At 41.9% G+C, this 72,089-nt stretch overlaps 2 protein-coding genes across 3 annotated transcripts; one reads left to right on the top strand and one right to left on the bottom strand.

The window, feature by feature from the left end:
* The first annotated feature begins 21,700 nt into the window (after window positions 1-21,700).
* On the top strand, window positions 21,701-49,227 carry LOC147635229 (uncharacterized). The gene is made up of 3 exons (XM_086803259.1): window positions 21,701-22,558; window positions 22,682-23,449; window positions 49,102-49,227. The coding sequence occupies exons 1-3, from the start codon at window positions 21,701-21,703 to the stop codon at window positions 49,225-49,227; spliced, it is 1,752 nt and encodes a 583-aa protein (XP_086659385.1).
* Window positions 49,228-49,657: 430 nt separating this feature from the next.
* LOC147635228 (protein ROOT INITIATION DEFECTIVE 3-like) lies at window positions 49,658-63,269 on the bottom strand. Of its 2 annotated transcripts, none has more exons than XM_086802449.1 (8): window positions 62,733-63,269; window positions 62,083-62,196; window positions 61,840-61,973; window positions 61,525-61,687; window positions 51,141-51,343; window positions 50,875-50,999; window positions 50,265-50,518; window positions 49,658-50,175 (listed from the first exon to the last, which is right to left on the bottom strand). In XM_086802449.1, the coding sequence occupies exons 2-8, from the start codon at window positions 62,122-62,124 to the stop codon at window positions 50,017-50,019; spliced, it is 1,080 nt and encodes a 359-aa protein (XP_086658575.1). In that variant the 5' UTR covers window positions 62,125-62,196; window positions 62,733-63,269; the 3' UTR covers window positions 49,658-50,016. The 2 variants fall into 2 exon arrangements, with proteins under 2 accessions (XP_086658575.1, XP_086658574.1); XM_086802448.1 differs by having other exon boundaries at window positions 62,083-62,193.
* Between the last annotated feature and the right edge of the window lie 8,820 nt (window positions 63,270-72,089).

Genomic DNA, 72,089 nt, shown 5'->3' with positions numbered 1-72,089 from the left:
AGGAGCAGGCTGAAGGAGGCACACAGTTGGGGCTGCTTTGCGACTGTTTATGGGCTGTTTTGATTGGCTGCAAGTACAAGGTCACTTGGACTTGTTTCTTGGCATGGAAGTGATGCAAGCTCGCATGGGTGCATGTTCATAGAGCAGATTGTTTTCTTCCTGCTTGAAAGGAACAGAGGGACCTGCAGTTGTGGGCATATCCATGTGTCCAGATGTTTCATGAGGAAATAGGTCACTGGATGTATGCCGTTGTTGGCACTATATTTGGATGGTACTTTGTATGGTTTCTGTGTGGAAACTGGACGAAGTTTTCAGGGGAAAACATGCCTAAGGGTTTCATGTGGAAATAGGTCGTAGGTTTCTCGAGGAAACATGTTTTTGGTTTCTCTGGGAGATAGGTCACATGCAAGCAGTGGATACAGGGATTGACACATGTTTTGTACAGCCTTGCTGTTGATTGGATAGGGGTCGGGGAATCCATGGTTGAGATGGATAGTATCCTTGGAAGGCAGAGAGGGTTGGTACAGGTGTGTCGACTGTATAGTATGCTGTGCTATGATACGAGTTCTCTAGTTTGGAGTCTTTGTTGTGATGCAGGAGCACTAGATGTGTCAGGGTGTGATGCTGTTCATAGGGTGAGAGGCTATGGATGGTTGTGGCAGCCTTGATCATGGGAGAAAGCTTCTGTATGCAAGACTCAATGTGTGGGAGTCTTTTGATGTGAACAATAGTTGGACTTGTTTGTGGATGCCGAGTGGACAAGAAGCCATGATGCAGGGTCTTTGTAGGCTTCAGGAGTTCTACTATGACGACTGAGTTTCGAGCCTTATTGTAATCAAAGCTTTTATGCCACCCACTGCGTTTTGGGGCCAATCGGTGTTTGTGTACTGTTTGCAGGAGCACCCTAGCTCCCCTTGTTTGTTTTCCTTTTCTAGGTCTTCAAAGGTGTTGAAGTGTTTTGCGTGCAAGTTTGATTTTGCACCGCCCTTTGGTTTTGTCTAAAGACCGAAGCCGGTTTACAAGGTTCCGTTGCCAGGACATTGCTGACTTTCTCAAGGAGGTGAGCCCATGGTTGCTCTGGCCGGGACAATCGCCAACTTTTCTAAGGGGGCGAGCTCGTGGTTGTTTCATGAGAGTCGCATCAAAAGCTTCAACATGTGGAAAGTGAAAAGGAAGTGTCACCATTTGGTCCATCTCCGTTTCTGGAGCCACTTCTATGGGATTGTCACTCCATAGAGCGGCCAGATTTGTACCATGTTCACGTGTGGCCAGGCCAGTGCCCCATGTGAAAGGGTCAGTTATCTTGTGTCACATGGACGGGAACCAGTTTTATGCCACCCGTGTGTGACTAGTATTGTGCCATATGAATGGGAGCCTGTTTGCTGCAACCCGTGTATGACTAGGATTGCGTCTTACCCATGGGAATGTCACTCCATGGTAGAACTGTGTCACTCCATAGAAAAACCAGGACTTCACATTTCTGTCGCGTTTGTTTTGTGTCCGACAAGAAATCCTTGTACAAGTTTCATGAAAGGGAGATTTTGTCCATTACATGTGCACATGCATTTATGTTTGTATGCATAAACTTGTTTTCGTGTGTTTGCCTGCTATGATGTGCCAGTACACTGGACGGGGACGCCCCCAGTTTACCGTAGGTGTGCTGTCTGCTCATGAGTTGTTGTGGCGTGTGAACAAGTGGTAAGTATTGCCCTCGTTGGCCTTTTCTAATGTAAAATTCATAAAGTCATGCTTCACACACATTTAAAATTTTGTTCGGGCACTTTCTAATGTGGGTGTCCATGAGCTAACCTTTGAATAATAATTAATAATAATTAAAGCATGTATTGCATGGGAAAACAATCCCTCTACACACGTGGGTGGCTGATGGAAGGGGGCGCCCATTGGATTGGAGAAGTGGACTGGATTCAAAAAAACAGTCGGTTGCTCTTGTGCTATACGTGCCTTACAGTTGTGTGGTACCCGTCTCCAACCTACCCGCCTGAAGCTGCTACTGTACGTGTGTTGTACCTGCCTACCGTACCAAGCATGTACCTGTTGTTGTACAGCAGGTACAACACACGTACCTACTGTACGTGTGTTGTACCTGCCTACCGTACCAGGCATGTACCTGCTGTTGTACAGCACCCGCCTGTTGTACATAACGAGTAACTGTACGTGTTGAACTAGAAGATTGTACCTATTGGTTTGTACTTACTGTATCAAGACCTGTACTTGCTGGACCAAACATGTACCTGCTGTACCTTGTGGATTGTGCCTGTTGTTTTCCGTGTTGTATCTGCAACACCCATGGCTGTACCAGGTGGACCTGACTGCATGGTAAAAGGAATGCATCTCCATTGACTCCTGCTACAAGCTACACCAGGTGTCTTGTATTTCTTATTTGTGTAAAACTAAAATTTTCTAAATTAAGTTTAAACATTTCTTTAAGTTTTGTGCAGAGCAGGAACAAAGCATGTTTATGCTTTCCTGAGTGGTAGTGCTAACCGCGTCCTTAGAATTCTGAGAGCCAGTGAAGGTTAGAAACACCAGGGAGTCTGGGAGTAAAGCTTATCTGGGAGAACCAAGCAATGTTCCCTCCGCGGTGTACCCCTTTGCCTGTGCTAGTACGGGCGTGCTTGTCCATGGCCCGGGAAGACCAGTGAAAGGCAGGTGTGAACCTAGTGAAGGTGGGAGTGTGCCTATGACTTGGGACTTCTTCAACTGTCCAGACTTCATCGACAAGTATCAAATTGTTTGAGTTGTATTCACTCCATGTGAGGAGAAATCTAGCCTATTGGCCTGTGACACTTGTATATATAAATACTCCAAGAAATACAAATGTATTGAGGGGGGGGGACTGGCCCTTTCCGGCCCCAGTGTTGGTGTCAAGTGTTCTTGGTCATTTACAGTTTTAATGTTGTTAATAATGTCCATTGTTGGAATTAGTTAAGTGATCTAAAAATGTGTGTTTTGTATTCCGATTTGTAGGCCTCGTGTAGGGAGCGGTTACATTGGTATCGGAGCCTGGTCGTCTCTCTTTCTCAAGAGGAGAAACGATGTTTTGAGATGGAAGCATACACAGACACTTGACTCAATGGACATCCAAGGCAATCCTTTGGAGGTGCCAAATTCAAGAGGTCAATCAAGTGCTTCACGTGATTTCGATGCATTGCTTGGAAGGCACAAACCTCTTAAGAGAGGTTATAACAGTGCATTCATGGGACATCCATCCCGTGTTAAAGAGCCTATGTATGAGGATGAGCCCAATGCCTTGAGGGCTGAATTGGAGCACATGAAAAAGCCTTTGCAGGCAAAGGAGCAAGAGCAAGACCACCAAAGATCACATTTGCACTTGGAAAGAGTTTATTTTATGCCCAATTTTTGCCTCCTAATGCGGAGCAAACTCTCACCTAAAAGTGGGATAGACTTGAGCAAAAAAGACAATGAAAGTGTGCAGCAGAATGTCAATAAGTTTTGGAAAGTGTTGCTTGAGGTAACTCCCTTTATGCAACTCTCCGAGGATGAAAGGAAGAGGAAGTTTCGCTTCAGATGCTTATCGTTCGGGCATTGAATTGCACCCAAAACACACTCTTCAGCAGCTCATAGCATCTGCTCTTGCTACGGAGCAATTGGTGCTTAAAATTAAGCAAGAACAGGGAGGTTCCAAGGGCAAAGAGAGAGCTGTCCTAAACCTGCAAAAAGATGGACAGCCATCTAAAAAGAGCTTTCAGGAAGCCCAAAAGGGTGGCAAAGCTGAAAGAACCCCATCCAAAGACATTGCACCAAAGAAGAACAAGTTTGGCTTGACCCCCGAGCAAAGGGAGGAATATGCCAAAGAGAGGAAATGCTTTTCTTGTGGTAGTAAAGAGCACATGTTTAGGCAATGCCTTAACCACAAGCAAAAGCATGAAGACAAGCCACCAAAGGCAAATGTGCATGCCATACCTGATGTGCAGGGTACCACCGAGCATGATGGCAAAGAGAGAGCGGTATGCAAAGCTTGGGGACAAATCAAGGATCAGTCCGCCCTATTCATGTTTGATGATTATGCAACAAATAATTTCATCTCTACACAGATGGCAGCCGCCTTGGGCATAGAGATTGGGGACATGGGACCCCAAATTGAAGCAGAGGTAGCTTTTGTTGGCAAAGAGGTGCAGGTCACGCCTCTTATTGGAAAGTTATGCATTCATATACAGAGTTATTTGGATCATGAGCATTTCTTGATTGCCCCACTCAATGGATATGATGTATTACTTGGCAAGCCTTGGCATCATCGGCTTGAGCCTCGCAAAGAATATAAAACCAAGAGGATCACATTTATGCATAGAGGCCGCATGCATGTTATTGATGCGGGCAAGGAAGGGGATTCCATTGTATCTCACATCATGCCTTGAAAATATGGAAGCATTATCTTCTTGGGGCTGAATTTGTAGTCAAGACCGATTATCAAAGCTTGAGATATTTTCTATCTCAAACAAAGCTTTCGGAGAAGCAAATGAGAATGGCAAACTTTCTTTCTATGTTTCATTTTCAGATTGTACACACTCCGGGAAAGAAGAATTCGGTGGCAGATGCTTTGTCCAGGAAGCCTTATATAGCTGCAGTTTCAGTGGTCTCTCATGGGGACTTATCTGCCGTGCGTAATTTGTATCATTTGGATGCTGATTTTTCCCATAAATGGACTGATTTGATGGCTGGTCACTCACATGCCTCTTATGTAATCAAAGAGGATTATCTTATGAAGGATAACTGCCTATGTGTGGTGAAGGATATGCGTCCAAAGGTTATGGAGGAATGTCACACTCCACCTTATGTTGGTCATAGAGGTATTTTACCTACAACACACATGATAGAAAGATATTTCTTTTAGCCAAGCATGTGTAAAGACATGATGCTTATGTACGCGCATGTATTATTTGCCAAAAGGTGAAATTTGATAGGCAAAAGCCTCCAGGTTTGCTTCAGCCATTGCCTATTCCCTCGCAGCCATGGGAAAGCATTACTGTGGACTTCATTATGGATTTGCCTAGATCCCAGCATGGGAATTGTGCTATTTGGACCATAGTTGACAGGTTTAGCAAGCAAGCTCACTTCTTGCCTGTCAAGAAAACCATTAAAGTTGATCATATGGTGAAGCTTTTTCTTGCTCACATCTTCAAGCATCATGGTATGCCTAAGTCCATTATTGGGGATAGAGATCCCAGGACTACAAGCCTCTCTTGGAGGACTTTATTTGATAACATGGGCACTAAGCTTGAGTTCTCATCTGCTTATCATCCCCAAACCGATGGTCAAAGTGAGGTTGCAAATTCTGCTGTATTGGATTTGTTGAAGTGTTATGTGGCAGATCAAAAAGGTGCTTGGGAGAAGTATCTTCCACTTGTAGAGTTTGCCTACAATAACACGGTACATGCCTCCATGGGAAAGGCCCTGTTTGAGATTATTTATGGCAAAGTGGTCTTGCCACCCATCCTTCATACAAAGGATGAAATTTTTGTAGCTGATGAGTATGTGCGTGACTTGGATGTAGCCTTTGCTCAGGTGCGGACAGCCATTGCAAGGTCACAAGACAAGCATAAGAGGGCTGCTGACAAGCATAGAAGGGACATGCAAGTCAAGGAAGGTGATTGGGTATTGCTGAAATTTGAGAAAGTTAGGCTTCGGAAGAGGCCAGGACGAGAGGGATCATATCCAAAGCTTTCTACTCGATATTATGGACCCTTCAAAGTGGTTGACAAGATCAATGAAGTGTCCTACAGGCTTGCTTTACCCAGTCATTGGAAGATTCACAATGCTTTTCACGCGAGTCTTTTGCGGAAGTATGTGGGGCTAGATCCAGAAGAGCCTGTCTCACAGAAGATCCCGAGATTGATGAGCTTGAGGAGATCCTCCAACCAGAGCGGAATGTATTTCACAAGGACAGAAAGCTACCACATGGGAAGCTTTCTAGGAGATTTCATTGACTACCCACAGCTTTTACAGGCATATCTTGAGGCTGTTCAGTTGAAACCAGGGGGAATGTCACCATTTGGTCCATCTCCATTTCTGGACCCACTTCTATGGGATTGTCACTCCATAGAGCGGCCAGATTTGTACCATGTTCACATGTGACCAGGCTAGTGTCCCATGTGAAAGGGTCAGTTATCTTGTGTCACATGGACGGGAACCAGTTTTGTGCCACCCGTGTGTGACCAGTATTGTGCCATATGGACGGGAGCCTGTTTGCTGCCACCCGTGCATGACCAGGTGTCATGACCCTGTGAAATTGGTGCAGCATAAGTGTGAGCATGGTGGTCGGTGAGCAAGTTATATATTTAAATGTTCATACTTGGGTGTCCGGACAAAAAGGAAACATGTGTGGACAACCCCAAGTGTGAAGGGGACAAAGGAATTAAAATTTAAAAGGTTTTATAACCTTGAGTGGCCCCTAGGCTATTTATGGGGGGCTACTCTACTTTTGGAGATTGGGGGCTAGCACGCCTCTCTCTTTCTATCTGATGCTTTTTGGGAAAAGGGGCTGATGGCAGTGTTGAATTCTGGCTTGGGAAACAGCTACAAGGGGTCTGCGCTGCTGGTTATAGGTGGCTTTTTGGAAGGGCTGCAGGCGGGCTGTACTACTGAAGCTATAGGGGCAGCCTAATACTTCTTTACGCATGCTTTTAGGAGACTGAAGCTGGCTGCTGTGCTGTGCAACAGGGCAGAGACACAGGCCATCTTTTCTCTCTTTCTTTGGCTTTTGAAGGACAGAACTGGCTGCTGTGTTGCAGAGAAAACAGGCGCCTACAGAAGCTTCTTCTCTCTCCTTTGCTTTTGGCAAGAAGCTGACTGTCAGCTGAACTGTTGCTCATATAAACAATGCTGGGCATAGAAGTGTGGACTGTAGGAGGGAGTACAAGGCTGGACATCAGGTTCATCCACGTGTTCTCTCTCCCGGCTGCAAGACAAGAGGGCAGGACTGAACAGGGCTTTTCCTCGCGTCTCTTCTCTCTTGTGAAAAGCGACACAAGGACTGTAAGTTTCTCTCTCTTTGTGAGCAGGTGGGACTGCAGGAGGTGTCATATTGAGTCTCTCTTTTCACTGGCTCGTGACTGTTCCGGAGTTGTTTCTCTGGCCCTTTGTGAGAGAAAGGGTTTGACAGTTCAGAGGGTGGAAACAGGACAAGATTGTGGATTGTTTTCATGGCTGAGTTTGTGGCTATGTGCATGGTTCAGTTAGATGCATATTCAAGGCCTCATGGATGCACTGACTTAGCAGATTAGAGGAGATAACAGTGTGGTTTTCTTAGGACACAAAGCTGTGTGTAACCTCTATGCGAAGAGGTCCAGAGGATTGGCAGATTGGACTTGCAGACAAACGAGCCATGAATGGCCATGTTGTAATCATTTAAACTTTTCCATTGAAATTGAATAAAGAAATACCAAAAGGGGCACCAAGCTTTGGGGCCAATAGGTGTCGTTCTCTTTCATGTGTTGGAGCACTCTAGCTCCTATTTATTTGTTTATTGGCTGGACTACAATTGGATTGGGTGATTGCTAGTCTACCGCACTTTGGTTTCTACCAGAGGCCAGTTTCACCAGGATTGTGTCTTACCCATGGGACTGTCACTCCATGGTAGGACTGATATTTGTGGTGACCTTGTCTATGGGATTGTCACTCCATAGGAAGGCCTGTGCCAGGATGTGTGTTTTGCCTATGGGAATGCCACTCCATAGGAAAACCAGGACTTCACATTTCTGTCGCGCCAGTTTTGTGCCCGACAAGAAATCCTTGTACAAGTTTCATGAAAGGGAGATTTCGTCCATTACATGTGCACATGCATTTATGTTTGTATGCATAAACTTGTTTTCGTATGTTTGCGTGCTATGACGTGCCAGTACATTGGACGGGGACGCCCCGAGTGTACCGTGGGTGTGCTGTCTGCTGACGAGCTGTTGTGGCGTGTGAACATGTGGTAAGTATTGCCCTCGTTGGCCTTTTCTAATGTAAAATTCATAAAGTCATGTAAACCTTAATGTTTATAAGGTTGGATGTTCACAAACATTTAAAATTTGGTCCGGGCACTTTCTAGTGTGGGTGTCCATGAGCTAACCTTTGAATAATAACTAAAGCATGTATTGCATGGGAAAACAATCCCTCTACACACGTGGGTGGCTGATGGAAGGGGGCGCTAATTGGATTGGACAAGTGGACTAGATTAAAAAAAAACAACCGGCTGCTCGTGCTGTACCTATCTTACAACTGTGTGGTATTGTAAACCGGCCTTCAGAAACCAAAGGGCGGTGGAACAAACATTTGCACATAAAACACTTCAACACCATTGAGGACCTAGAAAAGGAAAACCAACAGGGGGAGCTAGAGTGCTCCTGCAAATAGTACACGGACACCGATTGGCCCCAAATCGCAGTGGCGCCCCTTGCGGTATTTCTTTAATTGATTTTAAGAGCTTTGATTACAATATAAGGCTGGTAATTCAGCCGTCCCAGTAGAACTCCTGAAGCCTGCAAAGAACCTGCATCTGGCTTCTTTTCCACACGGCATCCACAAACAAGTCCAGCCATTGTTCATATCGAAAGACTCTTCACATTGAGTCTGCATACAGAAGCTTTCTCCCATGATCAAGGCTGCCACAACCATCCATAGCCTCTAACACTATGAACAGCATCACTCCCTGACACATCCAGTGCTCCTGCATCGCAACACAGACTCCCAAACTGTCTCTCAGAAGAGTATCACAGCACAGCATACCATACAGTCGACACACATGTACAAACCCTCTCTACCTTCCAAGGGTACTATCCATCTCTGTCATGGATCTCCTGTCCCCTGTCCTATCAGTAGCAAGGCTGTACCAAACATGTGTCCACTCCTGTACTCTCTGCCTGCATGTGACCTATCTCCTAGAGAAACCCACAAACATGATTCCTCGCCAACAACGGCATACATCTAGTTACCTGTTCCCTCATGAAACATCTGGCAACATAGAGATGCCCATAGCTGTAGTTCCCACTGTTCCTTTCTAGCAAGAGAAAACAATCTGCTCCATGAGCACGCAGCCATGCGAGCTTGCATCACTCCCATGCCAAGAAACATAACCACAAGACCTGTACTTGCAGTCAAAAACCCAAGCACACAGCTGAATTTGCGACCAAACAAAAACAGCCCATAAACTGTCCCAAAACAGTCCCGAACCAAAGCATAGAGAAGCTGAAAATTCCATCAGTTGAACGCCATCGACATGATGTCTATGTTCATGGAAAAACAGCCCTTGTCCACCTTTGTGTCAAGAGAAAACCAACCCTTGTCTACTCTTCAGCAGAGGGAGAGAGAGAGAAAGGAGAGCATGTGCCGCAGCTTCCGCCCTTCTTCTATTTCTCCTGTAACTTGCCACCCTCTGGAAGAGATCTTGTCGACCAACAGTCCTGACCACATGGAATCCAAGGCTGTACTTTTCTGCAGACCAGCCAGCCGCCTTGTACCTGCAGTTCAGCCCACGTGCATCATCCATGCAGCCGACTAGGCCCTGCAGTCCAGACCCTTGCGCATAAACAAAAACATGCGCTGCTCTGTCCAGCGCTGCCTGTACACGCCTGCAGCAGAACTGTCCTGCGCCAGAATCTGTCCTGTCCGTACAGCTGTCCGTACAGTCGTACAGACCAGCCTGAACTCTCCTGTGTGCAGCCCACGTGTCCCTTCAGGCGACCAGCCCTCCTCCGAAAAGCACACACGCCTGCTGTAGGGATAGGCGCCTCTTTTGCCTGCTAGCCCTCCTTTTACCCAAAAAGCACACGTGGCCCCAAATATAGCATAAGGGCCACGTTTCTTTAATGAAGGGCTTAATAAATGATTTTAAAGGTTTTTAAACCTTCAAAGCTAAAATCTCTTTGCCCCCTTTCACACATGGGGTTATCCACACATGGGCTTCCATCTTCACTCCCACCTGATGCCATTCACACTGTCCACCATGTCCCCGTGCACATCTGCATCTTGTCCAGGGAAAAACACAGGGTCGTGACATACCCCCCTCTTGAAAAATGGCAAGCGTCCTCGATTGCACTCAATGGCACAGTAAAGCATCTCATGAGCAAAGACTCCCCATATGGCAAAAACAATGGCCTTCCAATGCATCTGGCTGATAGAACAATCATCCTGCACAATAAGCCACACTGTCCTCTTGCTTGTTCCTTCAGAACCTACAGCAAAAGTCTAAAACCAAATGGAAACACGTTAACTGTGTTAGCCAAAAACAAAACCATGCATCATTCTACATATGACACACATGCATTCGCAAACAATATGCTCCTCAAGATGCTCTACCTACTCCAAAGTAACAGTCTAAGGGCTGCTCGCAAGCCTTACGCCCATGGGCATCCCGCAGGACCCACGACTGATGGTACAACATGAGCATATGAAAGCACTCAATGCATCCAAACACTACATCCACTACGTACTTTCCCACATATGTCTCATGGCCATCCCGCAGGAGTCACACCCAATGGTGCATCCATGAACATAATAAAGCACTTGATGTATCATACCAACATACATGCAGCACATGACACAATGCAGAGTATTTCTCAATGTATTCTCAATGATACCAGGATCCAATGGCACCAGAATACAAAAATACCTCTACCTCAAAAAGTGTATGCATACATGCACAAACAGAGTTCGATCCATATTTCCATGAACCAAACCAACTCTAGGACTGCTCGCAAGACTTATGTCCTCCATAGAGTTATCCATAGTTGCAGTTAGAGATCCAGGTGCGCGCGACTGTGAACCATACTCAACCACCATCTCATGTGACTAGAACACAAGATCATAGAAGTCCCATAAGCAGATGTACTGTCAGCCTCAGTACCTTCGGGTGAATACAAAGATGTCACCAAGCGACTCCTAGATAACAAATGAGCCTGTCTGTAACAAGGGAGCGGAGGTGCTACCCCCCTCTTGAGCATCAGGTAATGCTCCAGACCCATGCTCTGCTGAACCTGAATGAGCCGTAACAAGAGTCGACTCCAACTCATAGGCATCAAGATAAAGCTGCAACTCCTGAGGTGAATCTGCTAAGTCACCCTCCTCCATCCACTTCGCATCCATCAGTGAACCTCCTCTATTCACTTCGTATCTATCAGTGAACAGCTCTTGAACTTCACAGGATAGCGACGGGAAACTTTACCCTGTACCTTTCTTTCCTTATGTGCCAGTATATGCTCAGGAATAAGAACCTCGTCAAGTTCCTCCACTTCCATCTGAGCCTCATCTGATACATCCTCAGGCACCCAAAACCTGCTTGCACTCCACCCAAGTGATAAGCACAAGTCCTCGATGAAGCATAGTAGATCACCACTGCTAAACATAGAAAGAAACTGTCTACCGAACCCATGAAGCCTCTATGAAGATACCACCGGTGACAAACTGTCAAAAGCCATAGCCTTCAACGCATCTCCTGCACCATAACACTTCAACTGCTTCTTGTTCCTGGCCGACTACTTCTTGTCCTTGGTGTCTTTTCTCCTGAGCTTCATCTTCAGCTCTTGCTCTTCACCTCATATAGGCAAAGACACAAAATCCTGTACTGTATTCTGCACTTCCTTTTCACTTTCCTCATGTTGAAGCTTTTGATGTGACTCTCATGAGACAACCACGAGCTCACCCCCTTAGGAAAGTTCGCGATTGTCCCAACCAAAGCAACCACGGACTCGCCTCCTTGAGAAAGTCGACGATGTGTCCCGGCAACGGAACCTTGTAAACCGGCCTTCAGAAACCAAAGGGCGGTGGAACAAACATTTGCACATAAAACACTTCAACACCATTGAGGACCTAGAAAAGGAAAACCAACAGGGGGAGCTAGAGTGCTCCTACAAATAGTACACGGACACCGATTGGCCCCAAATCGCAGTGGCGCCCCTTGCGGTATTTCTTTAATTGATTTTAAGAGCTTTGATTACAATATAAGGCTGGTAATTCAGCCGTCCCAGTAGAACTCCTGAAGCCTGCAAAGAACCTGCATCTGGCTTCTTTTCCACACGGCATCCACAAACAAGTCCAGCCATTGTTCATATCGAAAGACTCTTCACATTGAGTCTGCATACAGAAGCTTTCTCCCATGATCAAGGCTGCCACAACCATCCATAGCCTCTCACACTATGAACAGCATCACACCCTGACACATCCAGTGCTCCTGCATCGCAACACAGACTCCCAAACTGTCTCTCAGAAGAGTATCACAGCACAGCATACCATACAGTCGACACACATGTACAAACCCTCTCTACCTTCCAAGGGTACTATCCATCTCTGTCATGGATCTCCTGTCCCCTGTCCTATCAGTAGCAAGGCTGTACCAAACATGTGTCCACTCCTGTACTCTCTGCCTGCATGTGACCTATCTCCTAGAGAAACCCACAAACATGATTCCTCGCCAACAACGGCATACATCTAGTTACCTGTTCCCTCATGAAACATCTGGCAACATAGAGATGCCCATAGCTGTAGTTCCCACTGTTCCTTTCTAGCAAGAGAAAACAATCCCTGTCTACACCTATGGTTAACAGAGATTGTTTTTGCCTTTGGACCTAATGTATGACTGAGGAAGATTGGGATGTTGATCTTTGTCATATGGTTTTGGCTGTTCTTGACCACAGGATTGGTCAATTGAATATTGAGATGATGCTATTTGTGGAGCTAGTCTCCTTTGGAATGGCATGGTTTGGTTGAGCTCAACGTTTGCGGCAACCTGAGCTAACACTTCGAGACTCTATGGAGGGCGAAAGTCTTGCGAGCAATCCTAGAGTTGGTTTGGTTCATGGATATATGGATCGAACTCTATTTGTACATGTATGCATACACTTTCTGAGGTATTATTGTATTCTGGTGCCATTGGATCTGGTACCCTTGAGAATACATTGGGAATACTCCGGATTGTGTCGTGTGAGGCATATATGTTGGTATGATACATCAAGTACTTTATTATGTTCATGGATGCACCACTGGGTGTGGCTCCTGCAGGGTAGCCATGAGCAGAGTGGGTAAAGCATCAAGAGGGACATATGTGGAAAGTACTTAGTGGATGTATTGTTTGGATGCATTGAGTGCTTTCATATACTCATGTTGTACCACTAGTCATGGGTCCTTTGGGATGCCCATGGGCGTAAGGCTTGCGAGCAGCCCTTAGACTGTTATTTTAGAGGTAGTAAAGCATCTTGAGGAGCATATTGTTTGCGAATGCATGTGTGTCATATGTGGAATGACGCATGGTTTTGTTTTTGGTTAGCACAGGTTTTGTTTCTACTTGGTTTTAGACTTTTGCTGCTTGTTCTTATGGAACAAGCAAGAGTCTCTTGTCACTTTCACGTGACGGTGTGGTCATATTGTGCAGGATGATTGTTTCATCACCCAGATGCACTTGAGGGCCATTGCTTTTGTCATATGGGGCGTCTTTGCTCATTGGATGCCTTACTCTGCCATTGGGTGCAATCAAGGATGCTTGCGACTTTTCAAGAGGGGGGTATGTTACGACCTTGTGTTTTTCTCTTGACATTATTATGCAAGTGTTGGTGGACAGTGTGAATGGCATCAGTTTCATGGACAGATTGGTTCAGTTCTTGGGGTCAAAGGTGACCCTAGGCATTAATAAGGTCTTTTTTTATAAGCTTAGAGGGGACAAAGGTTTACAACTCTTGAAAATATAAAAGAATACCCCTTTTTGAAGATCGTGGCCTTCTTTGGAGGGGTTCCGCTATTATTGGGGGGGGTGTGCTTTTTGGCTCGTGGAAAAAGGCTGGCAGGCTGGTCGGGCCAGCAGACTTGGGTGCTTCTTCTTGGACGGCTGGTCACCAGGGAGCACAGCCGGCACACAGAGCTGCAGCGCAGGGCTTGCTCTCTCTCTCTCTCTCTCTCTCTCTTTCTCGCTTGGCACATGGACGGGCTGGACTGCAAGCACACAGGGCTGAAACATGTGCTCTCTCTTTGCTAAACGCTGGCGGTGCAGGACTGCAGAGTTTTCTTTCTCTTTTGGAAGGGGGTGTGCAGTCAGCAGGAAGCGCACAACAGAATTGGAATGGGGCAGCACACGTGCTTTTTTTCTCTTTTGGAAGGAGGCGAGCAGACCGCAGGCAGCGCACAGGGCTGAACAGCAGGCTTTCTCTCTCTCCATCTTGCTAGGAGTTGGGCTGCAGCACGTGGGCTCCCTCTTGGCAGCAAAGTCGTCGGGCTGGGCTCCGGCACGCACACAATCTCTCTCTCTCTCTGGTGTACGCAGGCTGGGTGCAGGAATCGCACCCAGGCGCACAGCTGAGGGACTGCTCTATTTCTCTTTCTCTCTCCGATAGAAAGGAGCAGGCTGAAGGAGGCGCACAGTCGGGGATGCTTTGAGACTGTTTATGGGCTGTTTTGGTTGGCTGCAAGTACAGGGTCACTTGGATGTGTTTCTTGGCATGGAAGTGATGCAAGCTCGCATGGGTGCATGTTCATAGAGTAGATTGCTTTCTTCCTGCTTGAAAGGAACAGAGGGACCTGCAGTTGTGGGCATATCTATGTTTCCAGATGTTTCATGAGAAAACAGGTCACTAGATGTATGCCGTTGTTGGCACTGTATTTGGATGGTGCTTTGTATGGTTCCTGTGTGGAAACAGGACGAAGGTTTCAAGGGGAAACAAGCCTAAGGGTTTCATGTGGAAACAGGTCGTAGGTTTCTCGAGGAAACATGTTTTTGGTTTCTCCAAGAGATAGGTCACATGTAGGCAGTGGGATACAGGGATTGACACATGTTTTGTAGAGCCTTGCTGTTGATTGGACAGGGGTTGGGGAATCCATGGCTGAGATGGATAGTACCCTTGGAAGGCAGAGAGGGTTGGTACATGTGTGTCGACTGTATAGTATGCTGTGCTATGATGTGAGTTCTCTTTTGGGAAACAGTTTGGAGTCTTTGTTGTGATGTAGGAGCACTGGATGTGTCAGGGTGTGATGCTATTCATAGGGTGAGAGGCTATGGATGGTTGTGGCAGCCCTGATCATGGGAGAAAGCTTCTGTATGCAGGACTCAATGTGTGGGAGTCTTTTGATGTGAACAATAGTTGGACTTGTTTGTGGATGCCTAGTGGGACAAGAAGCCATGATGCAGGGTCTTTGTAGGCTTCAGGAGTTCTACTATGACGGCTGAGTTTCTAGCCTTACTATAATCAAAGCTCTTATAATCAATTAAAGAAATACCGCGAGGGGTGCCACTGCGTTTTGGGGCCAATCGGTGTTCGTGTACTGTTTGCAGGAGCACCCTAGCTCCCCCTGTTTGTTTCCTTTTCTAGGTCTTCAAAGGTGTTGAAGTGTGCAACTTGCACTGCCCTTTGTTTTTGTCTGAAGACCGAGGCTGGTTTACAATTTTCTATGCCTGGACAATGTGTGGATTTCATTGCATGTGGGGCTCATGGATCCGGGGACACTTGGATTATTGCACCCGTGGGCCATTTTGCTGCACAAATTGTCTTTTGTTCACCTGTAGTGTGTGGATTTGTGGAGAAGAAACAGGTATTTGAAGGCCAATGAAGAATTATAACCAAAGGTGTTCACATTAATTAATAATGAGGCCAGGCACCTTTGTTGAAGTGTGGGGGCCTTCATGGAGCTGGTCACGCTCTTCTATGAAGCATATGAGCCATCAGAAGAACTTGTGGAGATTAGAGGAGGAGGGGCTATCCATTCTCTACTTTTAGGGCTGTCCACTCTCTGCTCATGCATGTGCATGCCTACCTAGTCCACATGCAAACCCACATACATGCATGCATGTTACATGCAAAGTTAGCATGCCACATGCATGCATGTCACATGCAAGCCCACCTACATGCAAAGTTATCTATCTACATGCATGCATGCAACATGCAATGCTACCTACTTGCATGCATGCTACATGCAAGCCCATGAAGCCGTGCAAGGTCAGGCAAGCCCATGCAACCATACAAGCAATTCAAGCTCATGCAACCTCACCTTTTTGCATGTAATCTCAACTAGCATGTAAAGCTATCTACCCCATCCAAGTCTATAAAAGAGCACCTACCAACTAAGAGAAGCTCTCTTATTCCATTTTCCTCACGAATACTTGAAGCCTAGAGCTGGGCGCCCTACTTCATCCCTCTCTTGGCGCTCCTCTCAGCTAGGCACCATGTTTTCAATCCCCTTCTGGCGCCTCAATAGCTGTACAACCTGATTTCAGGCCCCCTCTTGGCATAGCTACTGCTGTACGACCTGTTGTCAGCCCTTTTCAAGCAGCCCAAAGCTGTGTGGTAGCATTAGAGCTGTACAACCAGCGATTCCAGCCGTTTCTCTACACATTTGCTATGCTTGGGAGCTCTCTGCTGCCAGACTGCTGCTGAACTTTTGTGCCCTTTTCTGGCATGAAACCACAAGAGAAGGGTATTATTGGAGCCATCCACTAGCATGTAAAGCTATCTACCCCATCCAAGTCTATAAAAGAGCACTTACCAGCCAAGAGAAGCTCTCTCATTCCATTTTCCTCACGTCTACTTGATGCCTAGAGCTGGATGCCCTACTTCAGCCCTCTCCTAGCACTCCTCTCAACTAGGCGCCATGTTTTCAGTCCCCTTCTGGCGCCTCAATAGCTGTACAACCTGATTTCAGCCCCCCTCCTGGCATAGCTACTGCTATAGGCCTGTTTTCAGCCCTTTTCAGGCAGCCCAAAGCTGTGTGGTAGCATTAGAGCAGTACAACCAGCAATTCAAGCCATTTCTCTACGCATTTGCCATGCTTGGGAGCTCTCTATTGCTACCAGACTGTTGCTGAACGTTTGTGCCTCTTTTTGGCATGAAAACACAAGAGAAGGGTATTATCGAAGCCATCCACTAGCATGTAAAGCTATCTACCCCATCCAAGTCTATAAAAGAGCACCTACGCTTAGAGAAGCTTTCTCATTCCATTTTCCTCACGTCTACTTGATGCCTAGAGCTGGGTGCCCTACTTCAGCCCTCTCCTGGTACTCCTCTCAGCTAGGCGCCATGTTTTCAGTCCCCTTCTGGTGCCTCAATAGCTGTACAACCTGATTTCAGCCCCCCTCTTGGCATAGCTATTGCTATAGGCCTGTTTTCAGCCCTTTTCAGGCAGCCCAAAGCTATGTGGTAGCATTAGAGCTGTACAACCAGCAATTCAAGCCATTTCTCTACACATTTGCCATGCCTGGGAGCTCTCTATTGCTACCAGACTGTTGCTGAACGTTTGTGCCCCTTTTTGGCATGGAACCACAGAAGAAGGGTATTATTGAAGCTTGGAGGTGAAAAAGAACAAGTCTTGTACCTATTGCTGGTGTTTTTTGTGAAGAATCAAGCAGGGAGACTCTTGGGAAGTATTGGGCACTTGCCTAAGGCGGTAATCAGCTATTGGATAGTTGGGTTGGGAAGTTGGGCTTCCATCTCATGAGGATTGTTGGGCAATCTTTGAGGGCGTTGTTGGGCAACTTGTTGCTTGTGGTAGCTAGGGCTACTTGCAAGCTAGCTGATTGATTGATTTGTTTTCATTCAAAGTTTTTGGAAGAAATGGTGGTGCGTGGTTGGGCCAGGCTACCCGTTCAATGTAATTGTATAAGAATATATATAGAATTTACCTTCACGCGAGAGAGGGAAAGAGAGGGGGGGGGGGGGGTAGGGGCAGCCCATCTTCTGGTCCCTAATGTAGTGTCAACACTACAGTTTTGTGAAGAGGTTTCATGTGGATGCCTTGCTATGTTATATCAAAGATGTGTTTCTTGATTCATGGCTATGTATATGGTAAATTAACCATGCTTGATGAGTTTAAGTACACTTGCGTCTTGTGACATCTAGCACTTTGGGGATCTAATTGGATGCCTTCGATACCTAATAATGTATCCAAGATAACGAATCTCAAACAAATAAAACTCCGATTTCTTTTTATTGACATAAGCTCATTGTTGAAGAGCAGTTGCATCACTTTTTCAATGTCAATATCGTGTTGCTTAACTATAGCTGAAAAAACCAGTATGTCATCCAAGAAAATGAACACACTTTCCTATCAAGTTTTTGAATACATGCGTCATCATGCTGTTAAATGTCACCAGGGACGTTCGTAAGACCAAAGGGCATGCCCACAAACTCGTAGTGGGTCCGTTCAATGTGGAAGGCTGTCTTGGGAATGTTCCCTTTGACAATCCAGCCTGATGGCATTATCCACTTTTCAGTTCAAGCTTCGAAAACATCTCAGCTCCAATCAACCTCTCTAGGATATAATCAGTTCGAGGCATCGGGAATTTGCTCTTGATTGTTAGCTTGTTCAAAGCATGAATCCACACAAAGTTTGGAAGATCCATCCTTTTTCTTGATAAAAAGGACTGGTGCTGCAAATGGGGACACATTGGATTTTATGAACCTTAATTGCAACAATTCTTGGAGCCGACAGTCCAACTCTGATTTCATAGCCTTGCTTAGGCGATATGAAAACTTGCTAGGGGTTTGTCATGTTCAAGACATGTGCATGCTCATTCCAAGGCTATTGCCTGAAGGGCAACAGATAAACATGACTTTTGGGATGTGAGTGTGGAGCTACAACAGCTAGGCATGGGCAATGAAGACACTGGAAAAGACCAAGAGGATGTCGGCCAACATTGAATGTGGATTTTATGTGTGGGCTCTACAGCAAGATGGGGTTTTTGTCCAGGGACTAGTCCGATAGCAGGTCGGCCAGTCCACATGTGTTTTCCAAGGCCTATAAAAGGCAAATTGCTTGGCTCTTTGTTATGGATTCACTCCTTTAGGGAGTAGGATCAATAGAATAGGGCTTTTTGAGTCAAGAACCTGTTTGATGGGGCAGCCTGCCAAGAATTGTATGCTTTTTGCATACCATGAATATATTGAAACTCAGTTCTCTCTCTCTCTTCTCTCCATCTTTTGTATGCGTTTTGCATCAGCATGTTCCAGGACGGTGTTTAGGACTGAAAGAAGACTCCCCGAGCTTTCGCATGTGACATTGGTATGAGAGCATTAGGCTTAGCAAGGCTAAATACTGATTCAGTCTCAAATGAAGGTGCACAGTCCAAGGAGAGTAACACAAGACATGGAAAAGTTCTCAGGAGGTTGGTTGGTGGTGTTCCACAAGACCCAAGGGGAATGGCAGTCCCGTGAGTCAGATGCGACTTGGGGCATATCAGGAAAGGCTTTTATGAAGGATGATCCTCGCCAGACTCAATACTCAAGAATAGAAGACCACAAAGTGTTCAAGGACAGGGCATGAAGGGATAGGGGACAAGGTGGAACAAATGCACAGATCATCATCAGATTTGGAGTGGATTTGGAGACCAGGCAGGGTTTTCGGTGAAAAGGTTGCCAGGATGGGAAGGATGATAGGTTTTGGAGTCCATGAGGAGACAAAGGGATGATAACAGTCGTCCAGGGTTGAGAAGTTGGAATCTCGTCATCAAGTTTAGCAGAGGGGGATGTCATGTGCAAGACATGTGCATGCTCATTCCAGGGCTATTTCTTGAAGGGCAGCAGATAAACATGACTTTTAGGACTACCGTGTGGAGCTACAACAGCTAGGCATGGGCAAGCAAGACACTAGAAAAGACCAAGAGGCTATCGGCCAGCATTGAATGTGGATTTTATGTGCCGGTTGCAGCAAGATGGGGGATTTTGTCTAGGGACCTGGCTGACGACAGGTCGGCCAGTCCACTTGTGTTTTCCAAGGCCTATAAAAGGCAATTGCTTGGCTCTTTGTTATGGATTCTTTCCTTTAGGGAGTAGGATCAGTAGAGTAATACTTTTTGAGTCAAGAACCTTTTTGATGGGGCAGCCTATGGCTTGCCAAGAACTGTATGCTTTTTGTATACTATGAATATACTGAAACTGAGCTCTCTCTCTCTCTCTCTCTCTCTCTCTCTCTCTCTCTCTCTCTCTCTCTCTCTCTCTCATCTTCTATATGCGTTTTGCATCAACATGTTCGAAGATGGTGTTTAGGGCTAAAAGAAGACTCCTAGATCTTTCGCACCTGGCAGGGGTTCCGAGCTTGGGAGGAGATCAATTATGTGATCCTCTGGTCTAGACAGGGGAAGCTTGGGAGGGAGATTATCCTAAAGGAAAATTTTTTGGAATCGGTCATGTAGGGCCCGATATGTCTTCGCAGCACTGGTAACGGTTTGGGTGGCCTGAACATAGATCTCACCGCATGTGAGAGAAGACAGCCTTGCTGCTTTTGGTGGCCAGCTGCATCCTAGGCTGGCTGACGAGGTCCTTTGAGCCTTATGTGGCTGTCCCATGTGCTTAAGGGCTGGCGTAAGGCCTTGCTGGCTCTTGTACAAGCCTTCCATGGCTGTCCATGAGATAGACTCCTATAGAGCCCATCTCCTGACCTAGACTAGTGCCCGTGCATATGGCTGGAAGCTTAATAAATGCCCGGTACACCTGAACATCATTCTAGAGGGTTAGAGAAGTGCGAGACATGCACCAACTTCATGTGCGAGACATGTACACTTGACCATAACCCTCTCCAATGGATCCTTGGCTGACTTATCTCGGACAAGGGCTCATAAGGGCCAGTTACCACTCTAAGACTTGCACATGGTTGTGCAAACATGGCCACATGGCATCCAAGTGCGAGATCCACATGACAATATCAAAAAACAAGGCCTTCCAAAACACACTTTTGAACTTTGAATCCTTATCTGAGATAATCCTCTTTGGAAATTGGAAGTCCATGCAAGCAAAACACCTCCTAGTTGAAAAGCTTGGTCACCTCCAGAGCTGATTGAGGTGTGTTTGCTTACTCAATAGATCATTGATTGTAAGGATGCAATTATTCTGGAATCATTGGCTCTTTGGCAATCCAAATACAAAGTCCATAGAAATATCTTACCATGGCAGCTTGGGAACTAGCAACGGATTAATAGTTTTGGTTGATTTTGAGGTTTTAGGCTTCAACTTTTGACAGACTTAATAGAACTGCACATATACTGATGCACATCCTTCTTCATGCAAGGCCAATAAAAGAGGTGTGTCAACTTCTCCAACGGAGGGCTCTCACTGCATCACATAGTAGCAGGGGAACCCCGTTTCCCCCCATTGGGAACGGTGGAACGTGTTCCCCCATCGCTTGAACGAGTGAAACGTTGGAAACGGGGGCTGGAACGTTGAGGTGGTGGAAAAGACGTGGAATGCCAGGGAACAGTTGTGGAACGGGAGATGGAACGCGAGCCTGCCGTTCCCCCACGTGGGAACGCTGATGACGTGGATTTTTTTAAAAAAAAATTAGAAGCCCGTACGCCTTGCGCCAATCGCTTTTCGGAAGTTCGCACCCGGGTCCCGTACGCCTATCGCCCGTCGCTTTTCGGAGTTTCACGCCTGTACCAGTGTACTGTAGTCGCCGTTGCTGTCCACGACTCCACTGCCCGTACTGTCCTTCCCGTACTGTTCTGTACTACAATCGCCCCAGCCAGGCCCCAGCACTTGCAATGTACACACTAGTGACTACATTCATCTAGAAGGCAAGGCAGCAAGCTTTTCTCTTTCTTCTCTCTCTCTCTTTCTTTGTTTGAACTTTTGGTGTTTTAAAAATTACCTATGTCACAATCTGGACTGCACACTGCACAGTCTCTCCCCATTAAACAAAAGAAAAAAAAAGGACTCATTTCTCTGTAATGGTTAACTTTGAAAGTCTATTCAACTTTTTGCCCGAATTTGCAGAAATCATGGCTTACTCGAGTTCAAAGCGATCGGCTTCGAATGCTACTTGGTGGGACGAGATTGAAAGGCTAGAAAGGTATTCATCTAAGGGAGGTGCAACACGATGGAAATGCAAGCAATGTAACAAAGACAAGTCAAGAGGAGCAAACCGTGTGAGAGCACATCTATGCCATGTAAACAATGAAAAAGCACAAGTGAACAAATGCCTAGGGACAACACCTGAAATGCGTAGAGAGCTTTTGGCAAAGTACCCAAGTGAAGAGGAGAAAGCATGTGCACGAAAGAAACCGGCAATTGATGCATCTTACTTCACTAGACATGGGGAAGATGTACACTTGGGAGATGGACAACAGTATGGAGGACTTGGGAGCTTTGCATTTTCCCAAGATTCGCAGTCTATGGGTGCAAGTTCCGGCAAGCAGCAAACCTTGGGAGCAGCTTGGGATCCCCGCAAGAAAGAGAGGGTAGATGCAACTGTTGCAAGGTTCTTTTATCATGATCATGTAGCATTCAATGTTGCTAGGTCTCCATATTTCATTGAAATGGTCCAGGAGATTGCACGGTATGGCCCAACATACAAGCCTTCTTCATATAAGACACTACGCACCACCTTGTTGCAAAAGGAGAAAGCTGCAATTGAATGTGCTTTAGAGTCTGTGCATGAAAGTTGGGCAAAGAATGGTGTGTCACTTATTGCAGATGGTTGGAGTGACACTCGAAAAAGGTCCATTCATGGCATGGTTGCTTATTCTCGAGGAAGAATGCAATTTATTTCCTCACATGATGCTTCTGAGACTGGAAAAATTGCAGATCGGCTTGTGGAAGAGTGGGCCGAAGGTATTGAGAAAGTTGGACCAGAGAATGTTATTTAGTTCTTAGCTGATGGTGAGGCAACAAATAGAGCAGCTGGTCTTAAGCTTAAAGACAAGTATCCGCATTTCACATTTAGTCCATGCTTTGCTCATTGTTTGAGCAACTTATTGAAGGATGTTGGCAGCTTGCCATGGGTTGATCCACACATTCAAAAAGGCAAGGAGATAATAAGCTTCATTCAAAACCATCAGTTTATTTTGAATGAATTCCGCAAGAGATCGGCCAAAAAGGATCTCTTGAAGTACTCAAAGACACGCTTTGGCTATAACTTTCTCATGATGAAGAGGTTATCCAAAGTGCAATTGCCTTTGAAGCAGTTGGTTGTATGCAATGAGTGGATGGGATGGGCACTTTCTCGGTCAAGAGCCGGCATAGAGGTTGCAAGAACCATACAAGACTTCACATTTTGGGATGAAGTCAATACTATCAATGCTATGATGAAGCCGATCATGCGCTTGATGCGGATTGCAGATGGATGGGAGCCATGCATTGGCAAGGTTTATGAGGGGACTGACCGAATGATCGAGAAAATAGGGGAAATGGGCTTGTCTGATGAGAAATATGCAGAGGTTCGAGAATTATGTGAAGCACGATGCAATGGTTATCATTCTCCTATGCACGCTGCTGCGTATGTCTTGGATCCCGAGTTCCAAGGATGTGGACAAGAGGCCGATGATGTGATGGATGGTTGGGAGACAGTGCTTTCTAGGCAGGTTCGTGATGCAGATAAACGAAGGTTGGTGAAAGACCAACTTGGATTTTATCGCAGCAAGTTGGGAAGGTTTGGATCGGCTGATGCACAGAGAGATAGGTTTAAGATAGGGGCTGCTTTATGGTGGGAGAATTATGGGGCTCGTACACCACAGCTTCAATCATTGGCAGTAAGGATCTTGTCTCAAGGTGCAAGCTCCTCTTCGATTGAGCAGCTATGGAGTGTGTTTGGCCATGTTGCATCCAAGAAGAGGAACAAATTTGGGACAAAACAAGTCAATGACTTGATTTTTGTAAGTGCTAATTTGCACTTGCTTGGTGATATGGCATCTCCCAAACCAGAGAAGTTTATATTGCTTGATGAGGAGACACATGGACTTGCAGATCCTGGTCAGGATGGGATTGAAGATTTGGATGCTGCAGATGTTGGTCTTGATGATATGGCTTTCTTGGATGACATAGATGATAGTCTCCTTGATGGCATCACTGGCAGTAGCCATGCATGATATCTCCTTACTATTTGCATGTCACCTTGAGGCTTGGACTTTGGACTTGGATTGTTTCTTTTATCTAGGCTGTGCCATGTGGGCCACATTTTGTGCTTTTTGTCTCTTATGTCATGTATGATGTGGGCTAATTTATTTTGACTTGTGAGATCTATTCAGTGTTAGTATCTAGCCATGCAAATTATGGTGCACTAGACTTTAGTGTGTCTCTGATTTGGTTATATAAATGAGCATTGTATGTTAAGATTTATCGTCATTTCTAGGAATTATCTAGGTCGTTCCCTGTTTCCGTTCCCCCTCGTTCCCGTTCCCCCTTTTTCTCGTTCCCGTTCCCCTGGTGGTGCTTTCGTTCCGTTCCCGTTCCCATTCCGTTGCTACTATGCTGCAGCATCTTGAGACAGGAACATTGTGGACTTCCCATAGAAGCAGCTGATGGAAATCACCACCTTTGGCTACACATAGCCGATCCTTACCGTACAACCAGCCAGCACAAATAGTGGATCATGATTCATGAAGCAGTGCTGCAACATTGCTCTAACTCTAGTGGCTTTGCAAAACACAGTGAAGGGCTTGTACAAATCCGGTAATTGGAGAATTGGAGTGTGAGAGAGAGGCACATTGTTAGGGGGTTAGGAATAAGTGCTTGGGGTGCACGCACTTGTAGTGTTAGCAATACAGGGGTTAGAAATCTTAGTACTCACCTTTTTGGGTATTAGTGACACTTGGTGTTAGTGTGAAGACTTACTATGCACACACAGTATAATGTTCTATTAGGCCAAAAAAAAAAAAAGAGAATGGTTAATAACTATGGTTATCTATGTTTCTGCATGCGTGTGTGACTGTGCACCATCTGCATCTGTTTAGAGTCATTAGCTCTCTCTCTCTCTCTCTCTCTTGGGGGTTACCTAACATTTAGTATCAAAGGCAATTGCCTTGTGTGCTCATAATAATTAATTAAAAAATGCATATTGATAAGGGTTGTTTTAGAGAGGTTTTTTGTTTCGCATTCGTTCTTTGTGTGATATTTTCGTTACTTACTAGAAGGGTTGTGTTTGAGAGGTTTTCTTGTTTTGCACTTTTATTTTGTGTGATATTTGCTTTACTCACAAAAAAATGTATTAAATATTTTATATTCAACTAGCATATATATAATATATAGAATTAAATATATCAAACATAACATATTTATAGAAAACGTATTATAATAGTGTTTAGTTAGAAGCTTACTGAACCTTGCCAAAACATATGTTGTGGGGAGCTTTGTCTAGAGTTGTGAAATGCAACTTCTTGGTTGTGGGTGAGCTAGCTCGTCCTCATTCAAATCTTCACTCCTCCATAGTCACATTGGAAAGCTCCATAGCCATGGGGTGTGAAGAAAGAGCTTGAACCACAAAGATGGAGGTAAGAAGAAGATTACAAGTAGTAGTAATATAATTTATTAGATACATATAATGTAATGTATATTATATAAAGTATATTATATAATGTAGAATATATATATTAATTATAAGCTTAAAAGTATATTAAATTTAATATTTTCCATTTTAATTATCCTTTCTATATGCTTTATATTTGACTATTGTACACACACCCATACACACATGCACATGTAGACACGTATATATCTAATACATGCATATACACACACATGTATATATCTAATACATACATATATTTATGTGTACACATAATAGGTAAATGCTAAAGCATATATTAGACACATTATATTACATAAAGTGCACACTTTTTTTTGGGTAATACATTAAAAGTGCGTGCGTGCGCGCACGCGCGCGCACACACACACACACACACACACACAACCTTATTAAACATTCAATTCTTAAACCTCCTAGTCTAATACTCTCTAAAGTCTTTCAAACAACTCATTCAAATATACCAAACATACAAATATTGATTGCCACTTGATCTACAAAATAACCCATCTCTTGGTATGTAAGCATGTTGCTACTCGAGGACTAGAAGTAAGGAAATGGTATCATACCATACAATGCTATTTGTTAGTGCTTTTGTTTTTTCTCTTGGAATTCTTTGCACACATGATATTACCATATTCAATATTATAAAACTTAAGAACTTGATATAGCATGCTATGTTTTCATTCAAGAGAGTTTATTTAAGTGTACCTCGCTTTTCATGATGCTTTACTCCAAAAGAATCATTAATCTTTATTCAAAAAAAATGAAAAGAACATCATTACCTTTTACCTTGTTTCAAATATGTATGTATTGTCTCATCACACAATCTAAAAATATGAAGTATTTAACACCATTTGATCTAAAGTGTGCTATAACCTTCATTTAGAGATTTGAATGATTAAAGTTGCTCCTAATTGATCAACTTGTGAGAGAAATAGAAAATTCCCTTCTATATCAAAATATTTTTTAATGTTATAGAGAGTTATGTTACATATTTAAAAAATAATATTTTTTTAGTAGGATATTTTATTTATACTAGAAGTTTAATTTTGTGCTAGAAATTTTGTAAAATTTTATTGAAAAAATGTATCTTTTTTCTTCTTTTTACATATTATGTAGCGAGTTTACTCTACTACTTAGGTTGCAAATCATGTGTATTGAGATGAACCAAAATCAATGATAAACGCCTTGTGAGCCTTTTGTGAAGGCAAGCAAAAGAAAAAGTAATAGGAATTTTTTAAAATTGAATAAATTGGCAGTTGCATGATATAAATTCAAAATCCTTCTACACACTTTTTTTTCAAAAGAAAGGGAATAATGTCTCCCTAATTCTCATAAGAAGTAAGAAGCCATGATAGAATTTGGGATGTGGCTAACAAAATTGAACTACTTTTTAAAATTTGCATATATCCTTTGAGATGTCTACCCAATACTCTTTTCATGCAAAAAAATGCCTTGCCTTTATGAACCCACACGTTTTCTAAAACACCTCATCTCTTCTGTGAGAGCCCAACCAAGATCTCTACACATAAACAATAACATGAGGGCCAAGGTGGATTCCGGTAGCACTTACCACCCAACCATAGGCTACAAACTAAATACAATGGTAAGAAACCCCCGAGCTAGAGGAAAACCCAAGCATAGTGCAGCTTGCATCCCAAGGGAATAAATGTATTCGCATGAGCATATTTATGAAGCAATGTAAGTACTTGTGATCTATGGTCACCACATCAACATCATGAGCACAAAGGTGGACGTGGCTAGCACTTACCCAAGTATAGGCTACAACAATAAGACACTTGAGCGAGAGACCCATGTAATCCTAGCCCAACCTGATTAATATAAGACTTATTGGACCATAATTATTATCATGCACTATATTTAAGGAGAAGAATTCTTGAACTAAAAAGGTCACCATATAAGGTAAAACTCTTCTCGTTGTATTTAAAGATAAATACATAATGTACATAGACATAGGCAATATTCACATTGGAGCTCTAATATCACTCTCTGGCTACCAAAACATCTATGCTATTATCAAGGCATAATACAAGAAAAGATATCGTATTTTCACAAATTTACATCCTCAAAGAGAGGCAAGGAACTTAAATTTCCATCATTACATTGCACCTTTTGCCAAATTCTCAATGTATTATTAGATGCCACCAAAGTATAGAGTCTCTAGAGTAGGTCCAAACAAGATCAAGTGTACTTGTACACACTTGCCACCACTTTCGCATGTGTTTGGAGGATAAGAAACCTAGTTTATGGTATTTATAGCAAAACCCTTTATAGGGCCTCAAGGATTTTTTTGTAGAATAAGCTCAAGTTCTCTAAACAAAAGATCTCTACTATAGTTGCCCAATATGTGAAACTTGCTCACTAGATCGTTTTCTTTTCTTTTTTGCAAGAACTAACATTATCCTTTAGAGTAGGCACCAAAATGTCATCATACATCTTTCTAAAATGGATTACATCTTTTATTGGTCTTGATTGTATTTCATGTCACTTTAACTCAATAAACTTGAGGTATATAGGAAAAATAAGTGAATATACCAATCCAAAAAGTCTAAGAAATCCATGATAAGCCCTCTAAACATTTGAACACAAGCCTTAAACATCCTCTTGCCTAACTAACATAGTCCGCAAATGATAGGAGTCTACAATCTCATCTAGCTCCCTCATGAACATATCCTTGAAGGCTTTTGAGATCCTCAAAGCATAGGGTTTTATTTGAGATCTTTCCATCAAACAAAGCTCAACTTCCAAGGAGCATCTCAATAGTAATAATCAAAAGTCAACTCTCTCTCTCAAAAAAGGTAACTTTTAATGTATACTTTCATTTTTCCCACTTTTTTCCCTCATTTTAAGGTTTTTGCATGCTCTTTGATCCTTCAAGTTATACCTTTCTCTTCTCCCTCATCCTGCTCACCCATTCTTAAGAGCTTCTTGCTCTTGAAGCCTCCAACATGCAAATTTATCTTCTCTCTTCTTTCTTAACATTTCTTCTCTCTCTTCTTTCTTAACATTTCTTGAGAGCTTCTTATTCTCAGAGTGCATCTCTTTTGTCTTTCGCATTTTCTCTCTCTTCTTTCTTCACATTTATTGAGAGCTTCTTATTCTTAGAGCTTACAACCTGCATCTTTTCCCTTTCTCTCATTTTCTTCATCCTATTTTGAGAGATCTTGTAAATTTATCTTCTCTCTCTTTTTTCTTAACATTTCTTGAGAGATTCTTATTCTTAGAGCTTACAACTTGCATTTTTTTCCTCTCTCTCATTTTCTTTGAGAGATCTTGCTCTTGGAACAACCTGTAACCTATTTTTTTTCCTCTCTCATATTTCTCAACCAACCCTAGAGCTTCATTTTTAATGGCAAGCTCAAGCTCGAGCTCTAGAAGAACCCCTAAATCTATGTCCTCATGTATTCTATATGATGTTAGAGAGGAAGGTACGTGGAGGCTCTTGGACTTCAAGCTGAATGATTGAATCACAATATAACCCTCATATAGAGGCCCTCACCACAAGGTGAAGAAAATAAGAGGCTTGGTACAATACCACTAGAAAGGACACATTTTGGAGTTAAAAATAGGCCAAGTGATGGGTGGCTAGGCAAGGTGCACCATGTGTACATGGCTAGGGACATGAACTTGAATCTATTATGCTAGCATATGTACTCCAAGCCCATTGTAAGCTATTTCTATTCGATGGGTTCATTGTATTGGTTTTATTTTTTCTAGATGCTCTATTCTTGTAAATAAACTAATGCGTGTGTGTGCTATTTTTGTCATGGTTTCAAATGTCTACTCATCATCAAGTATTAATTGGCAACTAGTGGAGTCATTCATTGGTATTTTTGAAGCTATGCATGTTGATTTTGCAAAGGTTTTGTTTCCAAAAAATCCCTTTTCTTTTTTTAATAAGTAAAGATATGCTTTTGTATAGTTCAAACTACATTGTTCCTCACTTTTGGTAGACTTAATAGTCTTCCAATTCCAACTCTTGCTTTCATTATAGGAAGACAAAGGTACAATATCTTCATTCAAAAGCAAGATAGTGTTGGATATTCATAAATCTATGAAATTTGGAAGAATTTCAAGTTGTCATGGTTTATCCCACTTCATGTCTTTGTAGCATGTTTTTCTCATGCCAATATGCATAACTGTGGGGTTTGGGAGCTGAATCGGACCCTATACATGGGTTTAGACTATAGATGCTGGAAGAAGAGTAGAGGATATGGTCTCCATTGGATTCAAAACAAAGTTTACTTTAATTTGAACTTAATATTCGAATGGGTGTTGGAAACAACAAGAAAATCTCGGTCAATTCTAAATGGACCTTGAAGGATGTTTGTCAATCTCTTGAGTTTTTTCTAGATGATGGCACACTAGATAACTCTGAATTTAGACTGAATGAAAACATTCTAGATAGAAGGTTAGAAAGCACATTAAATTGTATGAAGTGTCTTCCTCCTACTACTTTGGCATTTGAGGTTTAACTTAATGTATCTTCTTTGTATTTTTGCTAATGTCTATGTGATAAATTTATGTCCCATGTCATTTTAACGTTATTTCAAATTATTACTGTGTTTGCACAATACCATGGTTTATCCCACTTCATGTCTTTGTAGTGTGTTTTTCTCATGCCAATATGCATAAAACCAAGATAATGTGGTTATATAGTGCTCTTGGAGCTAAATCAAACCCTATACATGGGTTTAGAGTATAGACCTAGAAGAAGAGTAGAGGATGTTCATTTTCGTTTGATTAAAAAAAAGTGTAAACTAAACTTAATATTCAAATGGGTCCTGGGAACAACAAGAAAATCATGGTCAATTCTAAATGGACCTTAAAGGATGTTCATTAATCTCTTGAGTTGTTTCTAGATGGCATACTAGATAACTCTCAATTTAGACTTAACGAAAACATGATATATAGAAGGTCAAAAAGCACATTAAATTGTATCAAGTGTCTTCCTCCTGTTACTTTGGCATTCGAGGCTTAATTAACTTAATATATCTTCTTTGTATTTTTGCCAATGTCATTTTAATGTTATTTCAAATTATTACTATCATGGTATTAAAAATGTTAACCCAAAATAGATTTTTTTTAAAGTATTTAAGTCAGATGTTACCTTTATCCTCTCATTTCACTCTCTCACTTAGTCTTAGCTCTTCTTAGCTCCATGGATGCATGTTGGGCTTATGATTGTTTCATTATTAGGAGTGATTTTGGTCATAGATCCGAAGAATAATTTCAGATCTTTGCCAAGAAGATTGATGTTCTTAGGATTGCTGATAAGAATAGATATATTTTATCTGATTAATTGACTATAAGAATTTTCATGTTAGCAAACATACTTACCAGCTAGATGATTTCAACAAGGACTAGGTTACATATATGACTTCCTCCTTTCCCTTTATGGTAATGAATCTAATAGGCATGTCAAATACTTTGTGAAGCATTTGGTCTCTGATAGTTATCGTGCCATAGATATTAGAGCATCTTAGAGGCATTGGCAATTATAGATGTGGGAGATAAATTTCTCTTATGAGAAGCAACATTCATTTTTTTGCTATAAGAGTATAAGGTTGAAGGCCGTTAGCGGGGAAATAGAAACGAGTGCTAAAGCCCTAGCACTACCCTAATCTATTAGGCCAATGGAGCTAGTTGAACTTGAGGATGCAGAAGAGGAGGAAAGACAAGTTTCTTGAGAACTATTGAGCATTCAAGAAATTCAAGGAGGGCAACAAGAAGAGGTTGAGAAGGACTTGAAAAAGAGGAACACAAGGATGAAGAAGAGGATGAGGAGGAGGATGAGGATGAAAAGTCAAGGCTCCATAAACCTAGTTCGAGAAAAGCCTTGTCAAGGAGGATGACAATAGACTAGTATTCATTTATTTTAGTAATAGTCTTCTTCTTTTTTGCTACAAGAGTATAAGGTTGAAGGCCGTTAGCGGGGAAATAGAAACGAGTGCTAAAGCCCTAGCACTACCCTAATCTATTAGGCCAATGGAGCTAGTTGAACTTGAGGATGCAGAAGAGGAGGAAAGACAAGTTTCCTGAGAACTATTGAGCATTCAAGAAATTCAAGGAGGGCAACAAGAAGAGGTTGAGAAGGACTTGAAAAAGAGGAACACAAGGATGAAGAAGAGGAGGAGGAGGAGGAGGAGGAGGAGGATGAAAAGTCAAGGCTCCATAAACCTAGTTCAAGAAAAGCCTTGTCAAGGAGGATGACAATAGACTAGTATTCATTTATTTTAGTAATAGTCTTCTTTTCCTTTTTTTCTCAATAAATTCTTTACTATTTAAGTTTTTAAATTGTTTTATTTGTACATATAGAAAGCTATTGAGATTTATGAATTCAACTCTTGAAAAGGAGAGGCACCATAGATGTACTTAACAGAGATGCTTCTTTGGCAACACTACGTTAGCCTTCTTCCCCCTTTTGCCATTGTTGTGATCCATACCAAAATGACACTTGAGTGCCACACAAGAGCTTGTGAAGTGCAAGGCTTTGTCACATGTCTTAGCAAAGAAACCTATAACAAAGACTGCAGATAAGTCATCCTATTCTGCAAGGAGAATGCAATCTTTGTATTTGGTGCCTCCCAAAAAGTAGATTTGTGCAAGGAGACTACAATCTTTATATTTGGTGCTTCCCCAAAAGCAGATATTTGAGTTTAGACATCTATGGGACTAGCCCGAGGTTTTAGCTCTAAAAAGGTCCTAAAACCTTAGGCAAACCTAGTCTATAAGGTGATAATAATCCAAAGAGTATCATCAAGTATTTTGATGTTAAATGCATGAAGCCAATGTAATTATCTTTGATGTGATTTCCTATACTTCATGTAACTTGATCAACATATTAAAAAATTCCCTTTTTGGCTTTGTGTAATTTTTTTCCTCAAGGTAAAATATGATATTTTTGGTATTGAAAGTAGCCTAAATGAAAGTCTTGAGAGGGTAAGCAATCAAAGATATGTTTTTATCACAAATTATGTTTCCCACCATTGGAGATCATTTTTTGAAAGAATACATAATTCAAATTTTTAATTTTTCTAGTTTAAAAAGTAATTCCAATAATTGTTTTTGATTTGCACTTGTTTCTTCAAATCATGAATACACTATGCACCCTTTAAAGTACCTGTCATTTTTTAATATTCTTTTTCATCATATTTGACCCAACACTATTTTACAAAATCAATATATTTCACATTAAAGCCTTGTCTAGAGCATCACATATCAAATAAAATAAAATAAAATAAATAGTTTAAACACCCCTCCAACCAACACGGAGCAACCAGACCATTCTGATAGCTTCCAAGTTGGAGCCCCCAAGCAATTGAGTTTTATCCACACACTAAGCTTTGTTAGATCCCCATCAAAATTTTAGAAGCTCAAGGCTTCCATGATGAAAACCCTTCCATTTGGGTCCCAAAAACCTCGTAGTTACACACCCCAACCTCCAAAGGCAAAGAGATTTAGAGGCAGTGACCTCAAACCCCAGTTCGCGCCCACCAACAGCCAACCTTGTGTTGGGTGCTAACCACACTATTAGAAGTGTAAGGCTTCTACAAAGGGGACCCCTAACTTGGGTTCAAAAGTCAAGAATACCAACACGAGAAGCCTCTATTACAACAACATATCAAAAGCTAAACCAAAGATGGAGTGGAGAAGACCAAAAGCCATGCCTCTAATGCCAACCCCAATGCTTAAGGAGGAATAGGGAAGAGCAACGGCTTCCACTTTGACTTATGTGCTGACACCACCTTCAGAGAAGTCAGAGGATTCCATGGACATTGAGGAACAAGAGGTAGTACCTTGCCCATGTGAAATGGTCTCCCTAAAGAAAGCCATGCCCACCCTTTAGTGGCACCACTGAGCAACCCAAAAGTTAAGAAAGATTGCTAGGAACCCGCAACACCCGTGTGTGCCACACCATAACTGAAATAGAAAGATAAAGCTCAATCAAGCACACTTGCAAAGGCGATGGTAAGGATGTCAAGGCTTTTGTTGTGTGGATGGGTAAGCGACTCTCTACCTCACTGAGTAAGGCCACATAATAAACCAAAACCTTAAAACCCAATTATGCATATGTAACGTCGTGCTTCCAATTAATTATACATATGTAATGTAGCACTTCCAATTAACTATACATACACATATACCCTAGAATGATGAAAAAGTTTAAACCCAAAATAAAAACACGCACATGCACATTCTCACACAGCACAAAACACATCCACCCCTGCACATGTGCACACTCTCTCTACACACACGTGCACCCACAATCACCTCTGCATGTGCACCCACACATACACACACTCTTTACACACAAACATAGTAATATATGCACATACACACTACACATAGCCCTCCCCCCAATTTTTTGAAACACCCCTCCCATTTTTTTTGAAACACTCCTCCTCCCAAATGTTTTTTGAACACCCCTCCTAAATTTTTGAAACACACCCATCCTTTTCTAAAATTGTCCCCTTCTACTCTTCAATCTCTCTCTCTCTCTCTCTCTCTCTCTCTCTCTCTCTCTCTCTCTCTCTCTCTCTCTCTCTCTCTCTCTCTCTCTCTCTCTCTCTCCCTTTCAAAAAACCCCCCTTTGGCCTTCACCCCTTCCCTCTCCCCCCCTTTCCTCTTGAAACAAATATACAAAGATAAAAAAATTAAAAATTACATCACTATGTGGTAACACAATGCCATATATGCCACGTGACACCTCCCCAAAAAATAAGGGGTATGCCACCACGTGGCAACGTATGCCACGTGTGCAACATGGCACCTCTCCAAGAAAATCTTGAAAAAATTAGAGTTACGTTGCCATGTGGCAAAACATGCACGTGTGCCACTGACACACGTTCAAACCTCTAAAAGAACTTGTTAAAAAAAATTAGGGTTGCATCACCTCGTTGGCAACCCAAGCCATCTGGAGCCTTTTAAAAAACATAAATTATTTTTTATTTTTATATTAGAAATAGAGAGAGAGAGAGAGAGAGAGAGAGAGAGAGAGAGAGAGAGAGAGAGAGAGAGAGAGAGAGAGAGAGAGAGAGAGAGAGAGAGAGAGAGAGAGAGAGAGAGAGAGAGAGAGAGAGAGTTTTTATGGAATTGTTTAAAGAGCCAATATGTGAATCTAGGGCTCGGACTATGGAGGTTTCTGTTTCCACGTATTCCATTGTTTCTCTACTTACATTTGTGTTTAAATGGCTCATTTTGTCTCAAATCTCCTTGGTTGAGGTGGATCCGAAGGAGTCTTTCCTTCTTAACAAGGGAGCACTTTGTTGAGTACTAGTCATTTGGCTAGGACTAAAGGACATTGGGTGGGTTTGAGGAAGTGTAAATGGCTCATTTTGTCCCAAAGCTTCTCGCTTGAGGTGGATTCGAAGGAGTCTTGCCTTCTTAACAAAAGAGCATTTTGTTGTGTGCTAGGGTTTGAGGAAGTAAGGTTTGATGCACTACAATCAATTGTATTATCATTTCCAATAGTTACTCTAGATCGAGTTTAGATCAAAGGTTTCACTTTGGTGAAAGGGTCTCTAGTGCTTCCTGAAGTATTTTTGAAATTGATTTTAGACACATCTGTTCTGCTCAAGCTATTAAGCATAAGTTTTTGGTTTTTTAAACCTTTTTTTTTGTTAGGCTCACATCTCTAAGTTCACGCATGTAGAATCACGACTCTAGGTTCACTCGTGTAGAATCACATCTCTGGGCTCATGTATGTAGGCTCACGTCTATGGGCTCGAGCCTCTAGACTCATGTCTCTATACTCACACTTCCAGATGCCTCTAGACTCATGTCTATAGTCTCATGCCTTTTTTGTGTATAAAATAGGCTCATGAAGGTTTGGTGAGCTATACTCGTGCCACTTGGTGGGCTCACATCTGTGGACTCACACCCCTAGAATCAAGTCTCTAGTGCTTCCTGAAGTAGGTGTTAAATTGATTTTAGACACGTTTGTTCTACTCAGTTATTTAACATGAGTTTTTTGAATATTTTTTTCTAGGCTCACTTCACGCTTGTAGACTTATGTCTCTAGGCTCACGTATGTAGGGCAAACCCATGCATTTAGACTGATATCCCTAGACTCATCATGTCTTTAAACACATGCCTCTAGACTCATGTATGTAGTCTCATGCATTTTTTGTATGAAATAAGCTCACATAAGTCTCGTATGAGCTTAGACTCATGTCTCGCTTGGTAGACACACGGACTCATGTTTGCAGGCTTACATCTTTGGACTCATGTCTGTAAGCTCATGCCTGTAGAATCACGTTTGTAGGCTAGGCTCACGAATTTATTTATTTATTTATAGCTTACCTAGGCACATACTTTTATGAAATAGGCCTATAACAAGTTGGTGTATAATGATTGGGCACAATAAGTGTACTTTAAGCTCAAATAATTGTACTTAATGTCTCAATTATTGAAAAGAATGAGAATTTTCCTTGAAAATTATAGCTGGTACAAATTGTATGATAAGAAAATCCTTTAAGGACGAGTAGGTATGTCCTTACAAAATAGCTTTAATTACCTGTTACAATATTAGGTTCACATGCGTTGACTCATGCCTTTAGACTTATGACTCACGTGTCAAAACTCACAACAACTCACATCTCCAGGCTCATGTGTTGACTCTCATCTTTTTCAGGGAATTGTAGGCTCACTTCTTCCAACGCGAGACATGGTTTGGCCTAGTCTTTGGAGTTATTTTTAGAGTTTTTTGAGGTTTTTTGAACTTGAAAATGGGTGATTAAGGTTCCTAATCCTACATAATGGTGGTTATGCAAGTGATTAAGTGTTTTTTGATTGTTTTTTATTGATTTTGTTCAAGTTCTTACCTTAGACTTTGGCTAGCAAAACATCTATGATATCAAGGTGTAATATAAGAAAAGATAGCTTCTTTTCACAATTTTAGATTCTCAAAGAGAGGTAAGGAACCTTTTGTAAGAGAATACAACATTTGAAAGAGAACACTCACAAGAAGTAGGATCTTTCATAGTACAAAACTTTTAAACTGAAATTACACACAACAGAGATAGACCTCATAATGGGGGGGTTGTACAAACATGAGCTAGCTGGTGCCTAGAAAATACAATATGAGGGTGGAGCATTGATATCCACACCTGAAAGTGAACTACCTATATGGTCCGATGTTGAGTTGATGAAAATGTGATCCCTGCTAAGAGTCTGTGAAGATGTCTATACAATTCTCTATCGTCGTTCGGGAAGTAGGCCATCTTGACCTCCCTAAACATGATGAGCTCACATACAAAGTGATAATGAATCTCAATGTGTGCAAGCATGAAACATAGGATTCTGAGAAATGACCATGCAACTTTGGTTGTCACATTGCAGTATTATAGGTTGCTTCTACACCACTCCCATATCCTGTAGAATCCTCCTTAGTCACAAAGCTAATGAGGGTCTTGCCCATAGCATAGGTGATGTTGTACTCCTAACTGCCTCGGATGTATTGCAACACTTACATACTTGCTTTCCAATGATTCTCCCAGGGCTTATTGGAGAACTTGCTCAAAACACTAATAGCAAAATCGATGTTTGGTCTAGTATTACACAAGAAGATAAGACTAGAAAATAGTTTCTTATATAAGGTCTCATAAACAAGGTCTAAGATGTCTTTGAAGGATAGCTTCAATCAAAATCCATTGGGATACCAACTGCCTTGCATTTAGACATACCAAATGCCTTGAGAATCTCACCTGCATATTTCTACTGACAGATGAAAATGTTATCTAGCTTTTGTCAACCCTCAATCCCCAAACAATAATGCAGGAGCCCAAGATCTGTCATCTCAAACTCTACACTGAGCATCTATTGTGTTTGTGAGATCTTTTTGTGGTGATTCTATATCAAGATGAGGCCATCTACATAGAGAAAAATGACCATATACTTCCCTTGCTCATAAAAGACAGTCATCTACATAGAGAACAATGACCATATACTTCCCCTGCTCATACAAATTTTCATTTGGTACCATGCTCATGGGGCCTATTTTAGCCCTAGAGTGTCTTCCATAACCTACAAACTTTGCTTTCGGGCCCAAGTGATTGTTCCATGTATAGCTCCTCTTCGAGGTTCTCATTTGAGGAAAGCAGATTTTACATATATTTGGAGAATAGGCCATCCCACTTGCGCTACCAATGCAAGAATGGTGCGGATTATGGTTAACCTCACTGTAGAAGCAAAAGTTTCCTGAAAGTCAAAACCTTCAACTTGTGTAAAACCTTTGGGGTGAACGAGTCATGCCTTGTATTTTTCCAAAGTACCATCAGATCTATATTTTGCTTTATAAACCCATTTAGTGCCAACTACCTTACGTCTTGGAGGATGATCTACAAGGTCACAAGTGTGGTTCCCGGTTTGTTCTAAACTACTTCAATTTTGTTCTTGTCTTAGTTTTAACCATTAAACTTTCCAAAAGCCTAAGAATTTTCCTTAAGAAAATACACCAAAACATTCCTAATGTAATCATCTATCAATGTGAAAAAATTGGAAGAACCTCTACTCATCTTTTCATAGAGATTAGCATGTACGAGTCGAAGAGGAGCTTTGGCCCACCCTTTCCGGTGTTGCTTATCCATCACGCAAGCTTCACATACATTAGGATTGTCAAAAATTGGTGGCAAATGTTCAACTAGATTACCTTTCTGCATCACTAAAGAAGTATGCATACTAAGATGCCCATATCTCTCATGCCAAAGTTTGTTGTTACTTAAGTTGGTTTGGACTGCAAAGGCCAAAAGGTCATACAAGTTTTTCCTCCGAATGCCCTTTGCAATAACCGTATCATCTCCATCAAGAAGGGTTGCACCATTAATGTCGAAGTGAACCTGCCAATCACGGTTTGTGATGGCCAAGATAGAAAAGAGGTTTCTCTTCATATTTAGAACCCAAAGAACATTTGAAATATTTTTTGGACAACCTTTGACATAAGTGAAATAGTACCTAAACCTTCTATTGGGCACTTTCCATCATTGTCCACTGCCACCGTGATATCATAGGAATAACAATCCTTTCAACTGGTCATGTGCCTAGAAGCCCCATTGTCGCGATGATCCAAGAATCATCATGTGGTAACATTAGTTGTCTCTCATTGCACACTTCTTTAATGGCAACAAATAGCTCTATTTATGTAGCTCGATTGGACTCTTCCGTAGTGATGTAATGTTTAGTTATCTCATTTCACACACATAAGTTGTCTCATTGCACACACATTAGTTGTCTCATTTCACACTTCTTCAATGGGGGGCAACAAATAACTCTATTTCTACTGCATGATTGGATTCTTCCTTGGTCTTTAGAGTGCCATTCTTGGTATCTGCTTGCTTTTTCTTGCATTCTTTGATTATATGCCCTTTTTCTTATATTAAAATCATTTAACATTTTTCTTCTGATTTGAAGAGTTAGAATCCTTACCTTCTTCTATAGTGGAGAAAGCCTTGTCCCCTCTTCATCTCCTCATCCCGAAGCAATGAGCTGAATTCCTCGAATGTGAGAGGAGTAGGCCGCCTGACACCAACATTCAAAGATGTAAAAAAACTATCATACTTAGGTGGTAATACCCTTAGATAGCATGGCGATGACAGATGAGCAAGGTCCACAAAGAGGACACTCATGCCAATTACAGCCATGTAGTTATAGAGATCTTTGATTCTGGTGAGAAATACCTCCACCGTTTCACCTTCATTCAGCTTCTCTTGTTAAAGCTGATTTCAAGATTCTCAATCCTTGATAATTAGTAGTCTTGTACTGGCTTTCAATAAGGTCTATGCTTTTGTAGGCTGTGGAGACATGCTAAACCATGGCGAGCACACTTTCTTCCACGAGAACATTCACAAGAAGTAGGATCTTTCATAGCACAAAACTTCAAAACTCAAAGTGCAAAATTACAGAGATAGAGAAGAATATTGTATTATTGAAGTGATACAATAGATGGAAAATCCCCAACCCCATATGCTCCTATGAAGGGAGTTTTACTATGGCTGATCTGGAACTGCTAAGATGGAGGCTCTATATGCTAATAGAGGCTAGGGAGTAAACTCGTAGTGACGATCATTGATGAACTGTGTGGAGAAGGGGTTGGTCATGTATCTATATAGGCATGTATACGTGGGGTGGTCTTGACATGGTCGCGTAGGTCCCGATCATAGTCGATGCCACCGTCCATGATATAGACTCGGCCCATAAAGATGTACTAGGACTGCATAATAGTTTCCCCACCTCCCATGGCCATCTGGGCTCATCTTGGGGTCCCTTCAGGACATGCAATGTTAGGATAGTGTGTCTAAACGTAAACTCTCGATGCATGTTTCAAGCCATACAAGGCTTTGCACACATAATCGGGGTGACTCAAATCCTCATAACCAAATGACTGGTCCAAATATAGTTCTTCTTGCAACTCACCATACAAGAATGCATTCTTTTCATCCATTTGATACAAAACCCAACCTTTTTATGTAGCCCCACTACAAATAACATCTCACGGTTGAAAAAATGAGGCTAAATGTCTCTTCATAATCAATGCCATAGGCCTGAGCATAGCCTTTGGAGACAACCAATCTCGCCTTATACCTACTAATTCATCTAAGTTGTGCTTTACTTTGTAGGCCCACTTAGATCCAAAGGCCTTTTTACCCTCAGCCAAAGGCACCAATTCCCATGTCTTATTTGCATCCAATCTAGTCATTTCTTCATCCATGGTTTTTTCCCAATGTACATGCTCAATAGCATCCTTAAAATATGTGGTTTTAACCTCCTACATAACCTTTACCATGTATACATAATGGTGAGCTACATAACCCATCATACATCAATCTCTCCATAGGGTTTGACCCTACTTGACCTGCATGGTCCTAGATCTATCCTTGGTATCCTTGAGACTGTCTTAGCCTTCCTTCACATGTCCTGACAATGGAATCCCAAACTCCTAATCAAGGCTCAACTCTCTGATCCACCACTAGACTCCATCAACATATGAATGCCCTAGTGAAATGTCTAGGCATACCAACAAGACACTTATCAACCATCTCTTCACATTTATGTGATGCACTTGTTGAACCTGTAGGACTGATTTTTTGACATAGCCTGTCACTCCGTCAACATATGAATGCCCTAATGAAATGTCAAAGCATACCAAGGGACTCATCAACCTTCTCTTTACCTTTATGTGATGCACTTGCTGAACTTGAAGGGATGATTTTTTGCACAGCTTTTCACTCCATGATTCATCAATAGACCTACTGCTAGAGGACTCTCTCAATCCACTCAATGACTGTGATTTCGTTGACCTGTATTTTGCATAACCACCTGCTCGTGTGCATCAGTCCCAATCGAGTCTTTTATAATAGAATACCAATTGCTCATCTCATCAAAGACAACAACCCTGCTCACCCTCATATGTACCCCTTTTTAAAGGAACACACATTTTTTAGCCTTTGAATCCAACTTACTATGTAGCTCATCAGAAATGTGTACATATACAATGTATACTTTCAAGTGCGACAAATCTGGTTTTCTACCAGTATACTTCTCCTTTAGAGTCACACCATGCACTGTTGTGGGGGTCCTATTCATAATGTAAACTACAATCATAAACTGCTTTATCCCAATAATCATGAGGCATGCTCTTCTCAGCCACCATCAATGCATGAACAAACTCTACAATGTGCCTATTCTTCCTCTTAGCAACACCATTTTTCTACGGAGTGTATCTGTATGTGAATTGCCTCTGAATTCCATGCTTTCTCAAGTACTCACCAAACTCATTGGAGAAGCATTCCTCCCCTAGGCACTTAACCTGTAATACAGGTACCTACAGCTCCTCAATCGGAGACATGTAACTTCTAGAGCTACCCAGGGGCGTCGTACCAAAACAATAAGAGGAAGAGAAGATGATGCGCTTACATGTGTACCGGTTTCTTTGCCTTCGTAGCTTCCTTTGCTCAGCTCCTTAGCCTGAACTAGGCTTGAGCTCTTACAAGCACACACACACACTCTCATAACAATGGATAAGACACACATAGAGATGGAAGGCTGAAATCTTCTCTTCTACTTGTTTATCTTAAAAGAGTTCTACAAAAGAGAAGTGAAAACCAACATAAGTACTAGAGTACTATGTACAAGCGGTCCATAATGTGAGCATGCTAAGTAGGCGAGCTAGCAAGATAAGTATGTCATAACTCGGTTGGACTAAGTAGGTGTAGTCCAGCTATAGAATCATAGGGCGAAGATCCGTTATGTCAACTACCAAAACGTGTTAGTGGTGTAAAGGTGGAACGGCCACCCAGGCGCATCATGAGTGTCAAATCGTGTTGAGCTTGACACCTCAACAAGACCATTATAACAGTCCAATGTAGCATGTAGCCTATTTGGTAGTGTGCTAAATCTAATCCAAGTCATCTCTAAACCATCTGGCCTCATAGGCCACTTTCCTATGCAAATACGAGAATATCATCGGGCACCCGGGCTACTCAACCATGGCTGCTCCTCATAATGGGGGCCATACAAACATGAGCTAGCCAGTGCCTAGAAAATACAATATGAGGGTGGAGCATTGATATTCAACACCTTTCATTGCCATCGTTACATTATTGCACCTTCTGCTAAATTCTCAATGTATTACTAAATACCACCAAATTATAGTCTTTAAAGTAGATCTAAACAAGGTCAAGTGTACTTGTACAAGCTTGCAACTACTTCTATATATTTTTAAAGAATAAGCAAATGAAAAGTGACCTAGTTTATTTTATTTATTAAAAAAATCCTTTATGGAGCCTTAAGTATTGTTGTAGAATTAGATCAAGCTCTCTAAACTATATATCTCAACTATAATTGCTCAAGAGGTAAGACTTGCCCACTAGATCTTTGGGTTGCAATTGCTCCAATGGTTGTTTTCACATTTTTTTCCTTTTTTGTATTTGTTTTTCTATCTAAAAGAATGAACATTATCCTTTTGAGTAGGTGCCAAAATATCATCATAGATCTTTGCAAAATGGATTGGTCATAATTGTATTTCATGTCATTTTAACTCAATAAAACTAGGGAATACAAGAAAAAAAGGTGAACATATGAGTCTAAGAAGTCAAACAAATACATGGTAAGCTCGCTAAACTTCTAACCAAAAGCCTCAAGCATCCTCTTGCCTAACAAACATAGTCCACAAATGACAAAACTCTACGATCTCATCTAGCTCCTTCACAAAGGCCTTCATGAACGTATCCTTAAAGGATTTTGAGGTCTTGAAAACATGGGGTCTGCTTTGAGATCTTTCCACTAAACAAAGCTCAACACCTCTAAGGAGAATCTTAATAGTATTCCTATAATAAAATAAAAGTCCAACGTATTCTAGCTTCTATTAAATACACTAGTTCATTTTTCTTTTAAAGAACATTTAGGATAAGCATATAATGAGGTAGATGACACCACTTGTTTGGTAACCTAAGATCTTGTACTTGGTTGGATCCATAAGGACCGTATGTGGGTCCTATGACGGCATTTCTCCCATACCCATTAAGGATATGAATATTCCGAGGTTGTGTGTGATATCTTTTCCCACACCATGTAATCTAGGACCAATTTAGTCATTGGTTAACCACTCTGGTTTAACATGGTATCTCACTTATCCTACCTTTGCATGATAAAAAAATCTCTTTTATAAGATGGTACTCAACATATAATGTGGCCGCACTCCAATTAACATGGTCTCGCCCATCCTACTTTTGTACAATAAAAACATATCTTTTTTAAGACAGCACAACATATAAAGTGGTTTCACTCCGATTTAACATGGTCTCAAACATATCTTTTGTAAGGCACTTCACCATCTTACCTTTCTATGACAAAAACATATGTTTTGTAAGACATGATTGGACATATAAAGTGGCCTTAGTCTATGCTTAAAGCCAAATGGGAGAAGTCTCGGTGGACTTAATGTATGTACTTGCTTAGGCCAGTAATTGAGTGCCATGGACTATTTTTAATTTATGATCCACCAAATGTGAACACTAGACCATTTATAAATAAATCATTTTTGGCATTAAATGATGAATAATCATACCCCTACCAGCCAAGTGGACATTAGACCACATGTATATAAGACATGAAATTGTTAACATTAAGTTATGGCCAGCCAAGTGTGAAAATTAGACCACTTGTATATAAGACATTTTTTACATTAATGATGAATACTCATACCCCTTTCGGTAATAGAATTTGTATGACCTCTCTTCCCTCTTTTCCCTACTCTCTTGTATGAATTCTCTTAGACCTTTGCATTGCTTGATGGATGCATTAGCTAGGATTGATTACATGCTCTCTCTTGCATATACCACCTCTTGTGAGTGAGCACTATTGTTCAAGTTCTTACCATACTTAGCCTCTTATCGAATCATGTGATGTTGGATCTTGCCTTTGAGCTCAAATGGTGTGGGTGTTCTAGCTCATCCATTGCATCCTCATTACATTGTCACACCGGAATGATCCTTTGCTAAAGGGGGTAAAGGAAGAGCGCTCTCTCACTGGTGGATAGGAGAGAAGCTAATGGAAGAGGAGAACCTACGAACAAACCTGCTAACCAAGAGTAGAGAAGAAAAGAGCTCAAAGTATTCTATTTCAAGGGAATGAATGTTGATTTCTCAATGGCAAGAATGACTTGTATATAAGTGACTAGCTTTCACACTCTAGATAAAACTTAAAAATAGTCCCATGCCACTAGTTCGAGCCAAAATAAAGTGTGTACACAAACTTCTTAGACTTCCCCTATTTGACATTAAGCTCAGGGTAGGGTCCCTTTATAGGTTCTGGCATCATCTTACAAAAGATAGGTGCATGTTCAAGCAAGTAAGACAGCAAAGCACCTTACGATAGGTCAAGTGGGTGAGACCGTGTTAACCTTCGGAAGGTCAGGTGAGTGAGACCATGTTAACCTACAAACTAGTTAATAAATGTTGTGAAGGAAACCCTCATCTCACCCCGCCATCAAGGTGTTTGAAGCTCTTCATTCGAATTTTTTCTTAGACGGAGAAAGTATGGTTCCATATACTTTCTAGTGAGAAAGAGACATTCCTTAAGGACCATACTTTCTAGTGAGAAAGAGACATTCCTTAAGGAACCGTACTTTGAGACCTTTCTTAAGGACCATACTTTCTAGTGAGAAAGAGAGGTTCCTTAAGGAACCTCGGTAGTATTGGAGGTAGCGAGATATTTCTCATGAAATCTCCCAATTTTAGTTAAGAAACATTTTCACCTTTGGATACCCTAGAAAAAAAGGTTTTATTATAAACCTTAGTTTATAATAAAGTTGAAATAACTTAATGAATTTATAAAAGCGTATTCAAAAAGGAAATCTTGTCATCAATGTATGTTTGTGTTGTTATTGGTATGACATTGTGACAAATGGGGGGAAATTGTTTAGTTAAAGCTCTTGGGATCAATCATCAAAAGTGATCCAAGGGTAAAGGTTTATTCACATTTTTTGTTTTTAAAATTTCTTAAATTTTGTGTATATGTTTTAGTTAGCATTTAATGGTTGTGTAAGTATAGTTATTGTTTAGAATAAAAAGTCAATTAAGGATGGAGGTTTATTTTTATAATTTTATTTTTAAACATTTTAGATTTGGTGTAGATACATTTTGATAGCATTTATTGTGTGAATGTAGTTATTGTTCATGATAGAAACACTACATAGTGGCACAACGACAAGACACCCTTTTGCAAAAGGGTATTTGCAACTTGTTGTGTCTACTAGACATTACCATGCCATTGCTAGGATGTGGTGTGTTTTCTAGTGGACCTCTTATACGAATCCTCACTAGTGAAGCTTAGCTAGCTCCTTCCCTTTTACTCTTGCTCTAGATTGATCGCATTGGGTCCGTGCCTCTCTCAATATTGATGAATTGTTGGATGATGGTCAATACAAAGAATGTACCACACTCTAGCAAGGCACAACTTTATTCTTAGCTAACAACCACCGATTTGGCATACTACTACTAGATTTGGTGCCATGGCAATCCTTAGATGACATGTGGTGGCATACCCATATAGGAAAAGGGGAACAAGCCTATGTTGTTCACAAAACCTCCAATAACTTTGCACTATGTGTAGCCAAGTAGGCCCATCATATCAAGGTGGAGATAAGGCAAACCTAATCGTTTATAAGCCTTTGGAGTAAGCCCATGTGATTAAGGTGGACACACTAGTGCCTATTTTTCTTAGCTACCTTTCTTTTAGAAGGTTGAAAATGGACATGAGGTTTCGCTCCTAGACACATGTCCTTAAGAGGTTTAGCCTCCATATATTGGGCTTATGGAAGGTGATGCACCTCATCATCAATGAGGCTAATGGAAGGTGATGAACCTCATCATCATTGAGGCTTGTAATTTTTACACACGGTTGTTTATTACATGTTCATTAAAAGGGCTGTAATCTTAAAAAGAAAAAACTCCTTTACCCCAAACAAAAATAGCTAACAAAGCATAATTCTACTAAGTACCTAAATTTTGAAGTCGCTCCTCAAATACTAAAGATAATGTATATATCAAGCTCTTTATCATCATTATTCAAATACAAATGGTAATTAATACATCAAGCTCTTAATCATCAATATTCAAAGGAAAACCTCCATACTCAAAGATTGTGCTTTTAACAAACTTTTAGCACAATGTGATGAAGCATACATAGTATATCAATTCATTGGATCAGTATATTTGTGAATACTTGGGAGTTATTTAACATGCATTACTAATTTGCATGCTTTGCTTGAATTGGTCTTTTAGATTGAAACTAAACAATGCATCATCCTCTAGTTTTAATTATTGTTTAGTTTAAGAGCTTCCCTTGTCTTTGTCAAAACTTTTATCGAGAACTTCAATGAAGAGGCTGGCAAAACACAACTTCCCAATTTGGGTATGCTAGTATAGCCACTTGCTTAAATTCTCACTCTATTGTCACACTAGAGAGATTCACATAATGGGGTGTGGAGGAAGAGCTCTAACCACCTTGATTGAGGCAAGAAGAGGGTTTCCTTCACGGTGGTTCACTCACAAGAGACAGTATGAGAGGAGAAACTCATAGAAGAGAGTTTCTAATCCATCCTACCTAAGCAATGAAAAGATCCAAGAGAATCATGCAAGAGTACGCAGAAGAGAGAAGCCCACAAATTCTATTGCAAAGGGAAATGATTATTCATTGCTTAATATCAAAAATATCTTATATACAAGTGGCTAGTATTTACACTTGGCCGACCATAACTTTAAAATAGTCTATGGCACTCAACTACTAGCTGAAGTCTGAGACTTTCTCCATTTGGCGTAACCAGAGTAAGGCCGCTTTATATATTCTAGCGTTGTTTTCTCTACAAAAGATATGTTTCCATCATAGAAAGGTAAGATAGTGAAGATAATGTTTAACTCTCTGTATTATGTAATATGGCTAAACTCTCTTAAGTTAAAATCATGATCATTGGCAGCTATAACCAGATTGTGATTATTCCACTAGATCAATACAAGACAACCTTTAGAAGGAAATAGGGAACCTAGGCATATCGTGTTGTGCCATTCGGCTAAACAATGCCCCCAAAATAATGCTTGATGTGTACAGTCTTCAAAGATCTCATTTGGAAGATCTTAGAGATATTTATAGATGACCTTTCACATATGAGAATACAATCTTTGTGATCTTGGAGTTGCCACCACCCAACCAACTAAAGGGGGTCAAGTAAAGTGGTTTCTCTAATACGGTCCGCTATCTCCATCTCCAATATTGTTGGTTTTCCTGGTTCTATCCAATTACATGGTTTTTCATTAGTGTACAACTAGTACTCAACCCACGCGTTGCTCCGATATGTAAAAGACATTAAGAAGCTAAATGCAAGAATGGAAGCCGATATGTAAAAGACATTAAGAAGCTAAATGCAAGAATGAAAGCCGAAATACGAAGGGTCCATTGAGGAGATTTTTTCCTCTTATTTTTTAGAAATCTAGGATTTCTTTTTTCTCTCCTTAGCTTGTGCCTTGGTTGTCCATGGTTAATAGATAGATAACTGCCGTGCCATTTTAGCACCCACTAACGTGGAACTGGTTGTTACAACTAATTGATTTATGGTGTCTGGCGGCCCAATGGATTTTTGTCCGACAACAGGTGAGGGCGTCAAGGTGGTGGCCATCTTTGCTATAGATTCCCTCTGATTTCAGGCTAGAATTAGCTAGGGGACGCGCTGCATTAGCCTGCGCCCGGCTCTGGGTCACGTTAGGCAACTTTGGGTAGTGGTGACATGCGGCTCTCAAATGGCGAAATTGGGCTTTTTTGTAGGTTTTTGAACGATTTTAGGTCGTTAACCAAGGCTTCATCTCAAGCTTTTGAGATTTGATGAATGATAATTAAGACTCGACTTTTTCTCTTGTTTTCCTTTGATTTGTGTGTGGTTAGAATGTCCTTTTGAAGATTTATCATTTTAATGATGTGCACATTCTTCTCACAATGTGCGATGATGGTGGCAAATGAAGCTTTATTTTTACGACCTTTTTGGGGTTTCTGAGTTTCTATGAAAAAAAAAATCAAAAAGATAACACTTGATTAATGAAAATTGAGTAAACAATGCATGTTTTAAATAAAATCTAAGCTAGATGATGCTCCAATCTAATCTACTTGTTACACATGTCTATGTATACATAAGAGACAACTAATCTCTACATGAGAGTATGCATAGTGAAGTGTGTGCAAAATTAAGTCCAAAGGATAACATTACATCCCATGCCCATCCATGGAAAGCATCACAAAAAAGCCTTAGAATTAAACACGTATCATCCCATACATGATTTACTTGTGTTTGAGCATGGGTTTGGAATCAAAATAGACAAATGACATCTCTAGACTATATTACCCCACAATGTTAATACAAACGGCTCATTTTATGTCATGGTCTTCTTCCACCTCAGCTTCACGCAGCTGCAGAGCATGGAGTATATATAGAGACACCTCCACAAACCAGACAATAGACTCAAGAGGAATGGGTGTACATCTCTTTGCACACATCCAAGCGCACTTGGACAGGCTTCTCCCTTGAACTAACTGCCACTACTCCCCCTCGAAACCAGCCGCAAAGATTAGCCACACCATGGAGGGACTCTCTCCATGGCACTACGCCTAGCTTTTTCAGCCATGAGGATCGTCTCATGGAATGTTTGCGGACTTGGAGGTGCCTTTCGCAAAGGCACAAGTCTACCGTCATGACAGAGCTCCATAGGGCCCTTGTGGGATGCACTATTGATGTGCTACACAACGAAAAGGAGTAAGATTAATGAAAATTAGTGAAAGATAGCGAATTACCCTACTATAAATTATGAAAATTAGTGAAAGATAGCGATAATCAAGTTTTAAACATAAAACCTCCGGTCTTAGCCACCTATAGGTATATGAATTAGGTCAAAACTAAAAGGACCGACATTTTCAAGAGTGAGTGTACACCATCAGTGGGTGACTCACTCAAGAAAAGACGCCATGTAAATATTCTATACCAAAACCATGTAAAAATGTAAAAAGGTTAACCATACACCACTCCATAAAACAAAGCACTTCACATGAGTGTATGTGTGAGGCGTGTGCACACATGCACGAGCGCTATATTATGTCGTACAAAGACCTCCAGCATCTATGAGACCAAATATGGTACCAAGTATCCATGATAACTGACGAGCCATGGAAAAGAAAAAAAAATGGCTACATAAGCTAGGATAATCATGTGGTGCTACATGATGCCACTGTGTGGTCACACAGTGAAACCATCCTCTAGAATCTCTCATAGAGCCACAGAAATGCAATGGCCTGGGGTTGAACCTCTCTATGTCATCTGAGCAGGTCGCAGATCTTCAGCTGGCAAGTAGAAGGTTCCTCATTCAGGGGCTGGGACTCGAGGAGGCTCAGATAGCTCAAGCTCAAGGGGGCTCAGATCGAAATGGGCTGAGCCTGGTCCGTAGTTGTTAACGTCCAAAGATAGGAGAAGTCAGTGATGGAGGCCTAAGAGGCATCCCTATGACCTTGCTCTTGGGGCTGTTGTTTTAGTATGCCCTAACGATGTCTCTAGTGCTCCAGTAAACATATGCCCACTCATCTTTAATCCGCAGGCAGCATGACTCCAGAGAGAGAGAAGCTCCAAAACATCTCTTGACAGGCAATGAAATCAGCTCCAGATTTCATGGAGAGAGAGAGAGCCGCTTAACGTCGACTTTATTGATCTAGAGAGACTTGAACCCAGGTGGAGCGAGAGAGAGAGAGAGAGAGAGAGAGAGAGAGTCTTCTAATCTTAAAACTAGCAAAAGTAATGAAATTCAATAGGTATTTAATCTAGACCGAGGCTTTTCATGCTATGGATAGTTTGGTAGCCAATTTGTTTGGTCTGGACGAGGCTAGGGGCAATTCAAATGCTAGAAAAGCATGGTTCATGAGCAACACAAGGCACAGTTCTTGAGAAGCTTGATTCGTATCTTGACTGGGCATTGTTCGTTCGTGTGTTTGGTGATGATGGATTAATGTCATCTGTGCATCAATGTAAACCATGGACATCTTTTCAAACGTTCACTCCAAGCGGAGAACTCCAAGCGGAGATGAATATTTTGTGTCAATGTGGAAAGAACTCTAGGACTCCTTTTTACCATGTAAACCCCTGCACTTAAGGGCATTAAACGTAATATACATTCCTATTACTCTATATTGAAGGCCATACAAAGCGATGGCATAGACACCAAGGTGTATCCAATGGCTTGGTCACATGCATTAGGAACCATTTTCAGCGAGAGAAGGACACATTTCTGCATACAGCACTTTCAGCAGCTCCGTTTGTTGCGAATACTCTTTGCTTGTCTTGCATGAACGAGCTTTTTTCTCCTTCACTATGCTGATCTTCATTTCCAAAGCTGCTGGAGTTGACTCATGCTGCATGAAAAAATGAGGATGCATGAATGAAACAGACACAGAAAGGGCTTCTCTTCGACCATGCTAAAATAAATGCCAGCATTTCTGACCGTAAGTTCAAGAAGCTGGTTCTCCAAAGTGCTGGCACTAAACAGATGCCCTTCCCCATCTTCTCCATTCCTTAGAGCAGATGTACGTAGAAGCACCACCGGATCTCCATTAACATTCGACTCCACCAGCGAGCTTCTGATCAAGCCAGGAAAAGGTACCTGCACTGCTCTACTCTTACAAACACTCTGTTCATGGTCCTTGCTATATCCAAACAAGTACTCTCCTGGGATCATAAAAAGGTTGGTTACAGGCCCTGCATCGTCCATGTTTCAGAGACCAAGGTGGTTAGAAACATTAGGTACAGGTTATATGTGTGGTGCTGGTACAAAAAGTAGGACTTTTTTAAAATAACAAGTAGCATTCTGTACAGAGTATGGCGCATTTTTGACGGTTCGAAAGGTACCGAACAGATCAGGAGGTTCCATAAACATACGGTAGGCCAATATGTTAAGCGACTGTGCCCACATTCTTCTCCATTTATACAAAAGTACTGGATCACCCTTAAGACCCAAGGTCACACTACTGATGCTACCACAACCCTTCCCCATGTGTTTACTTGCAACCAAAGCAATATGTAGCTGACTTCAAAAGGAAGAGATAGGGCCTCACCTTTGATGTGAAGCTCCCTGACAACATCTCCAGTAGCAATATCCCACACTCGTACAAGCTTGTCCTCTGAACCAGATATTAGTGACCTTCCATCTACACTCATTGCTAGAGCTGTAACTGACGACCTGTTTTGACATGCAGTCTCAATGCTTACTCATAGCTTTAAAAAAACTAATCATTTCACAGATGGCTGTAAGTGACCTTCAGTAATACTCCTGGTACCATGATGATAAATAAAAAACCTGAATTATTCTTCTTGGTCTCACCTATGAGCAGCAAATTCAGACAATATACCCCTGGCATTAGCATTGAATGCAAGTGAACGCCATGGATATAGAGTGCAAATGGATATGTTCCCCGCTGCTGTCCCCACATATAATGACTGTCCACTGGGATGCAGAACAGTTGAAGTGATTGCTGACTGCAATTGAATAGATTGCAGAAGCTTCCCTGGCCCTAGACCCCATACCTACATTGCATTAGCCTTCATTAGAAATAAATGCATGGTAGATCATCTTTTAAAAACAATACTAGCTAGAAGCCCCAATGCAAGATTTCAGATATCCTATGCATCACTACCTTACCTAGATCAGAGGGCCATACTAAGAACCCTAGAAAGGAACGAAAGATGACCACCAAACAAATGCTGAGTTCAAGAGAGCACACTTTGTGTAGAGCACTTGTGCCTATCTGCTAGGGTTTTCAGAGATGGAAAAGTGGGGGGCGGAATCACACATACAGCACACACAAGAGTCCTAAACTATTGATCTATATTATGTACAAGAAAGAGATGTTACACCTAGACTTTCAAGTACAAAAGATGACTCAGAATGGAAATGTCAGTTCTCAACCCCCACACTGCCAAAGATCTCCTTGCCCAGCCTAACTACAGAGAGATGCACTGGAGGCTCTGATTGCTCTTTGATTGCTGACTAGCGCACTTATATGTATACACCAACCTTACTGTCACTTGTCCGCCCACAATTTAATGATGCAGTGTGGATGCCCAAACTCACTTATAAGTTGTCCGGCGTACTTTAATGAAGTGTGGACCCTAGCAAGCATAAACAAAGAGTTTAGAGTCACATCTGCCGCCTATCTACAGCCCACAAGCAAGGTCAGAATACAGGTTCACGCACATAGTTCATGAGAGAGCGCCCCCTACCCAAAAACTAAACAGAAGAATCTTGTAGGAAGTAAAACATTTCACGCAAAAACAGTTCCAGGCATGCAAGTATGCCATGACAATCTCCCCTTCATTCAGCTTGTAGAAGGCGGTCATTCCAAAAGTAGATGTTGGGATTTGGTGTCTCATGTGTGTCTATCCTCTCGTGTGTGTAAATCCTGGGATTCGGAGTCTCATGTGTTTGTGTGTCCCCCCTCGTGTGTAAACCCTAATAACATCATTTATTTGATCAGGGCTATACTCTCCTCCACCTGATAGATCGCCTCTCGGAGTTGTTCGATCTCTTCTTGCCTTTGTTGAGACCCCTAATGCAAATCTCCTCCTCTCGCCAATGCCTTTCCTTCATGTCTTCAAAGCACTCCACCAGGGTTAACAACTGCTGAAACTCCATGTTCTACACACGTGTTCCCGCCGCGAATGTACGTAAAGAAAAACAAACACACCTTAGTGGTCGACTAGGTAAAGGTTTCATCCTTGCATGATGGTGGGTGTAGCCAATTAGCTCGAGCATGGAAGCCGCATATACTCCAGCATGTTTGCCCCTTCCATCCACAAACTAGCCAGCCTGTAGCACCTCCTTGGAGGTGCCCTTCTGATGCATTTTGCTGCTACGGATGGCCGCCTACTATGTGTTGTCATGTAGCCTAAAATAGTACTAAGTTTCTACTAAATCTGACTGCCCTTATGCTCTCCGAGATTTGGCCTTCGAGTGCCCACCACAAGAGCGTACTGATGCACTTTCTTCCCCGTCTGGCCGCCTTGCTTGCTTGCTTGCTTGCTCTGTCCACCCTCTACTTGGTGCGTTTGGCCCTCTTTCTTGCCCTTTGGTTGAGCGCCCCTTGCACACACAAGAGCTATCTAGTACAGAACTTGCAAAACGCAGCCTTGATGGAAAAAAAAACAAAACAAACCTGAGTGAAAACACTGAAGACGATGGGGTTCTTCATGATGGATCTCCAACCCCCTTATGAGAGAAAAATATTGCAGCCTTTCTTCTGTCAAAACGTGACACTCTAATACCAATGTAACAGGGGTGCTTGCAGAAGCATGTTTATGATTGATTGATTACGATTACCACCTAATCGAAAACTTAAACCCATGATAATAAATTGCTTCTTCTTCATGCTCAATACATAGATGACCTAATCTACCATTTATTACCAACATGAAATATACACAATGCTGAATAGAGATACTCAATGGTTGCACTGCTCCTAAGCTCTCAATGACTCAATGATTAGTAATTGATCAATGAATGAATATGCCTAAAGCCTAGACTCCTATTTATAGTATCTAATATCAAATAAGTGTGCGTTCACACCATAACCCAGTAACTCTATCCACACTTGGCTGTTCATTGGAATTTGGGCGCCTGGACAATAGTACAAAACTTGCAAAACGTAGCCTCCATGGTTTAAAAAAACACAAACCTGAGTGAAAACACTGAAGACGATGGGGTTCTTCATGATGGATCTCCACCCCCTTATGAGAGAAAAATATTGCAACCTTTCTTCTATCAAAACCTGGCACTCTAATACCAATGTAACATGGGTGTTTATGATTGATTGATTATGATTAGCACCTAATCAAAAACTTAAACCCATGATAATAAATTGCTTCTTCTTCATGCTCAATACACAATAGAGAGAGATGACCTAATCTACCATGTATTACCAACATGAAATATACACAATGCTGAATAGAGATACTCAATGGTTGCAATGCTCCTAAGCTCTCAATGACTCAACGATAAGTAATTGATCAATGAATGAATATGCCTAAAGCCTAGACTCCTATTTATAGTATCTAATGTCAAACTAAGTGCGTGTTCACACCATAACCCAATAACTCTATCCACACTTGGCTGTTCATTGGGCACCTCGACAATATTACAATGAATTGGCACAATAGCCCTTACAAACACATGAATCCAACTACGTACTAGACCTCTAAGTTGGCCAATGTATAGAAGCATGTCCATGTCACACTCGGGAGAGTGTGCTCTAGTGTTGCATGTGTTGCGGAAGCATGATCTTCATTAACGCTAGGCAACAGATATTATATTGTTCTAGCAAACACACAAAATACAAGAGATGTAACCCTTTGTCGAAGAGCCGGAGGTTCCAAAATAATTATATCCTCATAGTCATTGATCGGTTGAGTAAGCAAACCCACCTTATTCCTTGCAAGTTAGATGAAAATGCTTAGGAGATGGCTAGGCTTTTCATCTAGGAGGTGTTCCACCCACCTGGACTTCCAAAGGGAATCGTCTCACACAGAGATCCAAAGTTCACTGGAGTATTTTGGAAGGCCTTGTTCTATGGTTTGGGGACAAAGTTATAGTTCAAGTACTGTGTTCCGTCCCAAATAGATGACCAAACCAAGAGCATGAACAAAACTATGATCACTATGCTACGGTGTTACTATCAAGAGCATCAAATCCTTTGGGGGGCTTCTTACCATTGGTGGAGCATGCCATCAATGATACGGTACAGGAGTCGAACGAAGAAGACTCCCTTTGAGGGTCGTCCGGTCGTCGATCCGATGACCCGAGCTCTTGCGAGACTTCCACAAGAGAATTATGGTGCAGATCAAGTGGTTCAGGAGCTAGACTAGATGTTGTGCAGTAAGTCCAGGAAGCATCATCGGGATAGTAACTTCAAAGAGAGTGATTGGTTAAGATCAAGTTTACGGTGTTACTATCAAGAGCATCAAACCCTTTGGGGGGGGTTCTTACCATTGGTGGAGCATGCCATCAATGATACGGTACAGGAGTCGAACGAAGAAGACTCCCTTTGAGGGTCATCCGGTCGTCGATCCGACGACCCGAGCTCTTGCGAGACTTCCACAAGAGAATTATGGTGCAGATCAAGTGGTTCAGGACCTAGACCAGATGTTGTGCAGTAAGTCCAGGAAGCATCATCGGGATAGTAACTTCAAAGAGAGTGATTGGTTAAGATCATGAAGCAAACACTCAAGGAGTTTACGGAGGTTGCTTCCAAACTGGCTACAAGAATAAAGATCCATTTAAAATCATTAAGAAGCTAAGGGATGTGGTCTTCAAGCTGGAATTACTGAGCCACTGGAAGATGCATCGGGTGTTCCATTCAAGCAACCTTGTGGGGAATCATGGACCACAATTAAGTGCTCCGCCGGATGAGGATGAACCCAAGTTGGTGAATGATGGAGGATTACGGGAGGCCTTGGTGCCGGAGCAAGTTGATTTGCACCAATACAAGCTTGGTTCTTGTTGGAAGCACCTGCAATATCTTCTCTCAAGTTTAAGCGTTATCTGATCCAGCACTCTGTTTTGATGAGGATCAGTTCACGGAGGAATCTTGCACGCAGTTGAGAGCTTATCAAGAGGCCATGCAACTGAAGACAGCTGCAATGTAAGTGGGGGACAATGTGACACACCTAAGGGTCTTCATGGCACAAGTGGCTGGCCTGTAGCAGCCAGGCAACAGCAGCAGAAGCACTCACAGGCAAAGAAGTGCAGCCGGCAGCGCATGTGCCACGTGGCAGTTGGCCATTTTATGCAGCAGTTCGCCAGAATTAAACTGGACATGGGCTTGTCCTCAGTAAGCCAACAGCAGGTCAGCATGCCAACTTGCACATGGATCCCCAATATAAAGCATGCATGGAATTCAACCATTCCCATTTGGTATTTCTCAAGCGATCCGAGCCTAGCAGAGCATTTCCCTGGAGCATGGGCGTCATGACCAAGAGGATCTACAGCAAGGTATTGGACGAAGATTTGTAGTCAACATTTTCAGTTGCATTCTGTACTTGGTAATTCAGTTTTAATTTTTTCATTGTACATAATACAATGAATTAGATTTAGGGCTGTTGTGTGTGCTGTGTTTTTGTTCCTCTGCTCTCTTCTCTCTCTCTTCTGAAAACCCTAGAACATAGGCATAGAAGCTCTACAGTGTGTACATCTGACTCAGCCACATTTGAATCACCATGAAGACTCTGAAGACAATGCAGCATTGATGACATCTCGGACTGGGTATCTGCAGTGCTAAGGTGGTGTTAATGTTAAGACAATAGAGGTCTCTCCAGGAGTCTGCTCATGCTCAGGATGAGGAGTCTGGATCTGATCCTCCTCGTTACAACTAGTATGATTGACTTTGCCCATTTTTTGCGCTACAAGAAGTATGATTGGCTAAACCTGCTCTGGTAAAAAAAAGTGAAACACTCTAGCTGGGAAAGATTAAGCACTACATAGTTTAGACAGCAAAGAAAATAGCTAGAACTGAACAAAGGATATCTACTCACACAAGCCGCAGCCCCTTTCCCCTGTCACGAGCCTGAAGGATTGGGACTCGGACATCGCCTTGTCATCGGGCCACAAGGCGACCCTTCCAACCATCTCACCACATAACTCGGCTCCATCGGCTGTCAAGGGCATCATCGCACGTTTTTCCTTGCAAGGTCTCACTTCTAGTGTATTTACCTTCAATTATGATCTATGTGCGGCTAAGGTAAATAAACGCAGGAGGTCTTAACCTTGCTTTATAGCCATGAGCAAAGTCAGTGTCTAACCCGTTACAAAGAAAAACTATGCATGTTTTTGTATTTTTCATCTATCTTTTGGCTTGGACTTCAAGCCCCTGCTTGAGAGTCCCCCGAATCCCCCAAAATTTGGCGAGGTTGACTACATGTCCTCGTCGAAGCTCCAGTTTGAGCCAAGTTATAGTGATTACCTTTAGTAAAGCAACTTTGCCCAGAATGCATAAGCCTTCATGGAAGTAGAGACTTGTTTGCCGAGTTGACGTCAACTTGGTTGCAACATCTTTCTTCAAATCTGACTTCACATCCTTCTGGAGCTTTGCTGTGAGCCAGTTGCTCGGCTTTGCCTCTTGAGCCCTATGTGCAAAATCTTCTTGGACAAGAGTTGCCCAACCTTACTTACACCAGCTTGGTTTGCCCCGTCTTGTGCCACCTCTGACCCTGCACTTGGTTGCCTTGGACCTTTCTGCCCTGAATCAACCTGTGGTACATAGGTGCATTAGTCCTCTTTGACAAAAATGCCTTTGGAAGTTTGGCCCCACCTGACTCCAAGTGAACCCACCGCGTTTCTTTTGGCATTCGAACCTTTGCACCTCTTCGGCTTTGGTTCATTTTGACTCGGTGCTCTAGCTTGCCTTGACCCCAAGACCTGCTTCACCATGCTTCAGCCAACCTGTTCCTTAAGTTGTTCAAGCGGTTTTGACCTTCATGTTTGGATATCCCAGTTTCTCTTCACTAAGGCACAAAGTCCATCCACTAAAGTCTACTTAGGCCGCCATGACACACGACAACCTTTACATGATCTTTTGCTTCTTGACTCTGCACCATCACCTTGAACCTTTGCGTTCGGAGTGTGTCTTGCCGTATGGTGAAGATTCCGGTCGACGCCATTCCAACAAGCTCTGCTTGGTCGGCTAAGTCCCAAGTTTCACTTGCTTCAACATCGTCTCAGCTTGTACCCTTCTGCTTTGCACCCTCTTCGCCCTTTGGCTGGATTTAAGTGCTTTCCACAACCAAGTTCCCTTTGAACTTCAGTAAGAGAGCTACCACTCTGCCCAACCCAACTACATGCACACTGCCACTTGCACATCCAGCTGTTTCAATCTTTGGGTTACCTGGACCAAGTCTCCCTTTAGACTTCAATGAAACGACTACCACTTCGCCTCACCCAACTACCTGCACAACTACTACTTTGCACAAATAGCTGTTTCCATCTTCCACTCCTCTTGGTGGAGCTAAACAACTTGGGTCCACCTGTTCAACTCCAGCTATACATGTCCACCCTCAGACACAGTGCTATGTGCCCAGCACTTCGGTCCTTGTCCTGTGTGTGAGCGTTTGCATGTAGTCGCCTTCATCAAACGTGCTTTTCAAAGCCATCCAACTCTGGAGCTACACAACTTGGGTCCACCTGCTCAACTCCCACGGGTGTTCCCGGTTTGTGTGACCTCATGGCCGCTTGGCTGGACCACTGCTTGGTCCGGCTTCTCTTTATTGTCTTCCAAAACCCGAGGCTTTTGGTGCCATGCTCGGCCTTACCCTCACCTGAGTGCTGTTTTATTTGAGGTGTTGCTTTATTGGTGCAGCCTCATGCGCCTTTGCTAGGCTACACGGGCACTTCGATGGACCCTCTCTTGGTCCGATGTTGCACTCTATAGCCTTGAAGGCCAGGCTCTGAGTGCCATCCTTGGTCTTACCCTCACCGAGCGATATCTTGCATGGTGCGGCTTGGTGCACCTCTTCTGGGCGGCACAGCCACTTGGTGTTGCTGCTTAGTGCGGCCTCATGCGCCTCTGCTAGGCTGCACGACCACTTGGGTGGACCTATCTTGGTCAGATGCTTCTCTTTGCAGCCTTGAAGGCCCAAGGCTCTTGGTGCCATCTTTGGTCTTACCCTCACCCGAGCGGTGTCCAGGATGGTGCGCCTCTTTTGGGTGGCACGGCCACTTGGGTGTTACCTTCTTGGTGTTGCCGGGGGTCATGGATCTGTTGGCACCCTCTTTGGTCTTACCCTCACCCGCAAGCCCGCTACGAGCATGGCTTCAACATCCCATCTTCCACCAGCTCTTGCTTTGCCACCAACATTACATATTCCAGGTTGGTTATCGTACCATAGCTTGGTGGGCTTTCTCTTGAGTCTCATCAGATTGTCACAACCCGGGCCGCTTTTGGACTCCGATGTTGGTTTGTGAGTGTCCAGCTCTTTGAAGGCTAGTTGCTTTGGTTATGAAATCCTCGAAAGGGATGTTGACACCTTCTATCTCACCCTACTTTGCACTGTGAAGGAGAGTTTCTTAGCATAAGTAATCCCAACCCCATAACCCGTCGTTGTGACTGCATGCATGGCCCCTTTGCTTGCATCTCTTTGACCTTATCATGGCTCCCAGCCCACGGTCCAATCTTGGGTGCTTGCCGGTCCATAATGTGCCACTTTATCTTCATTGCCTGCCTTCGCCGTTTTCTTCAAAGCATCACCTCCCAAGGTGGTTACATTGTGAGATCCCGAGCCCGCTCCTGCTCTGCAGGGGAGACCCCTACGCTGTTCTTCTTGCTTGAAGTGCTGACAGCCCCACCAAGATCAAGTTGCATGTATCTCTGATATGCTCGAGTGCGTTTGGACCACTCAGGCCCGTGCCAATGTCTTAAGCTGGACTTGCACCCGGATACCTTACCTTGCATTCAACCCAACATTCTGCTGGCCACATAGCAAGTCGGTCAACTCTAGAATCTCTCCAAACAGACTACATCACTACGACCTACTCGAAAAACTGATCATTTTTCATATATATAGCATGTCCCCAAATTCCATCGTTTGGGCCCTTGTCGGGAGCTGTGTTGTTACTGACACCACTGCATCTGCAACCTAGGGTCCCAATGGGTTCGACCAACCACGCCATCCCATACCTTGCATCTCGCTACTCGTGATAGATATATGTAACCATGGGCAAATTCCTTCATCTTGAGGCTCAAATCTCAGTCGACAACTTTTCATGCCGTCGGCTCGTGGCCGTCACAGTCACAACTCGACTTGCTGTTTTTGACATTTCTCCCTTTCTTGTTGTCTTGGCATCACACACCCCTCACAAGCTTCCAAAACGAACCATGCTCTAATACCAAGCGTCACGAGCCCGAAGGATCAGGACTCCAACATCAAGGCCGCGAGGCGACATCTCACCACATAACTCACGCGTCATCGCCTGTTTTTCCTTGCGAGGTCTCACCCTTCACTTGCCTTCTGCTCCTACCTGGCTCCGCGGCCTTGGAATCGGGGCTTTCCATCCATGACGGTTCCATGTTCCCTCCAGCCTCAGCCCGCGGCTCCACTGCTTCCTTCCGTCGGTCCCGTTTCCGCATAAGCAATCTCACCGGCAAGGTGGGGAGGGCAACCCCTGGGGCACTTGGCACCATTTAACCCCCACGGCAACCTGGGAGACCTAATGTGCCTACCCGGTGCGTGAGTGATTCTCTATGTGCCTAGGTATGAGTCCGTGCTACACCTCTCCCTTGCACCTCATCCCCATATAGATGCATAATATTCGACACAGGCTAGCATACCCCCAATCCCCCACTTTCCCTACCAAAATTAGAGTACTTGGTTTCATGACAATGTGAAAGCTGAGAAAAATGAACATATACCTCAACATGCTCTCTCTATGCTTTGAAGGCTAGGAATGGAGCAATGATCTTGAACAGCTCTTCGCTCCAAGTTTCTTGTTTCACATCTGCGTCTAAGTGATGAACACATGAGCACAGGAGGCTGAGTAAGAAAGAATGCTCAAATCATGAGGGGACGCCCTTTTCGTAGGCAAGAACCCCCCCCCCCCCACCCCCCCCCCACTCCCAAGAGGGTCACCTGATTGACCTGCTGTAGCCAGCTCAAAAACAACCCAAAAAGCCCTTTTCGCTATTGGCACCGGCACCCACAACCTGCCCAGGACTGTCCTGGCTTCTCCAAACTTCAAAAAGACCAGCATAGCTGTTAGGGTTAGCAGAGCCCTCTCCTGCATGTTATGCCAAGCTTGTTAAAAAGCATGGTACATAGTTGCCAGGAGTTTCGTAAACATGTTTCAAAAATGTTTTGAAAGTTTCAAACCTGTATGAAATGTCTCGTGAAAGTTTCATTCATATGGGGGTGTAAATGAGACATTTAGATTACGTGTACTAATAAATGGGTATGTACACAAGGCAAGAAAAGTATCAAGCTGCCAATAAGGTGATAGCTCAAGTGGTAGAGATGTTTGATTGGGACCAAGAGGTCTGGGTTCAAAACCCCACATGGTCTTCCTTGGCAGCATCGCCTACAAGCGGTGAAAAATGGTAACTACCAGAGGATCTTGGGCCTAAGGCCAGTCGGGAAAAAAAAAAGTATCAAGCTCTATGGAACCCTGAAACCCACACCACTTTCCTTATTATAAAAGTGTTGCACTTGAGACAAAATTGGATGGACCAAAGATATATCCATACACAACAATATAGGTATGTTGGTCAGCCCAACCATGGACCTTCATTTCCATGCCATATAAGATTAATCTTATTACAGTAATTTTCAACTTGATCTTCAGGTAGTGAAATCGAGCAAGAGGTCCTAGATTCCAAACTCCACATGGTCTTCCTCAGCGGCATCGCCTATTCAGGCAGTAAAAAATGGTAACTATGGGAGGATCTTGGGCCTAAGGCAAGTCGCAGGGGAGAGGGGGGGGAGGGGGATTATCAAGCTCTATGGATCCTGAAATCCACACCACTTTCCTTATTATAAAAGTGTTGCACTTGTGACAAAATTGGATGGACCAAAGATATATCCATACACAACAATATAGGTATGTTGGTCAGCCCAACCATGTAGACCTTCATTTCCATGCCATATAAGATTAATCTTACTTACAGTAATGTTCAACTTGATCTTCAGGTACTGAAATCGAGCAACTATTCTTGACGGATTATGATGTGCACCTTGCATGTTTGATCCATTGATGCAGAAACCACTATGGCATCTGAACCCCCAGCACTTGAGATGACGCTGGTCACCAGAGCTCTGTGATCAGACCATCTATACAGAAACAGCTTGGACATGACAGATGGGGTTTCTTGTGGCATTTCAGATCTATCCAAAATGCTGCATGGTAACAAAAGTTTCTGACCTCCAGTTTAGTAACTTTTGTATTAGTCAAGATCTTTCAATAAATACATCAAGATTACTGTATAAGAGGCCACACCAAAACAGTGCCATCATCAGCACCAGAAATCAAAAGAGAACATCAAGATTACCGTATAAGAGGCCACACCAAAACAGTGCCATCATCAGCACCAGAAATCAAAAGAGAACCATCATCAGAGAAGACCAGACAGCTGACTCCTTTGTGATGGGCAGTCCATGTGGCCAACAAGCTCCAGCTCGAAACCTGAAAAGAAGCAATTTTCCAACAGTAGACATCAGAACATCGAATGCACTCACTTATGCTATTAGGAAATAAAGACAAAGCTACAGCAGGTGCTGTGAAAAAAATGCACCTCCCAGAGATAAATCTTGCCCGACACACCACCCCCAGCCATGTAAACACCATTGACCGTACAAGCTAGTGGTACAATCGGCTCAACTGGGTAGCGCCTTTCAACTTGAATCTGCTATGAATTAAAAAATTGGCCTTTTTTAAGCTCAACACTGACGATTGTGTTACAATGCCATTCTATGCATGCATGCATGGATTTATGGATGCATACATCCATCTATACATATAAATACATGCATGTGCACATACATATATACATACATTGCATGCATTGATGTATGCATCCATTCATCCACACAAGTGTGCGTTACATGCATGTATATTCAAGCTTAGAAACAAAAATGAGGTGTTTTTCCTTTAAATCATACAAAACCCTTTCTCAACTCAGTCCCAAATAATTGAACCCTTGTACCCTTCATGAAACCACTAATGCTAAACCCAATACCCTTTCGGAAACCCAGCTGTGGGTTAGTTCTGTTTGTTTTTTTAATCTTGAAACCATTACACTTCTCTTTATTTCGACTTGTTTGTGAATCTCTGAACCAGACCCTCCACAATCATTCTGAACTAGAAGATTAAAACATTTGAACATCAAAGGTTACGCCCCAATAAAAGATGAGATAAATTTCTCTGGTAGAGTTGATCAAGTACTTTGTTCAATGCCCAGAAGAAGATTTCACCGCTTCCAACAGACCCAACTCTCTGGATGTGGGAGGCTGCGAGGGAGTGAGGGCCGAGGCAGACCAATCCATGGCGAGGGCAGGCACAACTGAAGCGGCGAGAAAGGGCATCGTCTCCACTGCCCTGGAGGTCCCAACACAAAACGCCTACATCTGCAGATGATGAAGAAATGATCACAGCTTCCCTCTCGCACAAAGCCAGCTTGCCCCCACCAATAATTCAATTGGACGATCCTCGCAGTGCCCGCCTTTGCCCTAAAACTGGGCGATGCTCGCAGTGCCCTGTTTGCCCTAGAAACCTTGCAGCAATTTGGCTACTTACACAGTGCACTCTTTGCCCTATCACCCTTGCAACAGCCAGCCTCTCATCAGTTACAGAAGTGAGCCCATGTAGAGCAGCGGCCATACCCATGACAGACTGATCCTCTCAGAGAGTGGGGAGCTTTTTAGGCATGTATAGTGCAGGAGGAGCTCCCTTAGGTCAACTTATTGTTTAAAATTCCCATCGTCTTCATAACTGCCACCAAGGCTGACGTTTATCGTATGAGTGCCCGCAAAAAATAAGGGTGGCTTCACATGCTCGCCATCCTCCCACAAAGAAGCTGTATGGTAAATTATGATTTACACACTAGTATGCACAGTTAGGAAAAGGCTTAAGCAACCCACAGGCGCGTAGTTGAGTTGGGTAGAATAGTTGGGTTCCACTGTGAGGACCCACGTTCGATGCCATCAAGCTGCGTGACGAGGGTCTGTGTTGTGAGTCACTCTGGATAATCTACCTTCCCACTAAAAAGGCTTAAGTTTAAGCGGTCACTTATCACAAATTTCTAAATGAGAAAAAAGTTTATACTTTCTCAAAAAAGATGTGATCACCTACACATAAATTTGATAAAAAGATTTTCCTCCTGAAGAGAGTATGAATGAATATGTCACCCTCTACTTGTAAGTGTACGAGTACTAATTAGCTTTGTTTTATAATCCCCTCTTTCTGAGAATCTAGGATCTCGAATGCCTGATACAGTTTAGACACTATGCATGTTGGACGCTAGAGGCTAAAGAGTTGGATAGGTTTAAAACAATGTTAAATTGTCTACATAGAGGTGGGGGGGAATAGCGCTCTTGCCCTACACCGCCACGGCTAGGGTTCAATAACCGCCCCCTCCTCCTACATGCCTAAATGGCATGTGGTTTGTCCATTTCCTCACTACATAATAAATAAAAATATCCCTCGCAATACCCCCCAAAAAATGTCTACATACAAGTGTTGGTGAGACTAATATTCCTAGCTCTTGCTCCACTACATGTTAAATGAGATCTTCTTGTTCTGATATTCCTAGATCTGGCTGCACTACATGGTAAAGAATATCTTCTTGAGACACCTTATCCTCAAGTTGAGAGGCATGATCGGGTATCCAAAGAGTCTGAATGAGCTAGAAAGCTGCATCAAATCAAATCATGGTATGTTGTGTAGTTTAACATTACCGTAGTTGAGTTGCGTGGTTGGTTGCATCAAGCTAAACTCGAGCACAAGTGATTGACCATGGTTGACTTGAGCATAGACCGCCCTTGGTTTTGAATGTTCATGAAAGCTACATCAAATCAAATCATGATCTATTGTGTATATTAACTGTATAGTTTAACATTACCCTAGTTGAGCCAGGTGGTTGGTTGTGTAAAGTTAGACTACTCGATCACAAGTGACTACTCGAGCAAGTGACTAACCATGTTTAACATGAGCCTAGACTACCCTTGTGACGTATACATAGATTATTACCACAACCCCTCGTTCATCATTAGCTCATCTACCTTTACTAGTAGTATATGCCCTTGTTCACTTTCTTTTTATACCATCAAAGCCCCTTTTTTTTAATACCATCAAAGCTCCTTTTTTATACCTTCACTACTAGTGTGCCCTTGTATTCGTTGTGCATCACTTTCTTTTTATTCCATCAAAGCTCCTTTTTTGAACCACATGGGTGGGAATAAAAACTTATTTGCTATATCAAATTTGTGTAGTAGTAATTCGATATTGTTCTCCGACTCCACTTGCAAGTTGTACTTAGTTTTGCCCATGTAAAGTCCTACTTTTATGTGCGCATCACAATCTATATTTCTTACATGGTATCACAGCCACGATTTAGGCAAGGCCCGCACCATTCTTTGTGTCAAAAGGAAAGTGAAACAATGAAAGTTCAAGATGAAGTCAATTGTACCATCATGTGTTGTAGTAATTCGATATTGTTCTTTGACTCTTCGCTTGCAAGTTGTACTTAGTTTTGCCCATGAAAAGTCCTACTTTTATGTGTGCATCACAAGCTATACTTCTTACATGGTATCAGAGCCACGGTTTAGGCAAGGCTGTTTGGCTAGTTGCTATGTTCAAGGAGATCACAAGAAATGGCATGGCTACTAGCACAACATCAAGGGTTCATTCACACCATTCTTCGGATCAAAAGGAAAGTGAAAGACTAAAATTTCAAGATGAAGTCAATTGTACCATCATGTGTGCATCACAATCTATATTTCTTACATGGTATCATAGCCACAGTTTAGGCAAGGCTTTTTGGCTAGTTGCTATGTTCAAGGAGATCACAAGAAATGGCATGATTTTTATAGCACAACATCAAGGGTTCACTCACACTATTCTTCGGGTCAAAAGGAAAGTGAAAGACTAAAAGTTCAAGAGGAAGTCAATTGTACCATCATGTGAGCTAAGAGACATGGTCAAAAGGAAAGTGAAAGACTAAAAGTTCAAGACGAAGTAAACTATACCATCATGTGAGCTAAGGGACATGGTCAAAAGGAAAGTGAAAGACTAAAAGTTCAAGATGAAGTCAAATGTACCATCATGTGAGCTAAGAGACATGGTCATTAGAAACAAGAAGTTCTTAAAATTGATACCACATAAGCTAAGAGACACTGTCGTTGTGGAAACAAACGAGATCTTAATATTAATACCATATCTAAATGATCCAAATCAAATTGTTATTTTGGCCTTGAGATGAAAGGATGCAAACACATTGTATTCCATTATCATTGGTTATTAATGATTCTTTTATGATTATAATTTAACACTTCTCATAACAAGAGCAAAGTCTATGAATATAATTTAACACGTTGTGTTCCATTATCATCAATTATCTCGATGATTTTTTTTATGAATATAATTTCTCAAAAACAAGAGAAAAGTGTAAGGGTCCTCATTCTTGAGAATCAATTAGCCTTGGTGAAGTTTGTTTGAGGGAGAGATAGTTAGCTTGTTTCTTACAAGGATATTTTTTTTGTGATGAGATAGTAGCAATAGGAATCATAGTAGGCCATTTAAGATTTGGCATGATGGTGTATTAGGGTCCTACCTCGTTCTTGTCACCTCATTAAACACACAGGTTAAGAATCCTCTTCTCACTTTTTAGGATTTCAATGCAATGCCTCGGGATGAGAGGAGGAGGAGGAGCTAAAGGCTCTCCACAAGTGAGAAACAACATTCGTTGCTAATACAAAAGAGAAAGGAAAGGATAAAGACTCAGGTAACTACTCCAGTCAAAGAAAAATAAGTTCAAGTGCTTGTAAAGCAATAAGAAGGGTTGTATCGAAAAAGATGGAAAGAAGAAGCACGTATGTGCCGAAAATGCAAAACAAAAGGTTATTGGCACAAAGTGGGTTTGGAAAGCTAAGTTAAAGTTTAATGGTAAATTGTGGATAAGTACGAGGCAAGGATCATGGACAAGGGATCTTGCACAGGTCAAAGGGTTTTTCAAGAAAGATATTCACCCCCACAGCTAGATTGATCACTATTTATTAGTAATCACCTTGGTCGCTCATGGCAAGTGGCTCGTACTGTAAATGGATGTGAAGTTACCATTTCTTAATGACCATCTCAAGAAAGAGGTTTATGTAGTACAGCCACCCGGGTTTGAGATACTCGAATAGAAAACAAGTCTGCAAACTCCGGAAGGCATTATACGGAGGGACTGAAATAGGCCTCTCGGGTATGGCACCTATGAAAGTTGAATCTTCATAACACAACACTTAATTACAAAAATAAGTGGAGAGTATATAATATTACTATTTTGATGGCGATCTAGGTAGACTCTAGAAGGAGGATATCTTATACACAACTGTAATGAAGGTAGATATCAATCTCTATAAGACAAGATGGAGGAACCACTAAATAATGTATAGTCTCCTAGCAGTGTAGCAACTCTTAGCATCAGAGCATAGGCTCTAAGCATAGGTAGACTCTAGAAGGAGGATATCTTATACACAACTGTAATGAAGGTAGATATCAATCTCTATAAGACAAGATGGAGGAACCACTAAATAATGTATAGTCTCCTAGCAGTGTGGCAACTCTTAGCATCAGAGCATAGAATCTAAGAATAGCTTGTTTTGGCAGTTTGCTATTTGAAGGCATATTTGGAGAAATGGCCCAGCCTCTGCAAATAATGCAACTGATCGTGCCCGTTCTCCAGCTTTTGAAAAAGTTAGATGGGATAAATTACACTCTTTGAAAGTTCAAGATAAGGTCCATTCTTGATGGGAAAAGTTAGATGGGATAAATACACCCTTTTGCCTCCACCTTTTGGTGATGGGAAAAGATAGATGGGATAAATTACTCTCTTTGAAAGTTCAAGATGAGGTCCATTCTTGATTCATATAAGTTATGAGAAACTATAACTGGGTTGATACCAAGTTGGGTCCTACTCTAAATCCAATAAATCAATTCCCATACCATTATGTTTGCTCTCACTTTTCCATGGAGGCAAAGGAATACAAATATATTATGTGTTACTGATTTGGTGGTAACCTTGATTTAATATACTACCACAACTTCTAAAGCATGGCAAGTTCTTAATGACTACTATGAGAATAGAAATCAAATAAGGATACAAAACCTTGAGAATCATCTTGCAACAGAAAAGCATTCTAAAGGAGAAGCAGCATAGCAGTTCATATCACAAATAAAGAATCTATGAGATTAGCTGGAGATGGTGATGGGTATCATCAAGACCAATGAAGAACTAGCACACAGGTGTATTAAAGGTTTACCCCTAAAGTATGATAGTTTGGTGACCTCACTAAAAACGCATGTGCACAACCCGCGTCTTACTTTTGTGGAGTTCAGCACAATGTTGGTGGAGGAGGAGATGCATTTTAAAGCCAGCGATGGTGGTGATGGTGTATTCTTTGCAAATACAAATATGGTATATTAGAGCTCGAGTTCATTGTCATGGGCCACTTCCCTTTGTGCTTGATTGGAGGGGGGTGTTGGAGTTACAAATCTTGCATGGGTATGCAAGATGGGAAAAGGGATGCCAAGTAATCCCACATGCAAAGGCAGTGTGAAAGATGAAAGGGTATATATAGTCCAAAGGAACCCCTCCTATCTTCAACTCCCCGAGAAATCTTTTGTTAAAGCCTAGAGGGCTAGTTAGGCAAAGGCATATGGATGTATGTGCCTTGCCTCCACAGATTATAGAGCAGCCCTTGCATAAGGTGCATGCTGAGCACATATGTTGGCCATCCATCTAGGTCATTCGTGGTGTGGTATCATGACACATCATGGGTGGTGTTGCAAATCTTGATTTTGTCCCCATAATTAAATTGACAAAAATTTTCACCATCCTTGCTTTAGTAGCGTAATAGCAACCAATGACATAGATGGACATAAAATCTGCCTTCCTCAATAGAATCCTAAATAAAGAGGTGTATATGAGTAGCCAAAATTATTTATGGCCCTTATTTAAGAATACAAGGTTGAGACCAAAGATGTGGCTTTCCTCTACCGGTGAACATTGAGAGAGGGTGGGCATCGGGGCAAGGGGAGAGAGGGGTTGGAAATAAATTCTTTACTCTCTAATGATAAATTCATAGGTATCAACTAGCTCTATTTTGGAAGGCCCCCTTGATGCGAAGTTACCATGGCTAAGTAAACCAACTGCCTGCCCACTAGTATGCATTAGATAATATAAGGATTAAGACTTTGTACAATATTATTATTATACTAGATAGTCTAAGATTCTATATAAAGGTAATAAAAATTAGATATCTATATAATATGATAGAAAGGTAATATAAACTAGACATCTTTATAAATATATATATTTAGATAATATAGGAATCTTTATAAAGATATAACATTAGATAATATAAGAATCAAGACTTTGTACAATATTATTAATATACTAGATAGGCTAATATTGTATATAAATGGAACTACCAGCCCCATACCTTGTAAAATTGCATGTATGTCCAACCATACCTTGTAAAGTTGCATGTATGTCCACCATACCTTGTAAAATTTCATGTTTGCCCACCATATCTTGTAAAATTTCATGTTTGTCCACCATACCTTGTAAAATTACATGCATGTCCACCATACCTTGTAAAATTACATGCATGTTTATCCACCATACCTTGTAAAATTACATGCATGTCCACCATACCTTGTAAAGTTGCATGTCTGTATCATCCTCTATACATTTGAGATACATTTGGAAAGCACTTGCTTAGGTTTGGTGGCTCCAAAGCTCCCTAGATCTTTTATGATAATGTCCATGCTTGAGCCTTTGAATCTGGGTATAGCCACTCCAATGAGCTTAGTCCACTACTTTGTCCCACTCCAACGAGCCTTTGAATCCGGGTGTAGCCACTCCAATGAGCCTTTAAATTTGGGTGTAGCCACTCCAATTAGCCTTTGAATCTGGGTGTAGCCACTCCAATGAGCCATTGAATCTAGGTGTAGCCACTCCACTGAGCTTAGTCCACTACATTGTCCCAACTCAGAACTTTGAGCTTTTCAAATTTGCATCTATGTTTTTTGCCTTCTTTCCAAAAATACTTATAATATACAATTAATGATCTTTAAGGTAGCTCTGCTCATTCAGCTACCTTCTTGAGATTGCTATCTAGTATTCAATATCTATTTGGTCAAATAGAAGATGTGCTTTGATGTGGAGAATCAGGCCAAGGCAACAATTATGAAAAATAAATTTGCGAGTTGTACAATTATTATTAAGTACAAAGCATGTCAAAAATATATACATTTTTTTGTAAATTTAGCCTAGTAGATCATTAATTACACTTGATGTTTACATATTTAGCCTAGTAGTTCATCATTAGTTACATATTTCACCTAGTAGTTCATCATTAGTTACACTTGTTCTTTACATATTTCACCTAGTAGTTCACTAGTTACACATATTTAGCCTAGTATTTCATTAGTTACACTTTATCATTAGTTACATGTTTCACCTAGTAGTTCACTAGTTACACATATTTAGCCTAGTAGTTCATTAGTTACATTGGATCTTTATGTATTTAGCCTGCCTTAAGTTTATATAGAATAATGCCCTCAAAAAGTCCAATGGTTGTGTTCTCATTGGAGAGTTTTTTTCCATCCTCATCAACTTTATACTTTTATCACCATCCTCATCAACACCAACACTATGATCATCATCACCATCACCATCAGTGACATCTTCTTCTTCTATGGTTAAGGTAGATTCTTTCTTATGCAAACCTTGGTGGCATTGATATTGTTGTAACTTCTAAGTATGATGGTGTGAATAACCTTGGTGGCATTGGTATTGTTGTAGCTTCTAAGTATGATGGTGTGAATAACCTTATGATATGGTAGCATCCCTATGGTGCTCCTCTAACCAAGTCTTGTCGCATGTATTTACCATCACATTACGTGCAAATGAAGTGGAAAAATTAATGCCAAACTGTTGGGGGAGGGGGGGGGACTCTTAAGACTTTTGACAATGTGCCCCCCAAACTCCATGGTAGCATCTCTCTCACTTTGTGGCTACTTCTCATGTGGGCTCATAGAAGAGGATCTTTATCCTACATGATGATAGAGCTACTTCTATGCTTGTAGAGTACAAGCTATTATAGCATTAGTGCACACATATATCATGCATGTGCATTGCAAGGTAATAGTGGTAAAGTTGGTTATTGTTGGGGTTTAAACCAGAGTCTTTAGGCATCATCTCCCCATGTAGCCATAGAGGATGGTGACTATAAGTGAAAAATTTGGCTACTAAAAGTGGGGTGCATGTGAAAATTTCACATGTGGGATCATGGTCAAAAGTAGGGTGGTCTATTACTAGAGGCATGATACCAATTGGATGCATCTACACCCATGCCTTTGATTATTTTGAAACTATATCTACAAAGAAATGGGATTGTATTTGGTATTGAGATGGGAACATATACAACTTGAAATTATAGATCTAACCAAGATTGAATTGCATGATATTAGGCAATATGTGGGAGGTTATGCAAGATAAAGAGTAAGATCTAATGAGAATTAGCATAAAGTGCACGATAACAAACTTCAAGACAAAATCACTCTTACATTCTTACTTATTTTATTCAACGTTGCATACACCTTTATATAGGCCCTTTGAAAAGTGTCCATTGACCATGTGATGCCACATGCACCTAAGCAAGTGCGCTTCCCTTGTTTGCACCTCTAGAACTTTGCCACTTGCTATGCATAAAATACATAACACATATCCTTTGAACTTTCACCTTCTAGGCATTTTTTAAAACTATATACCTTTGTACCCATACAAACGACTTTGGAAAATAAACCACACACTTTAAGACCAAGATATGTCCTCCCTCTTATATAAACCTTAGGATTATGAGATCATAATTTCCAACACCCCCCGTGATCTAGTAATCCTACTTAGACCATACATCTCGCTAGATTGGCCGAAGGCTCCTAATCATCTACACGATGGCCTCAACCAGCATAGAACTCTAAACATCATAGTAGGGACACATAGAAGACCTCTCCATAAGATTATAAGAGCTACAAATTTTCCAACTATCTAAGCTCACTTAGAACAATTACAAAGCAATGCTCTAATTGCCTAAGCTAACTGAAACACACAATGTATAAGTGGTTCCATCTTCCATGCGATGGTAAAGTTCTTGTGCTTCCTTTTGGTCTTGCAACCTTCAATCCAATGATCACTTTTGCCACATTCTGTACTTTTCTTGAACGTCGATGCCATTGTTCTCACTAGAGCATGTAACCCATAATGGTCTTACATGAGACAAGACATACTAATGGCGCCACCAAAATGCCAACGATCAATAAACCATGTCAATGGGAACGTAGATGCATGGTTTGCACCGGTGAATCTGATTTATTGAATTCTAATGATGTAAATTAGTGTTCATGCAAAAGATGACGGGGGTCTTAATTCTCAGCTTTTGCCCTAAGAACCAATGTCTACCCATTGTAAAATATTCAAAGCTTTGAAATAAATGGTATGCATGTTGGACCCCTACCCCCCTATATACTATACAA

Source organism: Cibotium barometz, chromosome 9 (assembly GCF_041138505.1).
Source record: "Cibotium barometz isolate CiBa-2024 chromosome 9, ASM4113850v1, whole genome shotgun sequence".
Classification (NCBI taxonomy): domain Eukaryota; kingdom Viridiplantae; phylum Streptophyta; class Polypodiopsida; order Cyatheales; family Cibotiaceae; genus Cibotium; species Cibotium barometz.
Note: the sequence above shows the minus strand (reverse complement) of the source record. Positions and strands in the feature narration are given on the sequence as shown.

Coding starts and splice junctions, on each gene's coding strand:
- LOC147635228 (XM_086802449.1), bottom strand. CDS start 62,124: ATGGCTGGGGGTGGTGTGTCGGGCAAGATTTATCTCTGGGAG. Junction 61,974..62,082: donor GCAAGATTTATCTCTGGGAG/GTGCATTTTTTT, acceptor GCTTCTTTTCAG/GTTTCGAGCTGGAGCTTGTT. Junction 50,519..50,874: donor CAGGGAGCTTCACATCAAAG/GTGAGGCCCTAT, acceptor TGGACGATGCAG/GGCCTGTAACCAACCTTTTT.
- LOC147635229 (XM_086803259.1), top strand. CDS start 21,701: ATGGCTTACTCGAGTTCAAAGCGATCGGCTTCGAATGCTACTTGGTGG. Junction 22,559..22,681: donor AGAAAGTTGGACCAGAGAAT/GTTATTTAGTTC, acceptor AACTTATTGAAG/GATGTTGGCAGCTTGCCATG. Junction 23,450..49,101: donor CACAGCTTCAATCATTGGCA/GTAAGGATCTTG, acceptor TCATCTGAGCAG/GTCGCAGATCTTCAGCTGGC.